We start from the raw sequence: 52,909 nt of genomic DNA on the forward strand, positions 1-52,909 counted from the left end.
GGAGGGGCTGGGCGGCTTGCGGGGAGTTCGCGGCGAGCGGCGGCGGTGATAGCGGCGGCACCTCCTTCCCTCCCTCACCCACCCCCCTTTCTCCCTTCCCTCAGCCCCCGCCCCCCCTCCCCTCCCTCCGGCTCCCGCCCCGCTCCCGGCCTCTGCGCGCCGCCCGCCCGGGCCGCGCTGGATCGCGACGCCCTGCGGCGAGGGCGGGCGGCGGCGGCGGCGGCGGCGGCGGCGGCGGCGGCGGCGGCGGCGGCGGGGAAGAGCGCCTTATCCCCATCCCGGTGCTGGCGGAGGAAGCGACGCTGACGCAGCAGCGCGGAGCCCGGCGTTCGGGCGCCGCTGGATCTCGCCCCACCCGGGGTGAGTCCCCACGCGGTGAGGCGAGAGCAGGTGCCGGGCCGCCGAGCTCCGGGAACTTTGGGCGAGGGGGTGGGAAGCGGCAGGTGGGGGGGCCGGGCCCGGGCGGGCAGGTGCGGGCGGCGGTTGGGAGCGGGGCCGGGCCTGCGGCGGGGCCGCTCCCCCGGGGCTCGGCGGGACAAAGGCGGCGGGGCCGGGGAGGGGGGGGGGGGGGCGGCTCCTGAGGGGGAGCGGCTCCGGGTGGGTCTCCCTGAAGCGGTTCGTGAAGGGAGCGTCCGCGCGTAGGTTCCTCCGAAGCGGGTCCTGAGGGGAACGGCCCTGTGTGGCTGTGCGAGGGAGAAGTTGGCGTCGGGCGGCTGCTTTTTGTAGGACCCCAGTCCGAACCCCCACCTCAACACCCTACGTGCTTCTCGATTTGTGGGACCTTCTCCCCGTTTTGTCCCACGCCCGGTGCAGGTGCTCAGGAGCCGTGCTTGAGTTCGGATTTACAGCCCCATCTCTTCACCTTTCCTCTTCGTGCTGCACTTGCCCGCTTGCACATCTCTCCCCGTTGGACCCGTTGCTCCGTTTCCTCTTCTTCTTTTGTGTAGCGGAGCTTCTAATGGAGGCAGCTTCGCTGGCTCCCTCTTTTCCAGCTGCTTCCACGAGACGGGCGCATGTGATCGGGCCGAGCTTTAAGATCTTAAGGGGGGAAAAGGGGGGAAAAAAAAAAAATCAGCATTTGGGATATATTCTCATCTGTGCCTCTTCCTTCCCGTTCTCCTTGTGGAAGAGGGTTTGGTTGGATTTTAACACCCCAACCCTCGCCCCCCCCCCCACCGGCCCGAAGTCAGAATTGTCGGGAGCTTTCGGATACTCGTTCCATTCAGCACTTAGGTGCAATTGAAGGTCGAACTCTTCGGTCCTGCTGATGAGCGCTTAGTTTTGGGATCTTCAGATTCTCAGCTGAAGGCTTCCTGTTGTGTGATGGACTGATGCTTCTGAAACGTGAATGTGGTTGAAATAGCAGTGTGCTGCTGGTATCTTTACCAGGAATATCCTGCTAAAGTGTTCATCCTGAGCCATTCTTGGTGTGTGTCATCTTTGAGCTACCTCAGTCCTTCCTGAGTTCAGCTGGAGCTCTCTGAATACTTGTTTGTGGTCACGAAGTGTGCCTTAGGCTGATTTACCAGCACTTGAATTTTTTTTATTATTATTATTATTTGAGCATTGATTTCTGTTTGTTTTCCTAATTAATTCAATGCAGTGATAGAGCAGCAGCGTGGGTTTCCTAACTGCTGTGTCTGTGGTGACATGTAGCATTACTCCTGGGTATAAAATGAGCTGGAAAACCCCAAACTTGTGAGTGACATAACTTTGTGGGAGTGGAAAACCCTTCCTGGATATGCTCCCTTTGGCATGGACTGACAGCGACGTTTGAATGGTACAATTTTACTGAGAACTGTTGTGTTTGGAGGTAAAAACAATTGGAACCTTACTTTGTAGCCCAAAGTTGTTGGTTTAGAAGCTGCTGGGTTCTTTTGACTAAGTTTAAGGTTGTGCTTCGTCGTTCTTAGAACCATCTGCAATACCTTGTTGCCAACCTGGTAATCTTATTATTTCTGTGGTATTTTTCCTCTTGCCGGACAAATTGATACCAATGGTGTTGGTTGTTACTGTGTGATCATGGCACTGTATGGACTGGGGGTCTGGTGGATATCCTTTTGAGAAAGCTTTTGGTCATTATTTTTGGGAAATCAAGCAGGTGAATCTGGTGCTGGAGGTAGTGCAAATGGTGTGGATTTTTGTGCCCCATTGGTTAACTGTAGCAATGCAGCCTGTGGCAGTAACAAACCACTGCTTCCTGCCCAAGCAGCCGAGCTGATGGGGTTACAGCTAGCGTGTTGTTATAATATATGAAACAGCAGTTTGGATAACTGAGAAATACAAAATCTGGAAAATAAACACCCTAGAGAAGCTGTAAAATTAAAACTTCTGTGTTGTGCCATGGGCTGGCACCATTCCGGATATCTCTGTATGTGATGGTGAGGGAAGTGTGGTGGCTTCTAGGGACTTTCCTCCCAGCCATAAGGTTTTCTGATGATCTCTTTTGCTTTGCTTCACTTTCCAATGTGTTTGTGTCATCTGAAGGCAGGTTACTGATGGCCTGTGTTCAATCTGTTTATTTTTGTGCCCGCAGCTCTATGTCAATCTTCAGTATTTCCTCTAACAGTGAAGGTTGAGGACCATTGGTAACTTTTGGATGTAAAGTGTGGAAAGGGAAGAAAGGAAAAAGGGAAGAGTTTTCTAGCTGGTACTCACAGGGAGCCATGCCCTTCCAATTAATTTTGGAAGCCTTTGGGGCAAAGGGTGATTCTTTGGAAATGTTAGTAGCCATCCAGCAGCAGCCTCTGCACACTTCTAATGGAAAAAAAAAGTAAATACATATATTAAAATGTGTGGCCAGATTGCTGCTCTTGAACGAAGGAATTACCTCTAATGAGAGTGTTATGAAACCCTCATAAGTTTTTGCACTTACAACCTCCCCATGCTGGCAAGCAGTGTCCTTTGAACGGGGAAGATGTGTTTAAATCTAAAACTGATGGATTTGTTTCTCAATACAGAAAGAAATATGATTGGTTGGAAAAGTGCAATAGGCCTTCATCCATTCACTGCCCAAACTTGATTGTTAGCATTTACTTTTACTGGAAAGAAGTAAAATTAAGTAGGAAGTTGCAGTGTTTCTGTGAAAGTGAAGAATCCTCCCTTGAAAGAATGGGGTGAAGGCAATACTGTGTTAGTGTGAAATGAGGGAGTGCTGTTGTCATTAAAGCAAAAGCGTAGGGTATCATTAAGCAGAATAAATGCAAATCTGGTTTAAGATGAATTCGTTTTGCACCTGTTCTCTCACTTACGTCAATATTTGGGAATTGGGATTTAATTAATCTCTTAAATGTTATTTCTTCTCTTGTGATGCAAGCAAAACCCCATTGAAGACAGGGCAGAAACTGAAGCTGGCTGGGTGCACCAAATGTGGTCAGCTGGGAGAGGCAGGCAGCCTGAGCCTCTTTGTTAAATATTTTCTTTATGTGTTAAGTCTCTGCATGAGCATGGATGCATTAATATAAATCCCAAAGAATGTTTCAGGTGAATGTGTGGTAGAAGTCACTGAGCTGAGGGCATCCAGCCTCCACCTGGGTGGGAGTAGCTGAAGTGAGGATAACGGTTTTGGAGATATGATTAGTTTTCCTATACTCAGTTCATCACTGGTAAGCACTGGATTTCAGGAGTATCTTCTGCAGGGGTGTGTGGTTGTTGACTGCAAGCAAGCTGAAAATGAGACATGGGACACTTGTGCTCTTTGCCTGATGTGCTCAAGCAGTGCCTGGGCTCGCTTGCGTTAAGTGGAGGGGACGGTTGGTCCTTCCTTGGCTGGTTAAAGTACCATGAAAACACGCGGTTTAGTTTGATGTGAGACTGGTGGCTCTAAGCAAACACACTTGGTGTGTGTAACTACACTGTTAGCAGTGGAGCATGGCAAATAAACACTTATTAAGATGGGAAAGGAATGTGCATCGGCTCACTGAGAGCACAGCATGACCAGGGTCTCACTTGAAGCTTTTCATGCAGGAGCACTCCTTCTACCACCTTCTAAAAACCCTGCCTTGCAGATGCATCTTCATTAAGATGTTTGGTTTGCTTACTGCTAAGGGCTGCTTCCAGCTGTTCTTTTTGCAGTTCTTCCTTTGCTGTTTGAGTGTCCCAGCTCACAGTAGGGGATTTTGTGAGGTGCTGACTGCAGCGCTGGGATGAAGACCAGCCTCACAGTGATGGAGAGATCAGGGCAGGGAGGCTTTGCACGTGTCGTGGCACCTCCATCCCCTGCAGAAGCAGAGTGGTGCAGCAGCATAGTTGCTCTTGAGGTGCTCCTGGTGCTATTCCAGATGTTGGGAATTGCGCACAGCAGCTGGGCTGAGTCAGGATGCTTTGGGCACCTGTAGTCATGGGATTTATTAAATTTGCTAAATTGCATCATGTTTGAGAATAAGACGGTGCTTTGCTTCAGAGCTGCAGGTTGCTGTGTTCCTTGTGTCCTGATTTTCTGGAACAAAGGTGTGACTAAAGAAGGAAACGATGATTTTCCCTCCTGCTTTGTAAGCCATATCACAGGAATGCTTTCTGGCACCCATTGTTCTTCAGGCAGTTTTTTTTTTTTTAAGAGCTTTCTCCTGCTTGGCTTTGAGTGTGTGTGGCTTGCCCAGCTCAGCAGGCTTGGTCTGTATAAAAGGTCTCGTGTTTTAATGTCTGCTTGCGTATCGATATTTCAAATTATTTACGATGCTTTCAGAAATAAAGAAGAGGTGCTTCCTTTCAATTGACTCAACCCTGACAGCTTTGCTGCCGTCTGAATGATCATCCTTGAAATAAAATCACAGCTCTGGAGAAGCACCGAGCAGCGTGGGCACTGCTGCCTTGTCCCTGCACCGCGCACGGCCTTCTATTGTTCCTGGCTGTGGCCTGTGCAAAGCGCTGAAAATAGCCCGCTCCCGTCTGCCTTCATGCTGCACAGCGTTCTATCGTGTCCTCTTTGTGTCTTTGCCTGCTGAATACCTAGCTTGGGATTACATCCGCAGCCAAGGAACTGCGGGCACGCACGGAGGAGAGGCAGGAGCTGACTTTTGCTGGCTGGAGGGGCAGACACTGCGGTGGGGAGCATGGCTGAGCAGCAGCACCGCGGTGCTCACAGTGCTGCCTGAGTCGGAAAGTGCCTGCTTGGCACAGAGCCTTTGCTGGGGAACTTCTTTCAACTGGATTTTTTTTTTTAATTTATTTAACGAGGTCCTAAAATGGAGGGGACTTGGTGAGGGTGACAGTGTTATGTGAGTGTGCAGGGGGAGCGAACATGTTCTGGCTGATCTGAGAATAGCATGGAAGGGGAAAGGATTTTTGGAGGAGGGTATTAATGCATCTCCCTCTGCAGAGGGAGGATGGAGGTGCAGTGTGGAAGCAAACAGCAATAATCATATTGATAAACAGCAATGATTTGGAGGGATGAGTAAAGTGAAGGGTGATGTTTATTTAACGAAACAACATACAAATATGCAAGAAGCATGTTTGGTTTTGTTTTGTGTCCAGCTTGGAATCAGTGCAGGAAACCAAAGCTGGAGATGAAACCATCTTTCCAGTGTGAGGAAGGTAGCAGAGGAAGGAGGTTTGTCTGCTGTAATCATGTGCAGACCAAGAGGAAAAGAGGTTTTCTTTAGGACACCTGGCTAAATGACAGGTGACATTCTGGACAGGTGAATCTCAAATTGGGAATTCTTTACATTTCAGCCAACTGCACAAGGAGCAGAGCTGAACTTAGCTTTTATGGGTTTGTGTCCTGAATCCCAAACTTAGTAAACCCAGTTCTCCTACGTATCCCTAACTGTTTAGTGAATGATTTACAATCATAGAATTGCCCAGGTTGGAAAAGACCTTCAAGACCATCAAGTCCAACCACAACCGAACTGTAACGCTAACAAACCTCTGCTAAATCATGTCCCTGAGCACCACATCCAGACGGTTTTTAAACATATCCAGGGATGATGACTCAAACACCTCCGTGGGGAGCCTATTCCAGTGCTTAACAACGCTTTCTGTAAATAATTTTTTCCTGATATCCAACCTAAACGTCCCCTGTTGCAACTTGAGGCCATTTCCCCTCGTCCTGTCACCAGTGAGAAGAGACCAACCCTGCTCTTACTGCAATCACCTTTCAGGTACTGGAAGAGAGCAATGTGTGATTCTGTGAATAAAGTCTGCCCTCAGCCTCCTTCTGACTAAACAGCCCCTTCAGTCTCTCCTTGTAGGGCATGTTCTCCGAGCCCTTCCCCAGCCTTGTTGCCCTTCTTTTGGCCTGCTCCAGCACTTCAATGTCCTTTCTGTACTGAGGTGCCCAAAACTGAATACAGTAGTTGAGGTGAGGCCTCACTGATACCAAATACAGGGGCAAGATGACTTCCCTGGTCCTGCTCATCACAACTCCTGATACAAGCCAGGATGCCATTGGCCAGGGCACGCTGCTGGCTCATGTTCAGCCGACTGTCCATCAGAACACCAAAGTCCCTTTCCATCAGGCAGCTTTCCAGCCACTCCTCCCCAAGACTGCAGGGTTGTCTGGGGTTGTTGTGACCAAAATGCAGGATGACACTAGGCCCTATTGAAACTCATGCAGTTTACCTTGGCCCATCAATCCAGTCTATCCAGGTCCCTCTGTAATGCCTTCCTATCCTCTGGGAGATCAACGTTTCCTCCCATCTTGGTGTTGCCTGCAAACCTACTGAGCATGCACTCAGTCCCCTTGTTGAGATCATCAATAAAGATGTTGAAAAGAAGTAGCCCAAGTACTGAGCTGTGGGGAATGGGGAACCTTGTATCAGTGGAGGCAGGATATCTGTGCCCCTTCTCCCTCTCAAGAGCCCTATCATTTTTTTCCTCACATTCTTAGGTAATTTATTTAAAGGATGATGTCTAGGAATGTAATAGGGATTTCTACCATTTTTCTTGTGTTCTGGTTGCAAAGAGGCAAAATATTTCAAAGCTGGGAGAGAACAAACAGCCCAATTAGGGAGGGATTGTTTAATCAGCCTTAAAATAGAAATTGAAAAAGTCATTTCCATTTGTTCCAATATCCATTTCTTTTCAGGTAGTGGAAGAAGAGCCAGAGAATAACTGTTTCAGAATAAACTGCCAGCTTTTCTGAAACTGCTGTTCAGAGACCTCTGTAAAGATACGGTTTTAAGACCCTGAGCCTCTTGATGCTGAGCAACAAAGAGGATGCAGCTCTGCTTATGAACTGTAGCTCACTATCTGAGCATTAGATCTGCTCCAAAACAGTTGTTAGGAATACACTGCAGTCTGGCACCAAAGTTCTTTGTGCAAGCATACAGTGCAGGTGCATCGCTACCTGTGAACTGTGTCTGCACTGAGCCTATGTGTGATTTCCATCACTTGTCCTGCCTGAAACCACTAACAAGCTGAAGAACTTTTCTGTGTTCTTGGCGTTTAACAAAAATGAGATGCTTCCCTCCAAACAAAAATGTTTCTTTTGTTTTAATACAACAAGTAATTGCTGACCTTGCCTAGGGTTCTGCCTCAAAGCTTGTTACCAAGTAATTAAGTGATTCTTGAGCTTTCCACAAAGAATGGAGGGCTTCCAGTGTGCTTTTTGCACTGATATTGTGACTTATCCTGAGAGTTGGCCTTGAATTTCAGGCTGCTCAAAACTCCATCTGTCCACTAAATGTATGTCAATCCAACTTAGGCTTGCGTATGTTTCCAAGGAAACCATTGGAGGCAATGGTGAGAAATGGACCATGGAGGGGCAGGAAGGTGAGCACACCAGAGACATTTCTGCTTTTTGGTACTCCAACATGATTAAAACCTGGTTAGCTACAAAAACCTGTACAGAATAGTGTGTGGAATACTTCCTTCTTTGACAAGGCTGTAGGTGGGCTGTTGGGTGTAGATAAAACATAGTCAATTAAAATAAAAAGTGAAGTGGCTTTGGGGGCTGCCCCCAAGATTTCATTCCAGCTCTTAGAACTTAATGTTTCCCCATTGCTTTGCTTAGTGCTGTCCTAATTTTCCCATATAAAAACCTGTCGATCCTCCTCTGGACTGAGAGCAGTAAATGTTTGCTCTTTCCTACCCAAAGGAGTCTCAGTTTTTGTTTGTTTGTTCTTTAAAGACAAGTTGAAAATTTAGGCAAATCAAAAATCAGTATTCTGATAGTGTTAAAAGAGCAGCAAAGCATCTTGAGTGCTGTACGCACAGTATTTCTGTACTGTTTCAGTACTGTGATAGGTGATGCTGAAAGAATTGGAGAAGTGGGTGAGTATCTGCTTGCTCTTACCTCAGGAAGTACTGCAGTACCTCGAGGCTCATCTCCCACCCAAGGCAAAAGGAAACCTGAAAGATTACCCTGAGCAGAAAGTTGTGTGGCTTGTTGCTCTCCTATTTTGTAGCCCCCTCAGCCTACTGTATGGATCATCACAGAGAACTAATGGGACTTTTATATCCATGGGGCTCTGAAAAGCTTCTCTGCTCTTTGTTCTAAAGTTGTACGGAGATAGAGACAAAATTTGCACTTGGTTTCTGTTCAGAATAAATGAGTTTTCCCCTGTTAATAGGAATTTCCCTTTAAATGAGAGTTTAAATTCTCTAGCAGTCAGAATGCCTTGCTTTCCAGAGAGAGGTGTATTTCTGCCTGTTAACACAGCCATTAAATAAAATGTTTATCTTGGCTACTGGAATGAATAGAGAGATTCTCACTTTGGAGCTCTAAACCTGATTGCTATCTGTCATTTAGTTTAAAGAATGCTGCTAGCTTGCTCAGATTTAAAAATATTTTACTGTGACAAATAACTGAAGCAGAAGCAGAAATCCTGGTGTCTGGGGATATCCTGTATGGTTGTATTGTATCCTTGTGTATTGTAACTGTAGGCTGAGGCTGAAGCTCCTCAGCTCTAAGCTCTTTGCAGCTGTTGTCCGGCATCAAATCGGATCCTCTTTGGATCAAATCTCTGGATATTTGGACTGCCAGCAGCAAAACTGGCTCTGGTAGTCTTGGACTCTGGGACAATGTGGTGGTGCACGGTGGGGGGCCTTTGCAGTGCATTCTTTTTTATCAACTGCTTACCCATCTGTGTCTGCACGTACTGTGGGTAAGCCAAGCCTGCTGCATGTAGCTTTCTTCTCTCTTCCAGCAGCTCCTGGAAACTTTCTGCCGGTTCTTCCATCGTTCAGTCAGGAGCTGTGAGTGTCTCCTGCTGCCGCTTTGGCTCAGTGTCAGCTGGCAGCTCCTCCAGCTGCAGGCATCTCTCTCCGGTCAGATTTACAGCAATCCACTTGAGAATTTTGCCTGTTGGAGGCTCTACCTCTGAACTGCTTGTGTCTTCTACGCTGGTGCTCTTGTGCAGGCAACTTGGATGTAGGAGGGCATTTCTTTTCCCCAGTCCTCTGCCCCACGTGTTGGGTACCTTGGTGTGTTCTGGTCTTACAGCCCAGCCAGCATTCTCAGATTCCAGAGATGATGATCAAGGAGCAGTGCTGTTTAGTTTCTCCATTTGCCAATACTCAAAGTTCATCGAAAGTTTTGCTCTTTTCTGCACTGTACTCTCCTTGAAGCCAGAGCTGGTGGAAGCACAGGGTGTCTGTGAACTGTCAAGGTGTTTGTTTGTGAGGAGCACCTTGTATAGCACTTAAAGGGTTTTGTCCCATCTAACGCATTTGGGTATTTTGAAATCACAGCCTGACTTCAAGGGACCTTCCTGAAAATCCAGTTGGAGGCACCTGTGATTCTTCCATAAAACTAAGCTGAATTGCTCAAAAGCTTTGTGGTTCCAAAGAGAACATCTTAATTACATTTTCTTTGCCAGCAATCAGATGTCTGCTTGTCCTCTGGAGCTCAAGCTTGCTTAATGGTGACCTTCTCTGGTATGAAAATTGAAGTGTTTTGAACACCTGAAGTTGCTGGCTTCTCCTTGGAATGAAATGGTACCTCTGTTCAAGGCAAATGCTGAAATAGGCCCTTCTCATGGCTTCAAGGCTGCAAGCAAAATGTCTGGTGTGAAAGGTGTTGGGCATAGATGAGGTATTCGCTATTCTAGCCTGGAAGCAAGCTGTAAATTCTGGTGCTCAGGACTTTATCTGCACCAGAAAATGTCTGTCCTGTACATGAGCTTCTGCAATTACATGGTATGGAGCTATCCCATCACTTGTTTCTGTTAACTAGCCTATTTTTTTCCATGATATCTTTTGGGAAGTGCCGTTAGCCTGAGATTTTGATGCTAGATGGATGTAGGAATCAGGAGGAAGATGCATTGCTGAGCATGTGAACCAGGCAGTGAAAAATCACCGGTGAGTTTCCCAGCTCCTGTGCTAACTGTATTGTCCCCTTTGCCACATACCTGTTGGCAGCATAGGATGTAAAAAAGGACCTTGGAGTGGTTGTAATGAACCCTGCTGTGGGGCAGGGGATGAGCTGTACCAAAACATTGCTGACAGCTGTTCTTCCAACCTTTTATGTTTAACCTCAACTTCTTGAGGCAGTCTGATGCTTGTTCTAGCCCAGCAGGAGGGAAGAATGCAGGCAGAATCTTTTAAAATCTCCCTTAGTGCAGTGTAAGCCCTTCTCATCCCCTGGAGAATGCCATATTGCCAGTTTATACATTACAAACTTTTTCCCTCCACCCTTTTAATTGCATGACTTCAGCCCCTACGCCCTCTCCTTGCTGGTTGCTCTTACTCCCTCGCTGCTCTCTGGCTTGTCCTGCATTGGATACAGCACAGAGACATGAGCTGGAGCCTGTTCCCCTCTCCTTCCATCCAGCATTTTAGGAATTTCACTCTAGAATGATGTTTGTTTCTTCTTGACAGTTGGCTGTTCAACTTGTACTCCTTAATAAACCTTGGCCCCCTTCTGAGGGGTGCTGCTTTGCTGACCTGTTGCGTTTATGCCACTGATTATTCCTGCCTGTCCAGCATAGCAATCTTGAATTTGTCCCTGTTGATGGACACTTTTAAACTTCTATTAGATGCTCCTTTGGCCCATCAAGATGATGCTGTGAACCCTGAGGAATGTTCCAGAAGCAGCCTGAGAATAACTGAGGGGCAAAACCCAACACTTTGTTCCTCCTGCTCAGCATTAACCAAGTCAAGTGGCAGCAGCCAGGCAAATTAAATTGATGACTCCCAAATATTTGCCGTTAGCAGGACTTGCTCACGTGTAGCTCTTAGGGCATGTTTTCTGAGTAAGGTTGTATAGCATAACCTTACAGAGTCCCTCTCTATGGAGCACCCTCACTGACCAGAACAATGAATATTCAATCCAAAGCTCTTGGAGCTGAATGTGTAATTTATTCACTTTTCTTGATTCTTCTTTTTTTTTTTTTTTTTTTTTTTGTTTGTCTTACCTTCCAGCTGTGTGAAATGTAACTTGAAAAGTACTTCAGTGTCATTAAATGGCTCACCATACTGAAGCACGTTATTGTACCTATTGCTCTGAAAGCCAGGCATGTTTAATCACTCCCTCTCTAAATGGCCAAATAGTGTCATGCACTTGTAGGTATATAAATGCAAGTTAATGAGTGGATATAAAACAAATCACTCCCAGCCCAGATCTGGAAACCCTGTCCAGTCCATTTAAAGGGAATGTGTGTTGCCATGAGTGATCAAACCTGGGTGCCAGCGAATGTGTCTGTTTAAGTATATACTTCTAATGATGCAGGTAAAGGTTGAAGGAGCTGGGCCAGCTTCTAATGGGAGTTAAATGGGCTTCAGTGGAAGCGACATTCCAGCAACTGGGCTTTGAGTTTCAAAAGTGGCTGGGGTCTGAATCACCTCCGTTTTGCTTGTGGTTTCTGTCAGTTTAACACCTATGAACAGTTCTGGAGGTATGTAGCACCCAACTGTCTTGCCTCGGACTCTGCTCCCATGTGATTTTTTGCTAGATTAGAATCTTAGAAATGCTCCTAAAACTCCTCTCCTCTGCTCAGGACCCACGGCTACATAGGTGTTGAGTCCCTCTGCTTTCCTGGGCTGAAACGATCAAACTTAGGTTGGCATTAGGTTGGAACTTCTGTCCCTTCTTCCAAGTCTGCTTGACAGCGCTGTGTGGTCCCTGGGAGATGCTCAGGTTTCCCAGCCCACCCCAGGCCCCTAATAATCTGGGGAAGAGCCAGTGCCGGGTACTTAAAAACCTTGAAGGGCTAATTGCTTGGTAATGAAAAGTGTAATGACCAAGCAATTAACTTTAATCGCTGAGTGGCTGGTGGAGGTTCAGTCTGTTGTGATAAAGACATTAGTAATGTTAGGTTCAAAAGTAAAACATGTCTCTTGTACCAGCGCAGCTGTGATGTAGGATTTCCTGCAAGTTGAGCTCTTGAATCTGCAACCCTCTCCCACCTTTCTACCTGCTTGCATGTATTTCAGTATCTAATTACCTTAATGGAGAGCCAGCTAGTGGCCCCTTTCAAAAAACATCCAGCTCCAGAAAACTCACCTGCACAGCTGAAGTGAGGAAGTGAGGCAAACAGAGGAATGAAGAAGCTTTTTCTCCTTTGAGTTATCAGGAGGTGTTGCAGCACCATTCAGTTGTGCTTTTTTTTTTTTTTTTTTTGGGGGGGGGGGGGGGGGTACTTGACCAAGTGCATTAAACAGTTGAGCTGTGAAATTTGAAGAGGAATCTATAACTTTTCCCATCTTGAAGCTGCGGGTCTCTAGTTTTGTCTGATTTGATGAGAATATCCCAGTTGCAGCCACAAGTGAACTACTTCTCCAGTGCTAAGTTCAAATGCAGCATGGTCAGCTCCAGGCATAAGGTCTGCACAGTGTTCACTGTGGGTTATGAGACATGGGGAGGAGAATGATTGGTGAATTCTGATGGTAACTAAGCAGCTTTTTGACTTGAGTTCTGGCTTAGGAATGATGTTCCCAAATGGAGAACTGCACAGCTTAACTTCTGTTGCTTGTGTTCTTGGGCTGGGGAGGTGTGGAGGATGCTGTTATTTCAATGATAGGAGGTGATAGAAGAGTGATAGGAGAGTGAGGGTAGAGAGATTAAAAAAAATAAATACGGAAATCTTTTCTTTTGAAATGTGTGTTGCATTTTGACTATAAAGAGGAAACAAATCCAGTTTCTCACCTGCACCTCTCTTAGGGATTATAACTGAGAAAGTCAGTACCTGGAGCCACAATTCTGAGGATTTAGGTGTGGAGATGGGGCTCTGTATTTTGGTTGATGTGCTGAAGTTACAGAAATCAGGTGAAATTACTTAAGGGTAAATACCAGTGTTTTTGGAGTTAGATTTTCAGGTCAAATGTAAAGGTGGTTGAGTAAGTGACAACTGAATTGAAGGAATGTCCTGTATTTCTTGCATTTCCTCTAAGACTTTTGAGCTAGTTGAGGATGAGCATGTTATCTTTGGATCTCAGGGGTGCTGTGCTGACAGTTTTCAGCAAAAAAGAGTTAAGAGGGCTTCCAGAGACCTTCGTGGAGGCACTTACCTGAAAGAGGAGGAGAGAAGTCCAGATCCAGAGACAGGACAGCAGTGACAGCTTTGCAAAATGGAGAGGAGCTGGCAGGGATGCACCTGCTGCTGGAATCCCGAAAGGTGGCACAGTTTCATGTGTTATCCATGAAATCACAGCACACCTTAAATTATTCAAGCTGAGTAGTTGGAGGAAATTGCTGAGGTGGTTGTGGAAGAGGGCGATGATATTATGTAGAAGAGCTTTAATGTTAAGTGTAGAAAAATCTTGCAGCTTGCTCTTCAAAATCATTTATTGGAAGTAATTTGTTATTCCATCTTGGTCATGTAAGCAGGAATGGAGCCAGGGCTCTCTGAGCAAAATGACGTGTGATTGATATTTCACCAGACTCAGCCTTTTGCTGTGTAGGAATTTAGCTTGAGTTTTGCGTATATGAAAAATCAGGAACAGGGCCTTTTTTTTTTTTTTTTTTTTTTTAAACCTTCATTAATTTGCTTGGCAAAGCTTGTGCTCCTTCTAAAAATGTGACTGTCAAAGTGGGAGAATTATTTTTGACTTAGTTTTTCAGACTACTTATAGGTGTCTTACTGGGTGCTGTTAGCATAGCTGTCGTGGGGGCAGCTTCACACTGAACTGGTTTAAAGTCTTAGTAGGCAATTCCTTATAAACAATAGGTACTAAACAGTTCTAGTGTTTTATATATGGTGGTGGTTGCTGCTGATGATCTTGGGTATTTCATAAGAATTGCAAAATATTGTGTACGGGTGGGAGAGGTTGAGCATCTGGTATTTCTTAGAGTTGTGTGAAGGGAGAGATCAAATTATGATTTCTCAAATGCAAATGTCTCAGGCTGCGCTTGCAGCTGAAAATTTTCCTTTAGTAATCCGTAAATCTTGTTTTCTGTTTCTCAGGTGGTGCACCTCCCTCTATGTTGGTGCTATTCTTGCTTAATCTCTGAACTTTGCCTTCATTATTGAAAGGAATTTGTTCCGAATGATGTGCTGGGGAGTGGTACAGAGAAGGCTGAGTGTCAAAATATCTCTGAAGCTTGAGTGCTTGCTAGAAAGATTTTAGCCTTGAGATGAGCTGAGGCTGATCTCCAACCAAGGGCTCATGTCCTGGTATTTGCAAGCACAGGGCTTTCCTCTGCCTTATCTGGGCTTTCATCACAGGGCGTGCTTGGGGGCTTGGTTAGTCACACTTGCTGCTTTTTTCTTTTTTAAAGGTTGGTTTTGAGAGGTGAGAAGCCAACAGTGGGCTTTGCGCTGGGGGAATAATTACAGTGTTTGCATTGGCAAAGAAATGGTTTCTCTTTGGGCAGGGGGTTGCCATTCTGTATGTTTCTTTGCTTGTGTCTAATGACGTGGATGGATGTTATTTTTCCCCAGGGTCGCTGAATTGCTCTGCACAACCAGGCAGTTTAGAAAAGACATGCAAACCCAGTGGCTCCTGGCCCTGAGGTTTGGAGTGGCCAGGGGTTCTTTCTGGTGCTGCTGAGAGGCTCCATGGATGACTGCAGGATGGAAGGAAATGGGTTTGGAAATACTGATCGTGTTTATTCAGACAGGTTTTCAGCACACTCTTTGCCTTAGAAACAGTGCTTTATAGTGTAGGTACATAAACAAACTGTGACTGTGAGGCTTGGTCTGATGTTTGAGTTGCTCAAGTCGTGCATTTCTTTCTGTACTTACAGCGGATGCGTTCTTTGCTATAGCAGATACTGAACATTCAGCCTGAGCAGTAGTTTGTTGCTGAAAAGGTGACACAGTAATGCAGCTTCGTAGCACTGGTAATGGGGGAAGGGGGAAGCTGGTGCTTTTTCTGAAAAGGAGTATGTCTTTTCCAGATATCGTGGTAGTTCCACAAATAACACACCTTGTCATCAATTACAAGGAAACATCAGTTTCCTCCTAACTTGTAGATAATGCCTTTCCACTTGTGTAGAAAGAATTGGCTCTTCCCAGCTAGATGTGATGAACTGTTTAGTTCAGTGTGCAAGCAAAAAAAAAAACTTCTTTAGTGAATGAAGATGATTAGTTGAGCAGCTCTTGATACCCATCTCCTCTCTGAAAGCAGGTACATTTCTTTGCCAAAGGATGTACAAGGTGCATCTAACCCTCCCTTGGGAGGTATCTGTGGGACCAACGCCGCTCTGGCAGCATGCATATTGCTGCAGCTATCAGCAGTGCCAGGGGAGATGAAGTAGACATGAAATGCTTTCCCTACCAGTAAAGGGTGCTGGCTTAGGCTTCCCTCATCACTTTGCCTGGGGAATTTAGAATTGCACTTGCTGAGTCTGAGTCTTTAAAAGGGCTGCACTGCCCAGGGAAGATGAGCTGTGTCATGGTGCTGATAATGAAATGCCTTGCTGCTCCAGGTGCTGGAAAGGCTCTGGTTTCTTTGACTTTCATGTGTTGAGGTCAGGCTTCAGTGGTGCAGCAGTGATTTCTCTTTTTTCTTATTTCCTCTTTCTGCTTTTTTTTTTCTTCTTTTTCCTTCCCCTTGCAAGAGCTGCTCACTGGGGCTGTAGAGAGTGTGAGAACAGCCAGAGAAATTTAATTCTGGCTTCCCTGCAAAGTGCTTACAGCACTGCCAGTAGGCAAGATGTGAAAGCAGATAACCAAGGACAGGACAAGCTCTCCCAGGAAATCAGCTGTGCAACTTCTCTGCTGGGGTGTTAACAGGTCTAGCTCCTGTTTATGCAAGTGGTCAGCTGGCAAGCAGGGAGTGCACCCCAGCGTGTGTTGTTCTCAGCGTGCCATTGCTTTCAGATCAGCATAGCACTTCAATTTTAAAGCATCCAGTGATAATTGCTGTTGCTTCAGCATGGCAATTTATCATGGATCACATGTTATTCAGTACTTGCAGCAGTGTGGCTGAGGCATGGGCTTTCACAACTGAGCTGTAATTGCCAGTGTAGGACCAGGGAGCAGAGCAGGCAGTCCATACACTTGTAGAGAGCCTCTCTTGGTGGTGCAGGAATTGGAGCAAACCCCAGATCCCTTGTTGCTTGCCTTTTTGAAGCATGGACTTGAGTATTCACCTAATTTTCAAGAGGTGCTGGCAAATGGCAAGGATTATGGTGATGGGGGAGGGGAAAAAGCCTTTTCTGCAGTACGTGCCCTGTCTGACAGTTTTCTCTGGAGCATGAGGATGACGAAGCATTCAGTGAGCCTCCAAAGAGAAATCAGAGCTGGACCCTAAGAAGACAAACTGTAGTGCATAACAATTTTAATTTTTCAGTTTGCCTAAGATTGAAGTGATGCTCCTGGGACTTGCACTGCATTTAGGCAATTCAGCCTGGGATACCTGACAGTTCTGTGCTTTACTCAGATTTCCAAGAGATCCTGGGAGGTTTTCTTCATGCAGCATATCTTTTATAGTGCTGAGAATGATCTGACTTTAAAAGCAGCAAGGAGAAAGGAGCCAATACTCCCAGCATCTACAGTTATGGGGCTGTTGTCACAGTGTAAGCTGCACCATTTCAAGAACACATAACTTCTTCCAGTGGACAAGGACTGAAAGTCAGCAAAACAATGCTGTGCATGGAGAGTAAGATTCGTGTTGTTGTAACTCTGTTATTAAAGTGCCAAATGGATTAGAAGCTTTAAAAACTTTACGTTTCTGTTCTTTTTGGCATCGTCTCCTTGGAACCGGTGCATCTCCATAGCAAAGCTTAGGAAGGGAAGTGGTACTTGAATGGGTAGTCCCAGACTGGTGTCTTTTAATTTCGCTTGCAATCAAATGATGGAGAGGGAGAGGCAGATGCTGCAGCTGCATGATTACAGAAAGTGCAGCTGTTAAGACACTTGCTTTTTTTCCTGCTAATGAGGCATCATCTCTCTTCAGACTTTGCTGTTTGGGTAGTGCTTTTACTACAGCACAAAATTAGACCAGTGCATTTTGGTTTGAATTTCTTCAGTCTGATGTGGTCTACAGTTCTCATATAATTCTTTCAAACTAGTCCAGTTTGAGGAAGGGGATAGCAACTTCATCTGTGAGAATGCTCAGTGGGTTTGGGATGCAGAGGACTAGGCCAAGCTGCTTTGTCAAAGTTGTTTCACTTCTAAAGTAAACTATTAGTGTCTCCCCACCTACAATCCAGTTCCTTTGCTGCACGCAGGGGATGGGTGGTTCTGCTGTAAGTATTTTCACTTTCAGTTCTTCTGATTATGTTGTGATTTCTTTGAGGCTTCTGGGTATAGTTAGTTTTTCCTCCTTGCTTTGTGAAGCCCTACGCAGGTGGCATAGGGTGAAGTGCCCTGATACTTCCTTCCCAGCTGAAAGGAATGTGGCACTCCCTGTGAATAGCTGGTCTTGGTAAGCTCTGCGTGACTCTGATTTCTAAAGAATCATACACTGTCAGATATTTAAGTTTCAAGCAGCATTCGGAAGCTCTGCTTGTGTGTTATGCTGGGGAAAGAGAAGGAGTTTATGAATCCCAGGTAAGGAGAGCAATCTGGTAAGACTTGGTGCCTGTTTCTGGATGCATGCTCATAATGTGAATAAATTGCTGCTTTAGCTGTTTGTTGTCTTGGTGCCTGTGTCTGTATACGGTCTCCAAAACTTGTAGTGGCATCTCTGCAGCCCTCTGTAGCAGAAGGCTCAAAGTAGCTCTTTCTGCACCTGTGTACGAACACAGAGAACTGAGAAATACAGCAGATTCTCAGGGATGAGAGTACTTTCAGGAAAAGGTTGAGAGTCTTTATCTGTAAGAGATGTTAAGGATTAGATCTAACATCTAAAATGTTGCTAGGTGGCTTCTGGGGGTTATGAAGTCACTTGTTGGAATCTTCTCCTCACCCCTAGCCAGTCTCATTATAAATTCACATACTGCTTTGAAATAACAGGAGTAATTATAGTTGCTAAACCTGATTGTTCCCACCTCTACTACTGAGTTGTATCAGAAAAGGGAGAGAAACACTTCAGCTTCAATTGGGTTGGGGCAGTTGTTTTATTGCAGCAATATCATGGTAAACTTCCCTTTGTAGAAACTGAACCTTTCAGCCATGCTTTGTAAGTGACCACTTGCAGGCTTAAAATCAGTTTATTTCTACTACCAATTCTGAGATACTGCAGAGTAAAGGAGGTGTGTTTTGAGTGCTTTTGAAAACAAAGAGAATTCACCTCACTTCTAATTTGAGGTTTTCAGTGGGGTTTGACGTGGAAAAACGACCTTCTGTTGATTTCCAAACTGAACACTTGAGTAGGTCAGGAAGAAACATGGATGATTTTTTTTCTTTATCCAAGGATCTTGTGGAAGTTTTTGAGGGAACAAAGCAGAACTCAGTTTTACTTAACTTTGATTGCGTTTCAGTAGCTTTTGTATAGAGCTGCATTTCAGAGGGTTTACAATCATGGGGAAGCTGTTTTCTTTGCTGGCACTTAAAGGATTTGCATGGCTATCCAAAACATATGGGGTTTGCTTATTTTGTCTTTGCACAAATTTTCAGATATTTAGTTCTTCCTTTGCAGACAAATGCTTTATAGTGTTCAAGCAGCTGAGCTCTGAGTAGAAGGGGAGAACTTGAAGACCAGGCGACAAGGAGATCTGTACAGACATATCCTTCTTTTACTGACAAGTAATTAATAAAAGCCTGTGATTGCTTGATTAGTCTTGTGTCAAAGAGCTCGTGCAACTGAGACTCTCTGAAATGTACTGTGTTGAATCTTGGTGCTTTTCCCACTTGAGTGTGATTTTTGACTATCTCTACTGTCATCTTTGTGAGTTCAACTCGAGTGCTTCTCTTCACTCAGTTCCCAGTTGCAATTGTCAGTGATGAAAGCAGTTGTGGAGTATTACCTGTAAATATGCCACAATGCGCAAGACGATGCTACCTGTGCTGCACCAGGATGCAGATCTTGCTTCTGGGCTTTGCGGAGAGAGGTGGTTTTATGGCAGTGGGAGGAAATGTATGTATTAAAAATCTGTTTTCATGTGGAGTACTGTAACAGAAAGCATTTCTATGCTTATGTTCCAGGAAAGATACTTAAATTAAGCTATTGTTTGTCTTGACCCTCTCCATGGGGTCAAACAGGGAAGACTACCGCTCTTGCTGTTAATGATTCTCCCCTTCATTGTTGGAAAAATTACCTTCCTTCAATCTGTCCCAGCCTTCTTTATATCTTTTGAGCAGGTCTGGTATGATCAAGGTCATGTCTAAAGTACTCAGTTTTTAATAAATCTCTTCCTCGTTCAAACACTGATGGAGTATAAAGCCCCAGCATGTGACAGATGAGTAGTGGTAGTCAGGAGACGACTGCTGCTCATAGAAGATTGGTGAGAGCTAAAGGAGACAGAGATAACTGATGCTGGTTTTTAAGTAAGTCATACTTGTTTCTTCTGGGTTTCTCCCATCTCTGCTAACCATTTCTGCTGGAGGCTCCATCTTTTGTTGGGGACAACAGAAAATAGGTTTAGAGGTGTAAAACGAACCACAGGCCTGTATGGAGATGTAATCTTCCCTAGGGCATGATTCTGTAGGATGCTTGGTCTACCACTTTGAAACCTTGGTTTGCACGGTTTAAATAGAAATTCTCTTGCTAACTCCAGAGGTTGTATGTGGTTAATGTGTCTGCTTTCTCCAAGAATTACTCTGATTTGGGGGGAACTTGTCAGTCTGAATTGATAACCATCCTTCTAATTTCCAGAACTGGCGTTGGTTATTGGAAACAACATGGGTATATACATAAATGCTTGCTCACCGTAGAGCGCTGCAGTTTAGGCACAGGCTATAGAGTTATCCCATGTGTGATGGGGCATAAGTGTTCCATTACCCTGAGACACCTTGGAAAGAGTCTGATGTCTGCAAAATATTGTGCAAGCCACAGTAGCTTTCAATTCCTAGTTTTCCTTTAGTTAATGCATATATAAGCACATCAGTTAAAACACATTGGGTCTATTTCAAATAGATAATCTAATTATCAGCTTGATTAAACCATATCAAATGAACAGTTCTTGTAATTTGGTAGCTTTGTTCTCTTTGCTACAGATGCAGTAGCTTTAATTAGCAGCCTCAGAAGTAGCAGACATGTGCTGATTGTGTCAGTTGAGATGTCTTGCAGCTGGATACTTGATGTGGGGGTAACCAGGCTGCTCCTACATTGGTGTTAATCTGAAGGCTGGCATTTTGGTGCCGATAATGGAAATCTGACTGCTTCATAAATACCATTCCATGCAAGAAACAGCCCTTTTCTGCTGTTTCCTGTGCTCCGATACAGGCTTAATTGAATTGATTTCTGTATTAGTCAATTAGACTTTCTTTTTAAAATGTTTGTAGATATCGCCTGCTGTATCCCTTCTTGCCTTTAAACTCTTCTGTGAATACGTGTTCTTTTGGACTGCAGCATCACTTAATCCCTCAAATATTTGACACAAACCTACCACAGGTCACTTGCTGAAGTAGAAACGCAAGAGTACAAAGGCACAGTAACTATTCTGCTAGAAAGAAACAAGGGGAAACAAAAAATCAGTATTAGCTTGCATAGCTCTGAAGCCAGCACTTGGCCAAACAAACTGCTGGGATGAAGCTATTCCTCTATTGTTGCTTACCAGCTGCTCAGAGCCCACTCAGCAGTAAGGTGCTGCTCTTGGAGTAGCCAGAAAGCCTAGGGCATGATGGAAGGTGGGCAACCAACCTCTGCTACTGATACCAGATAAAGGCACTTGGGGCTTGTCTGCCTTTCTTTGGTGCTTCCTCTCTGTGCAAACCTCTCCCAGCACAAAGAATCTTATCTCTTCATATTTCAGACATCTGTGTCTGTTTTAAGGATGTCTTGACATACCATCTAAATGAAAAATCAGGAATGTTATGCAGCTAATTATTTTCCTTCTATAAATGTGTTTTGAAAGCATGTGATATTTGTTCAAGCTTCTCTGCCAAACATGATAATTTGAACAGTGTCCACAGATTTTGTAAAATGCAACTAACAAAGAGACAACAGCAACAGGTAGACAGGTTCTAACCTGTGCAGGAATTTGCATGTATTTAATCTATTAATGTTGATAGGTCTGTTTAATAGATGAAGTTTACTTTTTATGTGAGTAGGTGGACTCTGTTTTTCTTCTAATTGTTTCAGGTGACAATGAAACCACCTGCCTGTAACAACGTGCAAGCAGTCAAATACCTGGGATTTATCTCTACTGTGTGCCCTGGACCAGGTTTCAGATGATCTTTACTAGATATGAGCTTGTAGCATGTTCAAGGCAGTGTTGCTTTAGTAGGGAACTTACTTGAACTGGGAGCTGGGTAAAGCTGGCTCCTGTACTACCTCACCTTTAATTACTATCGTGTTCTGTAGCTTAATATTAACCCACATCTCACTGCATCCTGCCTCCTAATTGGCTTAACTGCCTGTCACCCAAAAAGGCTTGACTGTGTATAGCAACACGATTCCCCAAGTATTTCCTAATTGGCACTTGATGTGTTGTGAGGAGATGAGTCCCTCTTGTCTGTATTAATAGGTATGCTTTCTTCTCTTTGTTCTCAGGACTAGACATTGATCCTATGACGCATGCCCGGAAGAAACAACTTTTCCTTCTGAAACGTCCAGCTGGTTCTGCTGGCCAGGTTTCATCACCCACAGGCAACGGGAGGATGGACAGGACTCAGGCGGAGTGCAGCGAGCAAAAGGACAGGGATGCCACTGAGATTGCCAGCAGTTTGAGTGGATTTGTGGGGACAAGCAAAAGCAAGAATTTGCAGGAAGTCCGAAAAACATACCCGCTGCGGAAACGTCTGCTCCCTTCAGTGAACAAAAAGACCTGCAAAGTGCTTCTCACCAGGCTGGAGGATGTGGCTGGATCTCTGTCAAAAGAGACCCACAGCTGCAAAAAAAAGGAACTTCCCAGCTGGGTGGAAGAGTTGGGGTCCACCTTTTTTGCAGAACAAGTTAAGCCTGTGGGGGCGGGCAAGAGTGATTCAGCTGGGGAAAAGTGCACAGTAACTTATCCAGGGACAGAGGAAGACCTTGATGCTGCTCCTTCAGAGCCCAGGAAACGCAGACTGGCCTCTCTGAATGCGGAGGCTGTGAACAATCTGCTCTTTGAGCGGGACGATGGCTTGTTGTCTGGCAGGCGCTTTCGGAGGGACCCTGCCAAAGCCAGTGGGGACTGTACTGCCAAGAGCATGCATTGCAAGGCAGGTGACAGCTGGCCTGCCTTGGAAAAGACAGCTGTGAAAACAAGTAAAGGCAAAAATCGACATGAGGCCAGTCAGAAATACAATAGCTGTGACCATTCACTGGATGAGGTCTTTGATGACGGGTTAAGGAGAGAGGATAGTGCCATCTCCTATCATCCCACCCCAAAGAGACTGGCCAGCCTGAACGCTGTGGCTTTCTTGAAGCTGACCCATGAGAAAGACCAGCCCCTGAAGCAGAGGAGTAAGTCAGACGGAGAGGGCAAGTCTGAGAACCACTGCTCAAAGTCTACGCTCAAATGGGCCAAAGCCAATAGGAAGAATTGTGTCAAGTCCAAAAAGGAAGCGGCCAGCTTAAAAATGGAAGGTCAGCACAGCTGGCGAGGGCTCACTCTGGGTGCTTTTGGGAAAGCAGAACAGCAGGACTCCTCTAGGCTCTACAGGACAGCCCAACCTGTCCCTTATGAATCGCAGTCTAGTATGGAGGGTTTCTACCATAGACTGCCTTTGCTCATGGGTGGGCAAGCTTCCATGAAGCCAGAATATGGAAGACCTGGAGAGAAATCCCCGACTCCCAAACAGGAATTTCATCAGCCTTCCTTTCCTGTGCAGCAGTTCCCCCCTTTGCCTGTTCCTGGGAATCACACAGATTGTGGCTGTCTCTATGAATCCTCAGATCTGGCTCCGTTGAACGGGTTTTATGTTTGTTATGGCCAAAGTGGATACCGTGGCTACTCTCACTGCTCAGTTTACCCCAAGGACGAACTTTCGCAGCCTGCTACCTGTGAAGGGCTCTTGGTATCGCCTGGTTCCTTGCCATCAGGCACTCATTTCCAGCCACTCCACTGGTGCAGCTCCCCATACTGCTGTGGAGAAGGAACAGCCATCAACAGCTACAGTGTCTGTGGTGTTGTACATGTGCCGGATGGCAGGATCAGCAGTGTGCACACAGGACGGAACAGCTACCCCTACAAAATGCCTTTTGCAGCAGGTAAGGTGCAAAGCACGAGGCTGTTTTCCTAGGAACACTGAGCAAGATGAGGGCTTCTCTGGGGCAGTGGTGATTATCTTATGGCTTATCAAAGTTTGAGATCTCTGCCATGGATCAAAAAGAATCCTCCCTCTATTTTTAGCCCAGAGGGTTTCTCTCCATTGAAAGGTCCTGTTGGTGTGGAAGGCATGGAACTGCTGAAAGATTTGAGGCAGTGAGGAGATGACTCGTGACTTGTTGCACTGGAACTAGCTGCTTTGATCTGTGTAAAATGAGTGGTTTCAATTCCTAGATGCTCCGCAAGGCTTCTCTCTATCCTGCTGCACCATAGTGTCATTCTGTTCCCAAAAGCTTGCTCTTGGTACTGAATCATCACCGCAGAGCAGTGTGGGGAAGCAGGCAGTGCCTCCGTTGTTAAGACTCTTGATGTTGAAAGCTGTGTAGGGGATGCAGTCTTGTAAGGCTTTATAGATCTGACCTGGCAGGGCTGTGCAGTGATTCAGTTTGAGTCTGCTGGTTGAACTGATGCTTGAATTTCTTTGTAGTGAGTGGGGGCAAGCAATGGTGTAAGATGTAGGGTACTTGTTTGCCTGGCCTATTTCAGTCCCGTTTGTTTGGGTTTTATTTTCTAACTTTGTACATTGTCGGCACTCCGCCCTTGCTATTAAAATCCATCTTTTTGAAATATTTAAAGCTGAACTGCTGTGCTGTGGTTACCAGACACCAGTGCTTTGTGTAAAAGCCATCAAGCTAGGCGCTGCCGCTTGCTAGTGCTGCAGTCTGTAGTCAAAGCTGCTGCTTCAGCTGCTGGAAGTGTAAACATTGATGTCTCAGTTAACTACGTGCACGTGTTCGAGTCAAAGGAAGGCATGACTTAGCTACTCCAAATAGATTTTCAGGTAGGCGGATGGAGTTTTGGTTCAGCTCTCAGTTTAAGTAAGGCTTTGTCATCTTCCGTTGTAGGAGACTACTGAAACATGGGAGCATTTGGTTGAGGTATAATTTCTGTATTCCTGAAATATCTTTGCTGTCATGGTGCTGCTTCCTACAGCAGGACTTAGGCAGTGTTAGTGTCTTTTAAAGCTTGCAAGACAACAAGTTCAGCAGTGTGTTCTTGTCTGACACTTTTCTGCATAGTTCCCCGAGATCATGTCAGAATACTTAGTTCCTGAAGCTTTTCACGCCACTGCCTCCAGCTTCACAAAGGACTCAGCAGTGCAGATGAGTTCTGTTGAGAGTTCAGCCCTCCCTGAAAACAGGGTGATTCCTTCTGGTGAAGGCAGCAATAGTTCAGGTGTATACAGTCTTTTCTCTTTGTGGAGGAGTAAGTGGCAGAATAGTTTCCTTTCCTAGCAGGTGTTTGGATGCAGTGCATTTTGAGTTAAAGCTGACTTTATTTATATATATGTGTATGTATACGTATATCAAATACATGTATGATTTTTGATTTCCTTCACATGAGCAACTTGGATTTAAAAGCTTTAATATCTGAATAATTTAGACTTTGTTTTTCAGACTGAAGGAGGTTTGTCCACATGTTAACAGGGGTTTATACTTAGATATTGGCTTTTACATATGTGAGTGCCTCTGAATTCTCATCCTTCCCTCAAATGGGTTATTTTAAGGAATTAAAGGATTACTCTGATTGTAAGCAATAGGCTCCCATCTGAGATCCCACCCTGATATGCGGGATCCAGTGTTATGCACAAAGTGGTTTGCTTTTCTGTCTTAGTACACTCAAGGTGTTCAACTTCCAACCTAAAAGGGCTTTTGTGAGTGAAACAGGCACAACGTGATTCACTGCTCCTTCGATCCTGTGCCTGCTGAGGCCAGGTAGATGATCTTTGTTACCTTTTTCTATATAGCTCTGTGTTGTGCAGCTGCATTCTCCCACAGAGATGTTGTGTTCCTGTCTACAGGCATCTCTAGGAGGTTGATGAAAGCTGCCCTCGGGTCACCGTAAGAAAGCATGTATTCAGATTTACGGTTGCATTTTAGATCATTTGGGAATTCTCTTTCTGCTGACACCGGGTAATTCTGGTCTAACTTGCTCTTTTCTTAGCCACGACTTGGTTTGAGGGCTTGTCTTGTGCCTTCTGGAGTAGCATGAGATGTTCTAGATGCTGTTGAGAGGCAGCATCAGCCAGATTGCTTACCTGTTGTGGTTACTAATGTGTTTTGGGGACATAGTTTTGTTGAAGCAGCAACTTGCGTGATTTTATATAGTTTTGATCTATTATTTTTTCATGTTTCAGGAGTTAATTTGAAGAATCTTCTCAATTTTCCTCTGATTACTTGAGTTCAGCTTTTGGAAAGAAGCTTGCTTCTTCTGCTAGTGTGGTTTAATCCTTCCTATCATTTTGATAAGCCTTTTATTTCTTTTATATATATTGACAGTCTGGAGTTGCTTTGGACTCTGGCCAGCCTTTTGTGTATTACTGGCTGGCATGACTGTGGGGAATTTCGGCTGGGTTTGTTGTAGTGCAGTGTCATCAGCAGCAACACGTTGGAAGTTTAGAAATAAGGATACATGCTTTTGGAATCCCTTGACAGTGCAAAATGAAATTACAATGTGAAGGGCCTTAATTGCGTTACAGCCATAAAGAGAATTTCAAGGGAAAATGGCGGTACTCTGGGACAGTTTTGACTGTGTAGTAGTCTTAAATTTCAAACAAGATAATCTCTTTTTCTTCCCTTCTCTTAGAAGGCTGCAAGTCTCTGGACCAGCTGAACCTCACAATTCCGGTGGCAGGGCACCCTGCGTCACCTGCCCACCCGCTCTCAGGATGTCCTGTACCCAGCGTGCCGCCAGCTGCAGAACCTGTTCCTCATCTGCAGACCCCCAACTCTGACCCTCAGACCATGGCCCGTGAATGTCCCCAGAGCTCAAAGCCTCCCAGTGGCTCCAAATCCGGTCTCCGAAATACGCCAGGCTGTCTGCATGCCTCTGACAGCAAAACAGTGGGAGGCCATTCCCATCCAAAGCAACAGCGCATCAGCAGGCGAAGGGCCACCAATGGCTGGATACCTGTTGGCACAGCCTGCGAAAAGGCTGTCTATGTTGTGGTAGGTGTCTGGAGTGCTGTTGTTTTTGATTTTTTGTTTTGTTGTGGTTTTTTTTGGTGTACCCATATCTATATGTGTATCTTCAGAGGTAGAAGATGACAGAGAGGGGAGGGTTTTGGCTTCTGTTTCAGGGTAGTGGTGGTTGTTAGATGTCCAGTGCTCTAGAAGACAAGCTGTGGATCAGCAGGGCTGGGCTTTGTGGCTGACCTGTTGGCTTTGTTTTTCTCATATTACATTGCACAGCATGATGGACAGTTTGCAGAGGATGGAAAACCTGCCACTCCTCTGCTACCATCAGTTGAAATGCTGTCATGATGAATAATTTGGCATTTACCTGCTGCACCTGTGAGTCCATCTTACAGGGAAATCATCCTCCAACTTCTTCCTTCTGGGCGATGTCAAACCTGTTTTGAGGAGAGGAAGGTTTTAGCTTTGCTGTAAGCAGCTGTCCAAAGGTAGCTCTTGTAAACTTGTTCTTCTCACAGATAGTGTCCATAGTCCAGCAGAGATCTCCCAAAACACACAGAGGACTGAAACAGTTTCCTGACTCCCAGATGGATTTTTTTTCTAGCATTCAGTAGCCTCTAATTGGTAACTCACACATTGGCATGGACAGTCACTCCTTTGAAGTCTTCTCAACTGTGCTTACTCATTTGTTGCACTGAGGTGCAGAGAGTAGCTGCTGTAAAATGGGAGACCTGCTGACAGAAAGTGTAATTACTGTAGTAATGCAGTAAAGTCTGCTTGCTTCTAGTAACTAAATTGAAAGAAAAGTTAATATCCTTCATTTTATAATGTAAGATCTGTGGGCATGAAGATCAGAACCCATTTGTTGTCTGGGAAGGTGGGACAATGAAGTGACCGTGCTAACTAAATGTCACAGCAATGGAAGTTGTGGCCCAACGGTACACACTTGATGCAGTGGCACAGCCTCAAGATGTTGAGAGCATTATCCAGGGGAGGGTTTGTAGCTTTAGCTCTCAGAGATGTACTCTGGCACCAAGGGGTGTGCGAGGGTAAAGTCCATGGAACCTGGAGATGGGTCTCTTTCATCCACTGTTCAGACTTGTCACTGTGCTTTTTACCTACAGAACTGAAGGAGCTTGATTTAATTTGAAAGGGTTTTAGTTTCACAGGTGTGTACTTTTGTGAGACCTGTTGTGAGACCTACTGTCTAGTTGATGACCTGTTCCTTTCTGCCAGACTAGGCAGGAAGAATAGTTGTTTTGTCTTTCGCTTTGTGAATGATAACCACAGATAGCTTACATACATTTGGATGCTATTCCATGATGAACTTTCATTACATATAAATGCCCTACCCATAGTTGAAGTAATCATTCTGACCCAAAATTTGCTTTTATAAGCCAACAAAGTGGAAATAGGGATGCTGTGAGTGGCCGTACACCGTGTGATTTATCTTGGAGCTCTCTTGAATTGGAAAGACTTGGCTCTGAGCAGGTTTAGGCAAGTTTTTAATTCACAGCAGGACCAAAGGAGTCTTGGATTGGGCTAGCAAACAGTAAACTAACTTTTTGCTTGTATGCTTGGGTTGCTCTTTCTTTTGTGTGCCAATGCTGTAGAATGAACCTGAACCAGCCGTTCGCAAGAGCTATCAGGCTGTGGAGAGAGATGGAGAGATTATCCGGGTACGAGATACTGTCCTCTTGAAATCAGGACCCAGGAAGAAATCTATGCCATATGTTGCGAAGATATCGGCACTGTGGGAAGACCCCAAAACAGGTACTGTGGCGAAAGGGTCCATTTAGCCTCTGGGTTAGGCAGATGAGAGCAAGATGGAACCAGGGAGGTGATGTATCTTGGAGAGCTGCAAGCTTTTTGATGCACTCTGCTGCTGCTAGATTGGGTGGCAAAGGGGAAGAGGTTAGTTCCATGGCTTTAGTTCTAGTTGTTCTAGGATCTCTTTAATCACTGGTCTGGAACTGGTAATTAAAATCTTTCTGGTCGTGAAAGCACATAATATCTGCCAACTGCTATCTTAGCAATGATTTCCTTTGTAATTCCACAGAAGTAGGCATCTCAGGAGCTGTTGTTTATTCAGATGCTCTAGCCAACTTTTGGGCTGAGGGTTGTTATGAGGCATGGGCACATCTGCAGAAGTTCTTGGTGGGCCCTGAAAAGAGTCATTTGACTGTTTGGTTTTGATGTTAAGGTCCTGTATCTGATTACTGATGGTTAAGTCAAGAATGCTGTGCCAAATATTTCAAGGTACAGTTCAAGCTTAAAAGGAAGAAAAGTTGTTTTTTGTAGAAAGTGGCAGTGGTGTTAATGTGGGAATTAATACCACAAGCACCAAGCTTTGGATAAGTGTTTTTTCAGACCACAAGCTGTAGTGGAGACTTTAAGGGAAACATTTGATTTTTGTGCATAACTCACCTCTGTGATGATGTAACAGAAGTAGAATGGGGTGAAGGTGCAGTGGAATAGCAGTGTGACTGACTTAATACAGCTCCTTGCTGTAAGAAAAGGATACCTAATTCATTGTGAAATACTTATCACAACACAGCTGTCTCTATGTGAGAGCTGTGGAAATGAAAGGGATGAAGCAGGAGGAGGAAGCAGGATGTTGGTGGGAAAACACTGCGGCAAAACCAATTCTTGACATCTTGGAATAAATCTTCTTGCAGGGGAGCTGATGATGAGCCTCCTGTGGTATTACAGACCAGAGCACACTCAGGGAGGCCGCAATCCCAGTATGCATCAGGTGAGACATCCAAATGTGGAACTTGAGGCAAGGGGTCTCCTGGTACATCCCACATTTTTGCAAGAAATGGGGGAGTAGCCTGAGATCTTCCTGCATTCTTGGTTGGCCTCAAACTCAGGAGGCTTAGCTTCTCATTTGAGTGAAATTGAGCTGTCTCTTGGCTGCTGTGCAGCTGTTGCCAGAGTTGTGAAGCAGTGGTGTCCAGCACATGGGCTTCCCCCAGTCTACTGCCATGCATAACTGCATAACAGGAGTTCTGCATTTTTCATATGCCCAACTGTGTTAGGTCTTAATGCTTCTACCTTCAGTTTGAGAAAATCCTGAGCATCAAGTGAAAGCTTTTAATCTGCCACCTTAAGAGTAAAGAGAATTGAGTTTACACTGAATCAAGATCAGATGCTTTTCCAAAAAGAGCATTCTAATCCATGCAGAAACACAGAGCTTGATGCAAAAACTCCCAGTGAAATTCCACAGTTTTTATTATGCAGTATGTTGGAATAGCTCTGTCACGTGCTGTCTTTTTACAGTAAAAACCCCCAAATCTACTGCTTCGGTTCTAGAAATCTGTACAGAATTGCAGATGCATCATCTGCCCCCTGTGTAGATTTATGATGAGAACTTAAGACTGATTTGAGGATGTTGTGCCAGTTTAAAGGAATTCACTTTTAAAAAGAAAAATGTGTGAGTCACTCTGACTTCACACCTTACTCAGCTTTGCTTGGACTTGCTTTGGGTGGCAGAACAGCTGTTTCCAAGCTAGAAAATGAACATTTACTGCTGTTTTCAACTCCCCAAAATCCTTGATGCTTTTTTTTTTTTTTTTTTTTTTTTCCTTCCACTTAAAAGGAAAAAAGCATGGGAGTACAGGTCTGGGGAGCAGCCAGGGAATTGTACCAGTCTGATTTAAAGAGCGCAGATTAATTCCTAAATCAAAATGTGATATCTTGTATTTTTCTGGTCCATAATTAAAAGCATGACTAGTTGCATTTTAATGCAGAGAGAGCACTAGTATTCAGCTCAGGAGGAACTGAACCACTTTTTTTGCACACTTGCTTAATTACACAAGACTTCAAATGAGAGATTGCCTTGTAGGCTGAGTAGCTGCGATAGGCTTGCCAAAGATGGCTCAGATAATTTTGAAGTAAGGAGCAGAGCAGAACCTCAATGTGCAGAAGTAGGATGTGGCATTTTCAGTTTCTCTGATTAAGCTTGTTCCCAAACAGTGGCCCTGTTTAGAGCTTAACTGTTTCCTCTGGGCTGTCAGCAGGAGTACAGCCTGCAGGTAACACTTCCAAACTTGTGCAGAGCATCCTTATTGCCTCAGATCATCTTTGCTGATCTAATTACATCTGAGATTCTTTAAAATTGTTCCATCTGCGTTGCCCCATATCTAACCAGAGCTAAGTTTCCTAAAGTGCCCTGGGAGAAAAATGGCTATTACTACTCCCTTCCCTAAAACAGTCTTTCAAATTGAATTGGGATGAAAAAAATAGAGAGAAAAGAACAGGTTGTTTTATCTTTGATATAAAAATAAATTAGGAGGGCCCTAATACTGCGTGACAGGCCAGTAGTTAAGATGACAAAGTGCCATTCAACCTCTGTTTCTACCCTTAGCTTTACAAATGACTGGGCAGTGTTTCCAGCCCAGGAAAGGGAAAATGAATGAAGAACTTCCCTGGGAGCTCAGAGGAATGTGTGGGTAGGGGGTGCTCCAACCTCCTGCTTGCAGAAGCATCACTCACTGGGTTTTCTGGATGTAGTGTGATAGCTCCGCCCACATGAACCCTGTACAAAGTCAAGTTTAGGATAAGTTGGAGCAAAAGCAGCGTATGTAGGAGTTGTTTTCTTTAGTTTCCTGTGCTCTCTGTAAGAGAGGAGGGTGTGAATACTTGGGCTCACAGAGAGTGTCAGGGGTGTTAAATGATGGGTTGCTGGAAAAAATTCTGGTACTCCCTATAAGTGGGTTACAGGACACCTGCAAAGTGTCAGTATTATTGGAAATATTGGCTCTAAAGAATATCTGCTTTGAGCATGCTTTTGTTGCCTCCCCTTTGAGGTAATGGTGTAGAGCTGCCTTTACCTCCCTGGGGCTCCTGGCCAGCGAAGTGACCTCCTTCTTTCTTTTGCAGAATGAGATCTTTGCATCCCGACATCAGGATGAAAACAGTGTTGCCTGCATAGAGGAGAAGTGCTACGTGCTGACCTTTGCAGAGTACTGCAGGTAGGTGGTGCTCTTAACTTGCTGCTGTTCCCGAGACCTGCATCTATCTCCAGCACTTGTCATTCTTTCCTTTTCCAGCCATTATCCAGCAGAATAGTCCCTACCCTACAGACTTCAGTCTAGGTATAGTTGGATACGCTCACTCTGTGTACAGGTTCAGTACTGTAACCTGGGAGTGCTTCCTCCATGCTAGACTTGTTACATATCTCATTGTTTTGTATATGATAGATGCTTTAAAGGGTTTACAAATGCTTGTGAATGGATGATTTTGGTATCTTCACATGTGGGCATCAATGGAGGACAGTACAGGAAAACCTACAGTGCTGGGGCTTAACTCAGTGGTAAATTAAAACTGAGCAAGTCTGGAAGTCACCTTGTACATTCATCCCCAGTGATACACAGATGCTATGGCTAGCTTGAATGTCTTCTGATATACCAGTATTGCTACTGGATCCTTGTATATGTGCTTGCAAATTTGAGTGATTTTTTTGACAAAAGGATCAGTCAGATTATTGACTAAAGCACTTACAGATAAGCTTTGGCTGATTAAATTTAAACTTGGTCAATACGAATATCAGAGTGTTCAAATTTAAGACTGCCAGCCTTGGATGTATGAATCTCTCAGAAAATGAGGGTTGAATAGGCACACAAGTTGGTAACATAAAATAGTGCTTGAAATGTCTTCAGTTTTGCTGGGCATACCTGGTTGACTTTTGAGTCTTACTACAGAGGGAGCATTTAAGTCTCTCTGCTTGCTGTTTTGCTTCTAACCTAGGGTTCCACTATTTGAATTTCAAAAAACAAACTTTTCCAGCTCGTTTTAAAATGGATCTTGTTCTTTCTGAAAACTAAAAAGCAAACTAGACTTTGGATTCAGACAACTCATTTCCTTTCTAACAATTCCTGCCAATTTCCTGCCAATAGGCAGGAATTTTTTTTGTGCTGTTGTGGATAAGGTCACCTTTGAGAATCCTGAAGGCCTCTTGAATTTATCCTTTGCTTACACTGGAAGTCCTACAAGGAAATAAAGATTTTTAGAGGCTGCTTTGTTATTTAGGAGTTGTAGTTGAAGCTGACTTACATCAGCTCTCAGAGATGGTTTTTGTCCTTGGTCAGTCTTGCCAAAGGGTTTACTAATGTAGGATGCAAAATCAGCTGGCCACGAAATCTGTCTGTACCACAAGCTCCTGCAGAAGGGTTGTTGAAGTGTCCTGCATGAGAACAGCAAAGTACCCAGAATACAGATATCTTTTTTTCCCACCGGTTTATTAATCTTAGAAGTGCTAGTACAGTTGATAGAATGAAGCTTTTTTCCTGTTGCTCTTTGCCTGGTGTAGAGGACAGGTTTATCCCTGACCTAGAGCTACTTGATATGCCATGCTTCAACCAGCTTTTTTTCAACTGGATAGTTGGTGTTGAGAAAACCTGTTTGTGAGGGAAATGCATGTATACAGTGTGGTGTGAAACTGGCATGAGTGTTTACAAAACTGATGTTCTTTTTAGCTTGACTGTAACCTTGTCTGTAACCTGAGCTTGTCTGTAACCTGACTTTGACTCCTGTATATAGGCACACAGCGTTTGGTCACCAGGACCTTAAGTCAATACATACTCCAAGATCTTGCTCTAACAGCAAGGAAGGAGTGGCCCTTATCGTGAGCTTTGGATGAGAAAATTGTATTCGACTCTCCAGCTTAAATGCTTTGTCCCAATCTTGCATGAAGGTAGCTGGAAGAAAACATGGTACCTGTTGTACTCAGTTCACTTGCATCTGTCTAAATGATGGCCTGATGTGCCAGACTTTGGGGGAGGTAATTAACAAAAACAAGGCCAAAGTAGTAAAGGTGAAGTGGATTGCTGCAGCATCTTTCCTACTGGATGGAGTCTGCCAGTATAGAAAGCAAGACTATTGGACTGCTTTGTATGGTTCAGTGTGGGATCAAAAGCCGTCCTGCTTTTGAGCAGAGGGTAATTCTACATGTTCCCTTGCCCTGTGCCCTTTATCCTTGGGCAGCCACTCTCATGAGAAAGGCTGACACAAACATCAGAAGTTGTGTGGTGAAAGATGATGTGAATCCATACTAACTCTTCCGATGCGATTACTTTGCAGATTCTGTGCCTTGGCAAAGCGTCGAGTCGAAGGGATCCCTGGCAGGAAAGCCGTCATGGTTCCTCCCTCGGAAGAATACTCCACACCTCTGCACCGCAAGGTGCCTGAGGACACTGACCCTGAGCTGGTTTTTCTCTGTCGTCATGTCTACGATTTCAGACACGGGCGCATCTTGAAGAATCCACAGTAGCATGGCTCTGCATTGAGACTGTGGTGAGGGTGAGCAGCGCTGGGGAGCTGATGGCAGGACGGCAGCCTGGGACATCTGTGTGCTCCCACCCATTTATCTTGTGCTGCTCGCAACCAAGAGCTCTCAGTGCTCTTTCCTTGGACTGAAAGGCGTGCATGGGAGCAGATCCCTGTGGAGGAAGGCAGTGGTTGAAAGCACAGCACTTCGTTAAAAGCATAAATGAAAATATAGACGTTAAAATAAATATATGTATATAGATATAGGTACTTGCATATGTAAATCTATATCTATATATGTATCTAGAGATGCATATATTGGGAAGGGTTTGTAGGGGATAAAAGCCAGTAAGCTGAATCAGAGCCATTGTTGGTGGGAGTGGTGGGAAGACACAGGAGGGATGTGGTGGTGTGTTATGTGAGTCAAGCTGTAATAGTCCTGTGGTTCTCATGTCCTCGTGTGAAGTGGGAGGACTGAGACCGGTTCCTTGGCAGACCGCAGGAGCCTCCTCTGTCCAAAAAGAAAGAGAGAGGATTCCTGGTGAGCGAGAGCTTCGAAATACAGCAGTTGCTTTTGAGGCTACTTGAATGCAGAGTAGCCTCGAGTCACACTTGAGTAGGTTTTGCAAGGAAGAGCTATTCCCTTTTTTTCTTCCTCATCTTTCTCTTCCCCTCACCTTCTTAAGAATTGTTCTGCAACTCACTGTTTGGACTGAGGCTTGGCAGCCAGACTTGGAAATCTGCTCCATCTCAGAGACAGGGAAGGACCTGGCGGGATTGATGGCTTTATGTCCTGGCATGACATTGTGAGAGCTGTACCCACACCCACAGGATTGCAGCAGATGTGCACTGCCCTAAAGCTGGGAGAGCACCAAGTGGGCTCCGTTGGTGAAAACGAGGTTTTCTCTCCTGAGCACTGCTTGCTTATATAGCATAGAAAGCTTTAGGGATAGAAGTGGGTTTACTCTTTCGTCCAGTTCATTCATCTGTAATGTCCTTTAATGCCATCTTCTCATTGTGAAGAAGCTAGATGACAAACACTTAAAGTGTTGCTTTTAGCTTTTTTTTTTTTATAATTTAACCCCCTTTTATGTCTCTGTTCTGACCCTGAGTTTCTCATTGAAGCCACCAGCAGAGCTGTCTCAGTGCTGCGCTGCAGCTTTCTCCCCATCTCCAAACTCATCCTGTCATCTGAGCAAGCTCACCAAAGTGGCTTTGTGGCTCCTGAAAGGAACTGAGTATTGGGGAAGGGTTTGCATTGAAAAATGTAACCTGAGCCTCATAGATATTTCTTTGCCTCTTGCCTTACATGTATAGATCCTAAGTAGACTTTAGCTTATCTCAATGCAAACTGTTGAAGTTGATTCTAAACCAAACCAAAGGACAATGTAACAGAGTCCGTTGAGTCAGCCACACCAAGCCGGGAATCCACATTTCGATTGCACTAATGTAAAGAAAGAGAACCAGTGCTGCATTAGCTCGTGTGCCTGCTGGCTGGAGCCACTTGGAATTGTAGGGATTTGCATTTTTCTGCTTTCTGCTGGGCTTCTGAACTCATGTAAAACAGTGGAAGTATTGAAACTGCTTTAACATTGTCTTGTCAGTGGATGTGGGAGGGAACAGCATTGGCTTGCTCCAACAGCTGCACGCCTGGTCTGAAAAGAAAACCCCATGGCATCAAATCTGTTACATGCAAATAGCTTGTTAATGCTGTAGATGTCCAGAATTGCTCTACATACCAAAGAGGGGAAAGTGTCTAGAAGAAGAGGACATAAAAAGAGGATGAGAACTGGCACCCACCATAGTGGGACAGCAGGGAATGCATCTCTCTGCTGCTGGGGGAACAATTTCTGCTGAGTGTTGGAGAAGATGTTGGAAAAACCCTGTTGTCCTTGCCCAAGGGAGAATGCCCAGCTTCAGGAGGCTTGATGCTAGGTGCATGGGCAGGAATTCATGGGCTAAGTATCTTATCTCATTTATACCTCAAGATACTGTTAGTGTCAAAGTAATTGCTCAGATTTCTCCTGAACAATTAGCTTGGGCACTGATGGTCTCTTGGAATGATTTAGTTGGGCCCAGTGGGAGTCAGGAGTTCTTTTGGGTGGAGGAAAATGGCATGGGGAAGGGAGGAGCATGGAGATGTTGGAGGATGGGATCCCTGCTGAGAGGGAGGACACTGGAGAAACAGAGCCATTCCTGCCGTCATGATACAGGGTGATGGGGGAACAGAGTGGCTGTGTCCTGGGGCCATGGGCATGTGGTAACAGCATGGAAAGGTGACTGATGGTCTTAAATACACACATTTGACTTGGTAGGGATTCCTGACACCTAGCCTGAAGCAGGTGAGTTGCCTGCAGCTGCCTTCCACTAACCCAAGTGCCGTCTGATGAAGGATTCATCAAGACCCACTGGCCAGGCAACCCTGAGCATTTCTGCACAGTCGGAGAAAGATCATAGAATCATAGAATCACAAGGTTGGAAACGACCTATAAGATCATCCAGTCAACTGTCTCCTCATCACCATTGCCACCACTAGTACTAAACCATATCACACAGCACGTCATCCAGACACCTCTTGAACACTGCCAGGGACAGCGACTCCACCACCTCCCTGGGCAGGCCATTCCAGTGCCTGACCACTCTCTGAGAGAAAAAGTTTTTCTTATGTCTAATCTGAACCTCCTCTGATACAACTTGTGGCCATTGCCCCGTGTCCTGCTCGATGCCTGGGAGAAGAGGCCAAATCCCTCTTCACCACAACCTCCCTTCAGGAAGTTGTAGAGTGCAGTGAGGTCTCCCCTGAGCCTCCTCTTCTCCAGACTGAACAATCCCAGCTCCCTCAGCCGCTCCTCACAAGACTTGTGCTCCAGACCCCTCACCAGTTTTGTTGCCCTTCTCTGGACACGCTCCAGGATCTCAACATCTTTCCTGTAGTGAGGAGCCCAAAACTGAACACAGTACTCAAGGTGCAGCCTCACCAGTGCTGAGTACAGGGGGATGATCACCTCCCTGCTCCTACTGGCCACACCATTTCTAATGCAGGCCAGGATGCCGTTGGCCCTCTTGGCCACCTGGGCACACTGTCGGCTCATGTTCAGCCGAGCATCACCCAGCACCCCCAGGTTCTCCTCTTCACACTCATCCAGCCACTCATCCCCAAGCCTGTAACGCTGCATGGGGTTGTTGTGGCCAGAGTGCAGAACCCGGCACTTGGCCTTGTTGAACCTCATCCCATTTACCTCAGCCCAGCGGTTCAGCCTGTCTAAATCCCTCTGAAGGGCTTACCTACCCTCAGGCAGATCCACACCACCTCCCAGCTTGGTATCATCTGCAAACTTGCTGATGGTGCACTCAATCCCTTCATCTAGGTCATCAATAAAGATATTAAACAAGATGGGTCCTACTACCAACCCTTGGGGTCCACCACTTGAAACGGGTCGCCAGCTGGACTTCACTCCATTCACCACGACCCACTGGGCACGGCCCTGTAGACAGTTCCTTTCCCAAAGAAGTGTATATCTGTTCAGACCATGGGCAGCCAGTTTCCCCAGAAGAAGCCTATGAGGGACCGTGTCAAAGGCTTTGCTGAAGTCTAGGAACACTACATCAACAGCCCTTCCCTCATCTATCAGACTAGTCACCCAGTCGTAGAAAGAGATGAGGTTGGTCAAGCACGACCTGCCTTTCGTGAACCCGTGCTGGCTGGGCCTGATCTCCTGGACTCTGCGTACATGCTGTGCAATCTCATCCAAGATGATTTGCTCCATAACCTTCCCTGGTACTGAGGTCAGGCTGACAGGCCTATAGTTCCCCGGATCCTCCTTACGGCCTTTCTTGAAGATGGGAGTCATATCAGCAAGCCTCCAATTCTCTGGGACTTCACCAGTTAACCAGGAGCATTGATAGATGGCCAAGAGGGGCTCAGCAGTCACCCCCGCCAGCTTCCTCAGCACCCGAGGGTGCAGTCCATCTGATCCCATGGACTTGTGACAGTCCAGACGGAGGAGGAGCTCTCTGACTGTCTCCACTGGAATTGCTGGGGGCATAGTCTGTGCAATGTCCCAGACTTCCAGATCGGGGCATAAAAAGCCCAGAGGATAACTGATCTGGCTGTTAAAGGCAGATGTAAAGAAGCATTAAGGATCTCAGCCCTCTCATTGTCCTCAGTGACCACATTCCCTGCTGCATCAAGTATAGGATGAGAATTATCTTTGATTCTTCTTTTCCCGTTGATATATTTATAAAAGGATTTTTTATTGTCTTTTACTGCAGAGGCCAACCTGAGCTCAAGTTGGGCTTTCGCCTGCCTAACTTCCTCTCTGCATACCTTAGCTACTTCTTTGTAATCTCCCTGAGCAGCCTGTCCCTTCTTCCAGAGGATGTAGACTCTCTTTTTCTCCTTGAGTCTCAACAGTAATTCCCGGCTCATCCACACCGGTCATCTTCCCCTGCAGCTCGCCTTACGGCTCTCAGGGACAGCCTGTTCTTGTGCCTTTAAGATTTCCGTCTTGAGGAGCATCCAGGCTTCCTGTGCCCCTTTACCCTTGAGAAGCGACTCCCAAGGGACCCGCAGTACAAGCTCCCTGAACAGGTCAAAGTCTGCCCTCTGGAAGTTCAAGAAGGTAGTTCTGCTGGCCACTCTTTTGACATCCCCAAGAATGGAGAATTCTACAATTCTGTGGTCACTCTGCCCAAGACAGTCCCCAACCTTCACTTCTCCCACCAGTCCTTCTCTGTTAGTGAAAACCAGGTCCAGCAGCGCACCACCCCTGGTAGGCTCTCCTACCAGTTGCGTAAGGAAGCAATCTTCTACACAGTCTATAAACCTCCTGGACTGCTTCCTCTGCGCTATATTTCCAACATATATCAGGGAAGTTGAAGTCTCCCATCAGAACAAGTGCTGGCAATCGCGTGACTTCTGCGAGCTGCTCATAGAATGCCTCATCCAACTCTTCGTCCTGATTAGGCAGTCTATAACAGACCCCCACCAAGATGCCACCCCTACAGGCCTTCCCCCTGATCCTTACCCATAGACATTCCACTCTATCATTCCCAACCCCAAGTTCTTCTACATCAAAACAGTCTTTAATATAAAGGGCCACACCACCACCCTTCTTTCCTCGTCTATCCCTTCTAAAGAGCTTGTAACCATCTATCACAGCACTCCAGTCATGGGAGTGGTCCCACCATGTTTCAGAAATAGCAACAAAGTCATACTTAGTCTTACTCACAATCATTTCCAGCTCTTCCTGCTTGTTGCTCATGTTGCGTGCATTGGTATAGACGCATTTCAGATGAGTCATCTGCCTCATCCCCTGCTCGAGCACCTTTCCCCTAGGCTCATCTCTTGAGAGGCCTGTTTTGTCCCCTTCCCCCTTCACTGCTAGTTTAAAGCTCTTTCAGTAAGCCCCTCTAGTTCCTGTGCCAGTATTCGCTGCCCGCTTCGAGGTAGGTGGGTTCCACAGGCGACAGCAGGCCAGGGGCTGAGTAAACTGCCCCATGATCAAAGAGCCCAAAGTTTCTGGCTCGACACCAGCCAGATTTGAACCAACCAGATTTGAAACTCAGTCTTGGAAACCACAATAACACGCTGAAATTCCTCCTTCTGAACCCCTCTCCCCCTCTGCTCCCACCTTTGTCCTGGCTCCTCCCCGAGTAAAAGAGAAATTGTGCTTGTCCTGGGCATAGAATGGGCTGTGTTGTGTCCCAAGAGGACAAATCCCAACTTCTCACGTTATAATCTGCTTCAGGCCAAGAACATTGTTTGAGATTCACGTGGTTGCTTATGCTGTTGTGCAAACAGCATGTAAATGAATTGAAATGTCTTATCCATAATGAAAATATTTCATGCTTTTTTAATCTATTAGATATGGAAATATTTTTTGAAACTGAAAATGCAGTCGGTAGAATTTAAATTGAAACGTAAACATGTAAAATATATTTTAGTTGATAATTTTGTAAAATGCACTTTTTTTGTGTCTTTTCCCTGGTTTCCCAGATCTGTATTTCAGTGTTTACAGATGGAATGAAAACATTCCCTATACTCTTCTTCTGTGAGAAAGATATATTAGAAGTAATTCTTAAAAAATAAATTTGAAAAATTGTATTGATTTAGAAAACAAATCAGTGGAACTCTATTCTTCTTTTCCTGGGTTGTCAAAAGAGGAGTTAAAGTTCTTAAGTGCTTGGAGAGTACCAGTGTGGGACTGAATTCTGGGGCTTGGGTACTTAGGGAGTGATTCCAATGCTTTTCCACCCCCATCCTTGCTGGGATGCAGTCCTAAGATGAACAAAGAAAGGAATGATTGGTTAAGGGGATTAATTTTACCTTTTATTTTTCCAATCTTTTCTCAGCAGCTGCTGTCATAGGGATTGTTGTTAAGCATCTGCCTTTTAGAGAGGGAAGGTGCTAGTGGCAAAGATAGTCTCCAGAAGGCTTGATGTATCAATCTGTACTTCAGAAACACTGTAAAGGAGTGCGTTTCTTCTCTTAAGAAAAGCATCTTATAAAGAGCATCACTATGCTCGGTGTCTTTTACTTGGTATCATCGCCATCAGCTTTTGTCAGCACAGGAGCATCCCAGCCCCACAGCTCCCAGCTCTGTCCATCCTCACACCAAGAATGGAACTGACAACTGTGTGGTCTCCATTGATGTGCCCATAAGACAAGGAAGAACCCAAATGGGAGCAAAAGCTGCAGCAAATTATAGCCTGCCTGAAATCACACAACTGGATCAGGACCTCTATGAGAATAGGATCTGCTGGAAAACACCTTGAATGCAGGTGAGTGTGGTCTGAAGATGGTAAGCTTAAGTTTTCACAGTGTTGGGGAGCAGCTCTGCAAGCAAAAACCTGCTGCCAAAGCTGCTCACCCTAAGGCTGCAGTGACTTTGACGATTTGGTGCCCTCTGCAGTGAGACTGTGCTGAGACCTGAGTACGAAGCAGTGGGGAGATATGATTTAGCTCTTGACTGGGCAGCTGGCCCTTGGTGTGGGTTATTTCTGTAAATAATCATGTCTACTATTTAGAGCTGGAGCCTTGCATGCGTGGGAAGGGGGGAAATAAGTTCTGGGAACAAAATGGGGGGGGGGGAGGGGAAGAGATGGTTTACAGTGACGTTGAATTGTGTCCTAATTGGAACATCCATAAAAGCCCAGGGAGTAGGGCAGCACAGGTCCAGGCTCTACAGTGTCTTTGGTCCCTGGGTTGTTTCCATCAGGAGATCTTGATGTAGTCCCATGAAGTTTCCAGTGTGACTTCTTATGGTGCAGTGGCTTCCGGCCAAGCAAACCCACAGCAGCTTGTGTGCCTGCTCTGGTTGCTGCTTTGTGCTGAAGGAGGTAATTAATAAGGGGAAATACCCCCGAGATTTCCCATGCTAGATAATATGATAATATGGAGCTGAGGAGCTGCCAGAGAAGCGAGCATGCTGTTTGTGTCCCTTGTTGATGTAGGGATGAGATGGCTTTTCTGTCAGAGCCTCCAGTGAAAGCAGCTAATCCATTTATAAGAGGAAAGGCTATTTAATAAAGGAAACAATTTAAACTGGATTTACACAATCTGCTGCATGGAAGCACCGTTTACTCTGCCACTTCATATTTAATTTTTCTATCTCTGTGAACCTCTTTGGAGTGCTCTATAGGAACAAGCTGCAGTTGGAGGGGCTTTTGGATGCCCAATAATTCTTAAAAACAAATCTGTTCAGTGATGCTAAACCAAGCCAGCAGCAGATGAGTATTTTCCACTGTGTTATGTCTTAGGGCACTGGAATACAGTATTAGAAAACAGACAAGCTATTATAATGGGGGGAAAGGTATTTTTAAAAGGATATCGAGCAAAAGCTTGGCAGAGCAGGGTTAAGAGAGCCTGCTTTCTGCAAACTTTGTCCTCTGTTTGCACAAGGGCAGCAGGGAGGGAGTTCTGCTTTCAGCTTATAGGTTTCTGCTTATCCAACAATGGAAGTGACTCCATGTGATCCCAGGCTGGGATATGGAGTGGTAAGGATGTTTTTCCTTTTGCAACCACAGCTCCAAAATCCTCTCTGTCAGTACCAGAGTGCAGCTAATGAGTAGGGCTGAGTTAATACCGCACTGTACGATTACAGTCTATAAAAAGGGATTTATATGGCATGTTAGTGCCATTTATTTTACCGCATTAGCTGCTACCATGCACACAAATAAGCAAGGTTGGGTTTTGTTCTGACCTCTCTGCAAGATGAAAGCCAAATACCTGCTGGGAGCAGATTTTCCAATGGGATTGGGAATGCTGGGAACTGCTGCAATGCCAACTGCCGTAGCCCCAGAGGCACGTGCATAGGGAAACATAGACTTGGGACAGCAGCAGGGCCTGCCTGCAATACTGGCCCTTATCCAGCAACAAGAGGAGATGCTTCTGACTTGGAATTTTTTTTTTCCTGACAATTGCGGAAGTTTGCTCCTAGCTTAAATTTCCTCCTTTGCAATGGATGTTGTGGTCTAAAATGGATTTCTTAGGTTTAAGAATCAAAACCCTACTCCTATGTCTTCACGTGTGAGAACTGCAGAACCTGTGTCAGATTTCTAATTGTCTTTTTCCTCCTCTAAAATGTTGGAGAAAACATGCCATTTTTATTATTTACAGATGAAGGGGAGGGAAATGCTATCTAGTGCTCTTTTCGAGAAAGGCTCATTTTCCTGTGGTAAGGAAGCAAGAGGAGTCAGACTTCTGTGTTTTGAAGCTTCTTTTAAACTGAACTGATTGAGACAAATGGAAGCATTGAGTTCTTGTGAAGTCAGCTTGTCTAATTAAAACAGCACACGTTTTATCACAGTTCTTTTTTCAGGGCATGAAGCTTTCTTTTTTCTTGTTCCTGTTTCCTCCTGAGTTGTATCCTGAGTTTCCTCCTTAATGTTCCACTCTAGAATTCTCCTTTCCTAATCCATCTTCATGCTGATACATCTGCAAGGAGCAACCCAAGCACCCAGAGACAGCCCAGCTTTCAGCCCTCTGGTGAGGACCACCCAACTGTGTTGGGGCCATTTCAGATGTCCCCATCAAGTTGAACACTGTCTGCATCATCCCCTGCTCATCCAGAGCTGACTCAGGGCGATACTCATTGAGTGCTAGCAGCACCCTGTGTTTAATGGTAATAAGTCTTGCTGAAATAAGTTTGGGGGCTCATTTCTTTTCCATTTTCTTCTAAAACAGCTGAACAGGGCAGTGTGCATCTCATTGTGTTTGGGGATCCCAGAAGCCTTGATTACATCCATTTTGCTCTTTCATCTGGGAAAGAAATTGCTATTTCTTACTTTGACACTCAGGTTGAATTTTGTTTTATGAAAAGATGTGAACAATTTCTTCCTTCTCTGAGATGTCAGACCCAGAAAAGTGTTATTAGCTGCTGTGTAGTATTGCTTTTCTTTAACGGATATTTCTGCCTTTCAGCTGGGGCATGGGAGGAAAACATGTAATGAAAGAGGAGGGTTCCTAGTAATCTATCAACTTTGCATTAGTGAGAACAAAGTATTTTCATGAGATGGTTAACCCCTCTGATGCTGTTTCCCCCACTGGAAATAACGCCTGGCCCATTTGTATGGGATCTCTTATCAAAGCCATGTAGAGTTTAATGTGCAATACTGAAAATTGATGATAAGGCCACATCTAGCTACAGACATGAGTTTGTCTGATGTGGGTGAAACTGGGAAGCAGAGAGAGCCCTGGTCTGGGAAGGGCTGAGAGGGGTTTGAAATGGAACAGAGGATGATGAGAAAAAGGGAGTGTGGGGGCTTTGCTGACCTCTAAAATTGAACGTGGCTTCCACTGATCATGTCTGGTAGTAGTTTTCTTGGGCAGGGGAACCAAAAATGGCTTTCCTGAAAAGCCTCAGTTTATAATTACAACAGGGTGGGAAAGAGAGCATTAAACCCAGCGTAAGGTCCTTGCAAGTTCAGCCAGCTGCTTATCAATTAATTTGCAGATGCAAGATAAGCAGGTCTCCAGCACTACATTTCCTGGAAAGCAGTGATTTCTGTTCTGGGCAAGATAGACCTAGCCCCTCATAACCTTCTTCTCTGAATTATTATTATATTCATCCAGCATGTTTGACATGTCTTAAAATGAGCTTTTCAGTTGGAAAGGTGAGTCAGTTTATGTTGGGAGAATAAAACAGATTCTGACACTTTATGGAGTTAAAGCAGAGGCAGTATATTGGAAAAAATACAACTCTTGTATAACATGAAGTGTACTTCTGATTGGTTGCAGGTGTGAAATACATGCAATGCCTCTACAGTTGATCATCTAGCATGCAGTTAGCACGAGGTCTATCTTGGATCTTGGATCATGCACCCAAGCTTCTTCTCTGATTCGTTGGCAACAGGCAGCTTTCTTAGCTAACCTCAGCTAAGCTTTGTAACTTCTTTCCTTTTTCCTAGTACAGCTCTTTTTCTGCTTATGCATCTCCTTTCTCTTGCTGACTTTGTCAAAGACTGTGACTGCCCGGAGTCAGCAGCATTTGTACCAAAGCACATAGGCCTTAGTCTAGACTCACGTAGTCATGTCCTCTGCTAACCAAGTATGTCTCTATAATTTTGTGTTTACTGATGTGGGAGGTCAAATCAAAAAGGCAGCCCTTGTATGGCAGCACAATGGTTCATGGCATGAGCAAGTGTTATGTTGCACAGGATCGGTGCAACAACTTGAATTACAAGTGGCTCTTGTAGTGTTTTGGTTTTTTTTAAGAGATTAACTGACGTTCCTGTGAATATTGCAACTGATTCTCTGTATGTAGTGGGGGTGGTCAAGCGATTGAAACGGTTGGTGCTTAAGGAATGTAAGCAGAAAGAAGCATATGCATTGTTCTGCACTTTGTGATTTGTACTTGAACAAAAAATGCATGACTATTTCATTTGCCATACTCGTAGCCATTCTGGACTATCAGGGATTCTGGTGAAGGGTAATGACCGTGCTGACGCTTGTCAATAGCTTGTCATACCTATTTAGTCAGGGCTCCCCTCAGATGAATTCGCATAACACAATTTCTTTCACCAAAGTTCTTGCAAAACAGCTTGGTCTACCCCTGGTGGAGGCTAAAGGTATTGTCCAGTCCTGCCCGGATTGCCAGGGCATTGTGCCTACCCATGGGGGGGACAGTTAACCCACGGGGTTTACATTCCTTACAGATATGGCAAATGGATGTTACTCATGCCGGAGTCTGGAAAGCTGAAGTATGTATGTACGTGTTTGTATTGACATCTTTTTCCATGCTACATGGGCTACAGCACAAACTGGTGAAACAGGCTGCCATGTTCAACATCATCTTCAATCTGTTTTCATGGTACTTGGCATTCCTGGATTAATCAAAACTGATAATGGGCCCAGGTATGTCAGTAAGGCAGCACAAACTGTTCTGGCCCTTTTGGGTGTTGCCCATACAACAGGGATCCCCCACTCACCTACAGGCCAGTCGCTAGTAGAGCAAGCGCACAGTGTTAAAAGAGCAGCTACTTAAACAGAAAAAGGGGAAGCAGTGCAACATCATTAGCCTTAAGTGGTTTATTGTTAAATATAGATTCAGTACGGCATGCAACATTGCAGAACTGTGCTGCGATAGATTTTTTTGCTTCTAGCACATGGCTGTGAAGATATTGACAGTATGTGTTGTATGAATCTTTCAGATCATTCACAATCTATCCATAAAGCCACGCAAGTCCTACAATAGCTATCCCAAAAGCTAGTTGTGGAGAATTCCTCCTTAGGGCAATGACTGGCAAGTTTAGGCATTACAGGATGGCTGAAAGATTTAGTGATAAACTGAATGGTAATCATGATAGTAATTTTAATCATGCTCACAATTATCCCATGCATTCTTAGTTGTGTTCAGAAGGCACTGCACAAGGCTGTTTCTGCAGTTTTTTTGGTTCATACAGAGAAAGGGGGAATTACAGAGAAATACTTGGTTAGCAGAGGACATGACTACGTCCTTACCCAAATCATGGTATCGTTAAGGTTGAAGAGACCACCAAGATTCCCAAGTCCAGTTGTCAGCCCACCCCATCATGCCCATTTAGCTATGTCCAAGCAGAGGTATGTGGCAGTGCCTATGAATGGCAGTCAGGGTCCAGCCTCATTCTGAGCCAGAAGGACATGGATGGCTTTCAGTTTTTCTTTCCATCCCCTATAAGGGGATTTCTTCATTTTTGATGGCCAGGGCTGAGTTCTACAGCCTGCTTTAAACCTGTGTGTGCCCATCATAAACAGTGCTGGGACAGCAGCTCACTATAATGCTGAGTGCTCAAACAAATTTACTGTGACTTGAGGCTGGTCATTATGTCTCTCTTCTGCACCATTTATAGAGACTTTGGGATTCCTATGGATGAAAGGCACAATTTAAGAGCAGGCACCAATTTACCCATATATAGGAATGACAGCTGGCCTTGGTTAATGCATTGGGCATGCTGTAAAGCCTGTGTGTTTTCCCAGGCTCTCACAGTGGGAGTGGATTCAGAAGGTTGCTCTGTGCAGTTGAGTATGGGGACAAACAGGCTGAGTTACAGGAGATGTGGATTTTTATGGTGTCTGGATGTCTCTCTTTTTTTTTTTTTTTTAATGTGAAAAAGCAAAGGAACAGACTTTTATTTCAGGCAGCATTGAATGTCGTTTCTTAATGCAATGCTCTGCATGCTCCAGCAAGCTCCACTGATAGTATCAGTTAGTTGTGGCTTGTCAGTATGCGCCAGCTGAGTGGTGAGGCTGCAGAAATAGTTACTTTTAGTGGGGAAACAAGTATCAACGTTGGTCCAAGATCACCAGGAAGTCAGCAGAGGGGTTGGGTAAAGCAGCACATCTGCCAAGTGCTATTCTTCAGGGTTTCTGATTAGGATTGTTGAGAAGCTCCCAACTGAAGTCATCACCATACATATCTACAAGCAAACTAAATTCTGTCACTTGTGTTTTGCAGTGTAAGTTTACAGCTAACCCCCAGTAGCCCAAGTTTGGTCTTTCTCAGAGTCATTTTATGTTGTAAATGCATCTTTTATGCGGAAAAAAAAAAAAAAAAAAAAAGATCTCTGACATATATCCCCATAGTTCTGCACACTTCTGAATCACTTCTGAGTATAAGGCTTCCTCTTCAGTTATCGTATGAAATCACACCAGACCTACGGATATAGGTCCCATCCAACCTGGGATGGATGGGGCTGTGAACAACCCAGTCTCAAGGGAGGTATCCCTGCTTATATCAGGGGGTTGGAATTAGGTGATCTTAAACCATTCTATGATTCTATGTCACAAGTGAATAGAAAGAAAAGAAAACAAGCAATGCCAGCCCAGCCTACCTTCTAAGTAATAAAAATTTCCCTTGGCTGCTTTGAAAAGAGCATAGTGCCTTTACCAGAGTTAAATTTGATCAGTCTTCCTGCTTTCCATTCAGGGCTGGTTTGCGTCTCTGTGCCACAGGTAACTCACAGTAACACAGCTTCAATTTATGCTGGAATTGAGATCAGAATTGAGATGATTGGACCTACTCTCTGAAATCACATCAGGAACTGCTGACTGCAGTGTGGAATATATGTTATCTTCCTAAAGCCAATGCAATATTTACAATGAGATAAAACTAAAATGTAAAAATAATCTAGCTTCAGGCTCTCACGCTTTGCTACAAATGCTTTGTCTGCCTTGGCCGACAAAATGCTCTTTGCTTCTGATCAAAGAAAACTAAGTGGAAGCCGCTTTCTCTTGATGTTAAGAAAGCTTTTGACAGAGAGTCCCTGGAAGCCTTGCTAAGCAGAGCAAGCGTGGTGGTATGCTCTGGAAGCACACAGAAAGGAAATACACTGAACAATGCACCTATGGCGTGATTTCTCCTCCAGAAAGGGCTGTGTTTAGATCAGCTACAAAGATGCAGTCTCTACTGTTATCTGCTGTTAGGGCTGCCTGTGTGGCTCTTATTGCCCTCTCTGGTTACAGCTTACCTGTTTTAGGGCTTAGGTAGGGTTGCGTAAGGAGGACTTCAGCTCTACTCACTTGGCCAAGGTCAAGAATGAGCCTCTGAGGAACTACTTGCAGAAGTCTGGGGAGCTGCTGGCCTTCCATTTGCGGGTGGTGGCACATCTGTTCTCAGCTGTGTTCAGAACACGAGGTATTAAATCACTTTCACCCTTCAGCTGCTGAAACCATGCAAATAACAACACGTTAAAGGGTTAAACAAAGTGCAGCATAACAATTAATGGAATCTTAGCATCATCAAGGCTGGGAAAGACCTCCGAGACCATTGCGTACACCCCCCCACCACCACCACACGTCCTTCACTGCCGCTTCTCCACGCGCTGATGGGCTGGCAGACTGGCCCAATCAGGGGTGCTCTGCAAGATGCACCTACAGCCATCCAGCCGGCGGAGCCGGACCCGCCGCGGCAGGGAGAGGGGGAGGGAGGGAGAGGAAAGGGTGTGAGGGCGGGCGGCGGGGCGGGGACGCCGCGAAATGGCCGCCAGCCCCCAGCCCGCCCCTGAGGCCGTCACTGCCGGCCGCCGCCCCGCCTCGCCCTCCCTCCCCGCTGCCGGTCTTCTTCCCCGGCATGCGGAGCGGCGGCGGCTGAGGCTCGGCGCCTCCGAGGCCATGTCGCCGCGGGCCGCCTTTCCCGGGGAGGTGCGGCGGGCGGCCGCCTCGGCGTGCAGCCGATCCCGCCTGCGGAGCGGCAGCACGGTGCTGCTGCCCTCCATGCTGATGTTCGGCGTCATCCTGGCCTCCAGCGGTCTGCTCTTGATGATCGAGAAGGGCATCCTGGCCGAGGTGAAGCCGCTCCCGTTGCACCCGGCGGCAGGGGAGGTTTCCCGGCGGGTGGAGACTCATGGAGGGGATCTGGAGCATGAGGTGCTGCGGGACATCCGCAACCGCACCATCCGCTCAGTGTGCGGGCAGCGGGCCATGCCCCGCAGCATCTGGCAGCTGCCAGCCGGGCAGCGGCGGACGGTCCTCCGTCACCTCCTGGTCAGCGATAAGTACCGCTTCCTCTACTGCTACGTGCCCAAGGTGGCCTGCTCCAACTGGAAGCGCATCCTGAAGGTGCTGGATGGGGCGCTGGAGAGCGTCAACGTCAAGCTGAAGATGGACCACAAGAGCGACCTGGTGTTCCTGGGGGACATGACGCCCGATGAGATCAACTACCGCCTGAAGAACTACTACAAGTTTGTCTTTGTGAGGAACCCGGCCGAAAGGCTGCTGTCGGCCTACAGGAACAAGTTTGGGGAGATCAAGGAGTACCAGCAGAAGTATGGGGTGGAAATAGTCAGGCGGTATCGAAAGAATGGGGGGAAGTCGGCAGGCGATGACGTGACCTTCTCCGAGTTTCTCCGCTACTTGCTGGATGAAGAGGTGGAGAGGATGAATGAGCACTGGATGCCCATCTACAACCTGTGCCAACCCTGTGCCGTGCGATATGACTTCATCGGCTCCTATGAGCGGCTGAACGAGGACGCCAATCGTGTCCTGGAGGAAGTTCAGGCTCCATCCTTCATCCGCTTCCCAGAAAGGCAGTCATGGTACAAGCCAGTGACAGCAGAAACACTCCATTACTACCTGTGCAACACCCAGCGCAGGCTGATAAAAGAGCTGCTCCCAAAGTACATCCTGGATTTCACTCTCTTTGCCTATCCCCTTCCAAACATCACCAGCGAATTCTGCAGGCAGTGAGGTGGTTTTTTGCTTTAGGATCTGGAGTAAATTCTGCAAGGTTTAGCTAAGACAGCGGTGGAGTGTTGCTGCAGGGCAGGGGAAGTTCAGATTGGATACTAGGAGACATTTCTTCTCTGAAAGAGCCATCAGGCACTGGAACAGTCTGCCCAGGGAGGTGGTAGAGTCACCACCCCTGGCGGTGTCCAAGAAACATTTAGATGTTGTCCTAAGGGGCATGGTTTAGTGGGAAAATACTGGTGCTAGGTGTACAGTTGGACTGGATGAACTTGCTGGTTTTTTCCAACCTTGGTGATTCTATACATAATTTCATAACTTCATAATTCTAAAGCACTCTTAATATAATTTTATATATTGCCTTTTCTACTAGGATACTTTTTGTATTATTCCAGTTCAAAGATGTACATATGCCGCTGACTTGAGCACAACAGCTTTTGTAAATCTATTTTTGCTGCAAATTCTTTTTATGATGCAACACAGAAAACTTCCATAAGGAAATCAAGAGGTAGACATATTTTAAGTACTCTTCTTCCCTTTTTTGTATCTTTAGTACTACATGGTGCACAGCTGCATCAATCATTGTATAGTTGCTGATGCACTTAAAGCACTGTTAAATGTGGTCTTAGGTTAGGCAGGAGGTGGTTTTTCAGGTAGAAGTAGAAGACTTATAAACTTGGGCTTATTTTTCTTTTCTTTTCTCACCTGTAGATGATGGTTAGATGAGGCTGGCTTTTTTGTTGCTTTTTTTTTTTTTTTTTCCTAGTGACAGCAATAATAATTCTTGTTTGTTTTTTAAATTATCAACCGTTGAAATAGAACTAGCATAAAAAAAAACCTTATTTTGCATAACCTGAGGTATGAAAATGCAGGATATTCACCCAGTGTGACGTTATCAGGTGAGACATCAAGCCGTAACAGTTTGTTCTTCTCTTTCTCTTTGAAATAAAGCAATACAGGGTTCCAATAATATCAAAATCCATCATGGCACTTAAAGCAGAAAAGAATAAAGACTGACCCAAGTTGTGGCAGCTCACAGCCTCAGTCACTGCCTGTGTGCCCACACACATTGAACCGTGGAAGATCTCCGGCCATGCTTGAAACAGCAGCAATTTGGGGTTTAGTTCTCCTTTTCTGGAAGTGCACACTGTTTGTATTTAATTATGATTGTTGAGTTTTAAAAGTTTGAGAGGTACTGGGCACGTTGTTCTGGGGGGCTGTGTCCTCCTTTTTAATAAAGTTTTTATATGAACGAGTCTCTTGCTTTGTGCTTTTTTTTCAATGTTAATCTTTATTTTCATTCTCAGCATAGAAGTATGACAAATAGGCAATTCCTGCCTTGGAAGGAAACTCATCCAATCCAGAGGGTGAAACAATTCCATGGCACAGGCAATGAGATGAAAAGCAGCAGCAGAATAGGCCTCTAATTGCTGTGGAGTTGGAAGGTGGATTACAGCAGGGACTTAGTGGAGTAATCCACCTTTTTGGGAGAAGGAAAGCTAAGAGGTTTCTGTCTTTTTTTTTTTTAAAAAAAGCTTGCTAAAATTGCCTGGAAGGAGGGCATGGAGACACATCCAAGTGAACTCAAAGTGGAGGGATGAAAAATCCCACCGAGGGCAATTGGCCAAAGTAAATTAATAGATTTATTCCTGGCAAAGTTACCACCACCTCTGCTGAAGTGAATTCAGTCTGACCTTCAGGTCTGCCTAACTAGGAGTAAGTTGGTTGGACTTCAGTGTCTTTGTGAGGAGTATTTTCTATTTGTTTCGCAGCTGGGCTTTTAATTAAAAGATTATTTATCAGTAATATTAAAGGCTCAGGCTGCTTGTTTATCTGCTGCACTTTCTGTTCCCTGTATTCATATTTTTAGTCTCTTGTCTCCGTAATCTAATGTATTGAATTCAGGCGTTTTGTGGAGCCTTTATGTAATTAATTGCCTTTTTCTCTGTAAAGAAGAGCAGACAGCCTTCTCCCAGCTCCTTATACTCTCCCATGAGGAAGATTTTAATGAGGGCAAAATCTGCAGAACCTCTTTGGTTGAGCAGAGATTTGTCCCATACCTGGGAAAGTGTGGCCTCTTGCAGGCTGCTGAATGCAAGCCTGAAAAATAAGTTGGGTTTCCATTAATAATAATTCATTTTATCCATAGCCAAAAGTTTCTAGAGAAGTCTTTTTTTAATTTAAAAAAAAAAATCTCAGCAGCAGCGCCATTTTTTTTTAATCAGGCATTTCTCTGGTGTAGATTGAGTCCTGAGCAAATTCCTCAAGGACCCAGAGAACAGAGAAAACACATGCAAAAGCAGCAAGAAGGGCTTCAGCTCAGCATATAATCAATGAATATTCAGATGCTATAATCACAAAATAAACAAGAGAGTTTAGCAAAGCAGACAATGATAAAAAGAGAATAGATAGAAAGCTTACCTGTATCCTGGGCTCACTCACAGAACTCCAGCAGAGCCAGCTCTTCAATAGGTCTAGGAGGGGTGCAGCCAGACAGCACAGGTGAAGGCAATTCACCTGTGCTCCTGTGGCTGACTCATTGCTCGCCTCAGATGATCAATCAGAGGTTCAGGCTGTGACTCAGCAGTTCCCATACAGCTCAGGTACACACTGAGGAGGTAATTATAAACCTAGGAGTTGTCTTTGATTGAATGCATTTTCCATTTTTTTCTACTTTGTCACATTTGCAGTCACCCAGCAGAATAAAAAGACTGAAAAGATGATGGCTTTACCTTTTGAGTTTCTCTTGTTGTTGTTGTTCTGTATTAATCCCCAACACTGTATAGAATTCCCCCAAATTTCCCAGATTTACAATTGGATATTTTGGCACTAGAGTTTTGTCACTGCATTTCTCTCTGATTTTCCTGATTTCATATTGAACTCTGGTGATTCTTGGACCCGCTGATCTAGTCCTGTCTCTGTAAGTCTTCAAGAATTGTGGATGTGTAGCACTGAGGAAGGTGGGGATGGATTCAGGCTCTACTTGATGATCTTAGAGGTCTTTTCCAACCTTAATGGTTCTATGATTCTATTTAGGAACATAGGTTAGTGGGCACAGTGGTCTTGGGTTGACTGTTGGACTTGATGACCTTAGAGGTCTTCTCCAACCTTAACAATTCTGTGATTTCTACTAAACTTGAGAAAAGAATGGTGGAAGGAAAAAGACCCAACAAAAAGGAAGTGACATGTTGCAAAGCTTCACAAACTGCTGTAGCTTACCTGTTCCCAGTTATCATCTTTGCTATTGCTCTCTTGGGATGGAAGTACCTGCAGGCCCTGGTCATTTCATGGAAGAATCTAAACCATGCTGCTTGAACTGAGGTTGAAAGAAGAGAAATACTGGTGCTGTAATTCATCCACTTTTAATAACATAAGATAAACATATGTGAATGATACTGCTCAGCTTGAAATCACAGAGAATTCCCTGTTCATCCAGGCAAGTGT

The 52,909-nt window shown here is 45.2% G+C and overlaps 2 protein-coding genes across 3 annotated transcripts; both read left to right on the top strand.

Moving 5' to 3' along the window:
• Positions 1 to 239: 239 nt before the first annotated feature.
• Positions 240 to 35,389, top strand: BAHD1 (bromo adjacent homology domain containing 1). 2 transcript variants are annotated; one of them, XM_052695360.1, is made up of 7 exons: positions 240 to 375; positions 21,862 to 23,502; positions 26,207 to 26,568; positions 28,149 to 28,308; positions 29,214 to 29,290; positions 31,420 to 31,511; positions 33,619 to 35,389. In XM_052695360.1, exons 2-7 carry the CDS (start codon positions 21,879 to 21,881, stop codon positions 33,806 to 33,808), a joined length of 2,505 nt encoding a protein of 834 aa, XP_052551320.1. In that variant the 5' UTR covers positions 240 to 375; positions 21,862 to 21,878; the 3' UTR covers positions 33,809 to 35,389. The 2 variants fall into 2 exon arrangements, with proteins under 2 accessions (XP_052551320.1, XP_052551318.1); XM_052695358.1 differs by having other exon boundaries at positions 244 to 360.
• Positions 35,390 to 48,318: 12,929 nt separating this feature from the next.
• CHST14 (carbohydrate sulfotransferase 14) lies at positions 48,319 to 50,721 on the top strand. The gene has a single exon (XM_052695375.1). The coding sequence runs from the start codon at positions 48,395 to 48,397 to the stop codon at positions 49,466 to 49,468; it is 1,074 nt and encodes a 357-aa protein (XP_052551335.1). The 5' UTR covers positions 48,319 to 48,394; the 3' UTR covers positions 49,469 to 50,721.
• The last annotated feature ends 2,188 nt before the right edge of the window (positions 50,722 to 52,909 follow it).

This window comes from Tympanuchus pallidicinctus, unplaced genomic scaffold (genome assembly GCF_026119805.1).
Source record: "Tympanuchus pallidicinctus isolate F22 unplaced genomic scaffold, pur_lepc_1.0 scaffold3, whole genome shotgun sequence".
NCBI lineage: Eukaryota > Metazoa > Chordata > Aves > Galliformes > Phasianidae > Tympanuchus > Tympanuchus pallidicinctus.

Bases quoted from the DNA above. Each gene is read 5' to 3' on its own strand.
- BAHD1 (XM_052695360.1), top strand. From the start codon at position 21,879: ATGACGCATGCCCGGAAGAAACAACTTTTCCTTCTGAAACGTCCAGCT. The intron at 26,569-28,148 runs GTAGGTGTCTGG...CCAATGCTGTAG, and splicing joins AAAAGGCTGTCTATGTTGTG to AATGAACCTGAACCAGCCGT. The intron at 28,309-29,213 runs GTACTGTGGCGA...ATCTTCTTGCAG, and splicing joins GTGGGAAGACCCCAAAACAG to GGGAGCTGATGATGAGCCTC.
- CHST14 (XM_052695375.1), top strand. From the start codon at position 48,395: ATGTCGCCGCGGGCCGCCTTTCCCGGGGAGGTGCGGCGGGCGGCCGCC.